The sequence below is a fragment of the Carassius carassius genome, chromosome 1, assembly GCF_963082965.1.
Source record: "Carassius carassius chromosome 1, fCarCar2.1, whole genome shotgun sequence".
Taxonomy (NCBI): Eukaryota; Metazoa; Chordata; class Actinopteri; order Cypriniformes; family Cyprinidae; genus Carassius; species Carassius carassius.
Window position 1 is genome coordinate 42715272 of NC_081755.1, and position 72089 is coordinate 42787360.

The window sequence follows — 72089 nt, forward strand, 5'->3', positions numbered from 1 at the left end:
GCACCGCTCTCAGCGAGCGCACGTTGCGATGAGCCCAAATCAGGAGGCGTTCCGTCAGCCTGTACAGGTTTCGGGACCCGAGACCGCCCTGGCGATTTATGTAGGACACCACGGACATGTTGTCCGAACGGACTACGACGTGGTGATCCTTGATATGGGGACAAAAGCGCGTCAGCGCATTTTCCACTGCCAGCATTTCCAGGCAGTTGATATGATGGAGCTTTTCCCGTTCTGACCATAGGCCAAAGGACGGTCTGCCTTCGAGCAGCGCTCCCCATCCCGAAGTGGAGGCGTCCGTCGACACCATTTTCACACTCGGGGAAGTCCCCAGGCTTACACCTGATCGGTACCAGCCGTTCGCTGTCCAAGGTGCTAGAGCCGCAACACAGCTCTGATCGACCTTGAAATGCAGCCGGCCAGACGCCCACGCTCTGCGCGGCACCCGAGCCTTCAGCCAGAACTGCAGGGGGCGCATGCGGAGCAGGCCCAGCCGCAGAACCGGAGATGCTGAGGCCATGAAACACAGCATCTTTTGACAGTGTTTGAGCGACACAGTCGCGCCACAGCGGAAAGAACTCGCTGCACGCTGAATGCCCATCGCGCGCTGTGGTGACAGCCGCGCCGTCATGGAACACGAGTTCAGAACTATACCCAGAAACAGGATCGTCTGACTGGGGTTCAGCGAACTCTTCACCCAATTGACACTGAGGCCGAGCTTCTCGAGGTGATCGAGTAAAACGGCTCTGTGGTCCATGAGCTCCGCTCATGATCGGGCCAGAACCAGCCAGTCGTCCAAATAATTCAGCACTCGTGTGCCTCTGAGTCTAAGAGGAGCGAGCGCTGCATCCATGCACCTCGTAAGCGTACGAGGAGCTACGGACAAGCCGAATGGCAGGACTGCAAACTGGTATGCCTGGCCCTCGAAGGCGAATCTCAAATATCGCCTGTGGTTTGACGCTATCTGTATTTGAAAATATGCGTCCTTCAGATCTATTGACATGAACCAGTCCCCTCTGCGAATCTGCGCGAGGAGCTTCCTGGTCGTGAACATTTTGAAACTGTGTTTCATCAATGCCCGTTCAGCTGTCTTAGATCCAGTATGGGCCGGAGACCCCCGTCTCTCTTGGGCACCAGAAAGTATCTGCTGTACAGCCCCCCCTCGCTTTGAGACACAGGCTCTACAGCCCCTTTGCTCAACAGTTTTGATATTTCGGCCCGAAGTATGTGTGCTACTTCTGTTTTGACCGTAGTTTCGACGCGCGCTGAAAAGCACGGTGGGCGTCGAGAAAACTGTAGCGAGTAGCCTCTCTTTATAATGCCTAGCACCCAATCCGAAACCCCTGGAAGCACTGACCATGCATCTGCATGAATGGCTAAGGGCTGGATGCGAAACGCGCTCTGTTGACTGGGCAACGGCGGCGCTCGAGTGTGCTGCGCATCTGAGGCGGGGAGCGCGCTGATCACAGCGGGCAGATCGCTCTTCCTCGACCCCGTTCCGGCGCTTAACCGACTGGAGGGAGGCTGAGCGGGTCCCGTGGGACTCGATATATCTGCGAGTAACCGTGGGCTGCATGTGTGCACTTTTACCACTTTCAACTCGCTGTCTGCCTGTGCAGAATGTACGTGCACGGGTCTCATTTTTACAGAAGCCCCGCGCCGTATGTGACATAGTGTATGTGGGCACTGGGAAGTGGGCACGTTTACTATGCGGCGCGCTCGACCGATCTGTGTCGATCTTATGTGCGCTAGCCCTGTGTGCAGGGCTGTGCTTACATGTGGAGATGGGCACTGGGTAGTGGGCATCGTCACTGCATTTATAGCACCATCGGCCGTGGCCGGACGAGCATGCACGGGTTTCGTTTTTACAGAAACCACATGACGTGTGTGACATAGTAATTGTGGGCACTGAGGGGTGGGCACGTTTACTATGCAGTGTGCGCGACCGACTTGAGTCGACATTATGGGCGCAGGCCCTGTGTGCAGGGCTATGCTTACATGTGGAGATGGGCACTGAGGAGTGGGCATCGTAACTACATTTATAGCACCATCGGCCGTGGCCAGACGAACGTGCACGGGTTTCGTTTTTACAGAAACCACATGACGCGTGTGACATAGTGATTGTGGGCACTGAGGAGTGGGCACGTCAACTATGTAGTGCGCGTGATCGACTTGAGTCGCTTTTATAGGCGCGAGCCCTGTGTGAAGGGCTGTGCTTATATGCGGAGATGGGCACTGAGCAGTGGGCATCGTCACTACATTTATAGCACCATCGGCCGTGGCCGGGACACCAGAAATTACACCTTTTTCGGGAAATATCTGGGTAGCCGTGATAACGGTTTTCGTGTGCAGGCAAGCGGGCAACCGTACAGGCTTGCGCATTGCAAACAACGCTGAAACAGTCACAATCTCTGGAAACTGAAACAGCGGCGCGCTTCGGTGACAGCCCGGCCGCAGCGGAACTCGTACACCGGCGCTTCGATGAAGCAGCCATCGTGTGTAGTGCCGACGCAGCGTCATGCAGCATGCGTAGATGGCTTTCCCAGGATGGCTTCGGGGCTCCCGGCCTCACCATAATCCTCTGCCGCGGTCCCCGCGGCGCGGGGCGACGGCCAGTAGAGCGAGAACGGGGGTCTCGAGCTGCGTTGCTGAAGCTGTTGTGATAACGGCTTTTGTGTGCAGGCAAGCGGGCAACTGTGCAGGCTTGCGCATTGCAGAAAACGCTGAGACAGTCACAATTCCTGGAACTGAAACAGCGGCGCGCTTGGGTGAGAGCTCGGCCACAGCGGAACTCGTACACCTGCGCTTCGATGAAGCAGCCATCGTTAGTAGTGCCGACGCAGCGTCACACAGGAGGCTTTAGATGGCAACACCGCTTTTGCCGCCGTCCAGCAGAGGGCGGACAAAGGTGCGTCGCTATCGCCTGTTCCACCGGCGGAAGTGAGTGGTAGTTCCTGTTTTTAGCATCATCAGTGTGGAGAATGCTAGTGAGACAGACGAACGAGTTCGTGCTGAATATGGAGCGTTCCAAGCCTTCGCCACCTCTTCGTGAAGCTCAGGAAGAAATGAGGCGGGCTTTGAGAAGTACGCTCATCCGAAAAGGAAATACCATCCAGCCGGAAACGAGAGGGGGGGGCGCTGGTGCAAACCACTCGCGGCCGAGACACATCGCGGCCAACACGAGCATTCGCCCCGGCTCCTTCTCGATGTCAGCTCGTCTGCTGGGCTTCTGAGCAGAAGGCGCGAGATCCTCGGAGCTCGCCCAGCCATCACTGCCCGAAGCCAGCAGAGAGCGCGTGTCCTCTTCCCCCGACGCGGCCCTGAGATCGACTTCCTCGGACGACGCGCCGGCAAACAGCGGGCGCTGCCCACCGGGAAGCGATGCAGGGGGGGGGCGGTGAAGCAGGGCGAACCGGCGAGCTCGGTTGAGCTGAAGACGGTTCCGGAATCCGCTGGAAGCGATGCTTTTACGGCGCCTCAGCGCAGCGGAGAATGCAGGCTCAGAGAAAAAGGCCAGGCGAGTCCTCAGAGTCACCATGGCAACAGCTCGCAGTGGGGGCATCCGCCGTCAGCGAGCGAGCGCTGCATGATCTTCACCCAGGCAGGAGACACAGATGACGTACCGGTCTCCCTCGCTGAGTGGGGCTCTGACGAGCCGCAGGAAGGCATCTTAAAAAAGACGCGAGCTCTTTTACGAGTGTGTGTCGCAGGGCGAACACACACACACACATAAAGAACAGCTTGTATATAACAGGATTGAAAGGATATAGGCGCCGGATAGTGCAGCAGGAACGGCAATGGAAGGCGGCGATGCCAGCAGCTTCAGAATGGCTCGTCCTGCTGATGTGCTTTCTCAGACGGCGCTTGCTTCCTCCGTGATCCAGCGATGCGTGAGCTTCGCTGAAGAGATGAAAAATCAGGTGAGTCAGCCTTTTCGAGCTCCTTTTATAGGTTGGGCCACACCCGTTTCGGCGGGAAGTGGCAAGAAGGGCGCGAAGCGCCCTTATTGGTCTGATGTTGCATCAGCCCGCGCTCGATAGGCTGTGCAGTTGCCGCAGAACAAGCCAATGAGCGAACGAGCCGTCTCGCCTATGGCTGTGTACTGCTGCAAATGCGCTTTACAAAAATACAAAATTAAGGATAATTTTTTGCTTCAGTATTTCGTGAAAAGAGACTTTTCCCGTAGCGTCTTAGCTAAGACGCAGTACGAGAGAGCTCTCGTAAGAGAACCTAAATTACATTACAGCATTTATAATGTTGCTTAATTTTATATTTCCCAGCAAAACCATTATACATTTTGACTACCATTTAATCTTAGATCTTCAAAAATATAAAATAAAATAAAAATGTATAAAAAGAGTCAGTAATATTTTTGAAGAAGTCTCTTTTGCTTACTATGACTGTATTGCTGTAATAAAAAAATAAAATAAAATAAAAGATAATAATAATAATAATAATATTGTGAAAAATGATTACTATTTTACATAATGGTTTTCCATTTTAATTTATTTTAAAATGTGAGTTACTGATAGCAGCCATTACTCCAGTCTCCAGTGTCACATGCTCCTTCAGAAATAATTGCAATATGTTGATTTGGTGCTCCTAACTTGGTGACCCTAAACTTTTGAACTGTAAACACACATCCCTATTAAACATACATATGTGTTATTATATTATTACTAATAGTTGACAAGTATTATCAATAGCCCCTTTCACATAGTAATCTGTTCACACAGGCAACAATGTTCCTTATTATTATAAGTAAATCACCATTCACACATCCATTTCAAAATACTGGTAAATTATGTGACATCATTAGCCAGAAATTACCTTTTATGAAGGAAATGACCTCACCTGCACCTTCTGGCATTGTGTTTGTAAATATGGAGGGGTAAACATGATCAAATTTTTTTGTTGTTGTTTTTATTTTTGTGTCAAACATTCACATTCATGCAGCGCTTTTGGCCTTGAGACATCGCATTACACGACTTCAAACCGAACCGAAGTGCAGTGTAAATGCGTCAGAGTGTTATGATTGGCCCAGAGCCGTTGAAGTTTGAATTTCAATGGTTCTGAATCTGGCCGGAGTTCTGAACTCATACTTTCTCTTATGTTCATTCTGTGTTCACACACAGAATCATTCTGGCAATTTACTGCTAATTTTACAACTTCTCATACCAGTAAACCGTCTGAACAAATTTACCGTTATTTTTGAAAAGGCTGTTCACACATGACCTCTTAATGGCAATTTACCACTAAAGTCTATATGTGTGAAAGGGACTATTATGACAGCTCATCTATTCCACTGTTGCTATGGGCTGTATTGTGCATTCCAGCATGTGAACAACCAGAGCTAGCCAATCTTCAAATTTTTTGAGAAAGCCATATTTTCTGGTAACTGATGGTTTCTGTGCCCGATTAGGAGACCAAACACCCACTAATGTATCGCCCACCAGTGGATGAGTAATGCAGGAAGCAGCATCTGGATGTCAGATGCGGTTTGATGCAACAGTCCCCACAATACAAAATGTTCTCACATAAAACCTCTTCAGTGGCCTAAATATGTTACCTTGGCGACCAGAGTTAGCCTGGGCACTCCCAACCAATCACAGAGCTGATTCTTATGGGTCCGCACTGTGGTGATGTCACTTTTCCGAATACAGGAAACAAGAAACGACCATTAAAAATAAAAGTCCTCATCATAATCCTCCAATAAGCCCAATGTCAACACTCACCCATTAGTGTCACTAAGCAAGGCCATGACATCAGCCAGCACTCTGATCATCGTCAATGACATCATCGTAGGTCAAGAGCATCTCGTATACCTGGCTGGCTGTCGTCTTCCTGATCTTCAGACCCAAGAGAGACAATGGAGTCAGAATTAAATACGGGATAGAGCACGACTGGATACAGTCTGGACTGAAGTAGCCTGCTAATGGTCTCACAACAGGGAAGGGGTGACAGAGCAACATCAACAGCTGCACTAAGACCTTCTTCATCACAAAACCCTTGAACTGCACCATTCCACAGAACCTACGGTCAAAGAACCAATCGGAGAGAGAGCTCAGACATAATGACCAATCACAAGAGAGATCACACTAAAACCAGGGGACATATTTGAAATGACAGTGTAAAGATGTGTTTATGATAGCAGAAAAAATTGTGTATTGAACACTGACGAATAAACACATTTGATGTGAAAATAAATCATGAAGGCAATTAGTTTAGTTTAAAACATTTATAAAGGTATGATGTGATGAGGAACTGATCCAAATGATTTATCTAAAGTAATATGTTTAACATAATATTTAAATGAATAATTGTTCAATAAAATTACTTCATAAATTTTTTTTAATTAATAGAAAATATTACAAACATTGATGAAGTGATTGTACTGTACTGACCGATTATTAAAAAGTAAAGATTCTGAAAGCTTTTTACACTGCTTGAAGGAGATCTCAGAATAATTTAAGCAGAGAAACGCCAGGTGAATGGTAAAAAAATAATTAAACAAAATAACCAATTAACTAATAGAAATGACCATAATTCAAACTTAATGATTACATTAAGTATTAAAAAGTATTTAAAAAAAATCAATGCTATGTTTAAATGTCCATTATCTAAGTAAATCTGTGCTAATTTGCATATATTTCCAAAAATACGTTTGAATACTTGAATACTGAATATTTTTTTAACATTTTAAAGTTTTTAGATAGGAGATTTTGGCAGAAATGACTGCATGACAAAACAGTAAAAAAATATGTTTTCACTATGTTTTTAAGAAAAAAAAAGTATAAAATCAGGCAAATGATATGAACAAACTTCTCTGTAAAAACCTTCAGAATACAGATAAGAATACAACTTTAAGGTTTTTTGTATGCAAGTGCTACTGAAGTGGAGGAAAAAAAAAACTTTAAAGCTTCTGAAAAAAAAAATCTTTAAAGACATCTATTATAACTGAAATCTAGAAATGAAAAAAAAAATGCACTTGATAAAGTAATTTGGATACAACTATTTATGAAAGGCCAAATAGCTCAAAATCTTAAAATTGACCAGTGCATAAAAAACAATTTGTTTGCCTCTAGTGTCTTGCCTTTACAGTATTAACAAAACATAAGATATTTATGGTGGCCGAGAGAGCTCAACGTGCTGCAGATTGCAAAACACATGCAAAAAAAAAAAAAAAAAGCAAATAAAAAAAGCATCATCAGTTTGACAACACAAGTGTTGCAAATCCTCACAGCACATGCATATAACAAAACGCGCTGCAAATCTATCACAACACATGCATATAACGAAACGCGCTGCAAATCCTTCACAACACATGCATATAACGAAACGCGCTGCAAATCCTTCACAACACATGCATATAACGAAACGCGCTGCAAATCCTTCACAACACATGCATATAACGAAATGCGCTGCAAATCCTTCACAACACATGCATATAACGAAACACGCTGCAAATCTATCACAACACATGCATATAACGAAATGCGCTGCAAATCCTTCACAACACATGCATATAACGAAACGCGCTGCAAATCCTTCACAACACATGCATATAACGAAACGCGCTGCAAATCCTTCACAACACATGCATATAACGAAACACGCTGCAAATCCATCACAACACATGCATATAACGAAACGCGCTGCAAATCCTTCACAACACATGCATATAACGAAACACGCTGCAAATAGCACTGACCACAATGGAAATGTTTCAAGGAGACCTCAAAAAGTGTCAGACCCGGCTTGGATTTGCTTGCTTATCGTGCAGTGGCTACTGGTCAGTGGAGTGGTTGTTGAATTGAAAGGTGAGGTTTTTTTTTTACATGGTGTTTTTTAAATTCCTTTATCTTTTGGATATTATTGCCTAAATAAGCTGAATAATTACATGATTAAATGTAAAACGTTACTTAAGATGGCTAACTTTTTATATGCTCAGCTAAATATAATTTCAGGTTAATGAAAATAAATTTGCAATGCTTCATTAATTGTTTCTTAATGTGCATGTGCTGTGAGGATTTGCAGCGTTTCTTAATTTGCATGTGTTGTGAAGTATTTGCAGCGCGTTTCATTATATGCATGTGTTGTGATGATTTGCAGCGTGTTTCGTTATATGCATGTGTTGTGATGATTTGCAGCGCATTTTGCTGCATGTGTTGTGATGATTTGCAGAGCGTTTCGTTATATACATGTGTTGTGATGATTTGCAGCGCGTTTCGTTATATGCATGTGTTGTGATGATTTGGAGCGCGTTTCGTTATATGCATGTGTTGTGAGGATTTGCAACAGTTGTGTTGTCAAACTGATCAAGACGTTTTCTTCATTTGCTGGTGTTTTTTCAATTTGCATGTGTTTTCTTAAGTTGCAGCGTGTTGAGCTGTCTCGGCCACCGTAGGATATTTTATAAAATGTATTTGAAAAACATTTACAACTATTATAAAAACTGTGATTATGGTGTCCCAAGGTGGACACCCAACTTGTCATGGACCCATATCTGTGCAGAGTTTTGGAAATGCAACTTACACAGGAGTACTTGACAGCAACTTCAGGACATCTTTGGACTTCTTGATTTCCTCTTTACAGAGCGACAGCAGCTCTCCACAGAATGGATGACTGACAACAGAAAAATTACACCGGAATAAAACAAACCAACACACACATCTACCCTCAGCCTCCTCGTTTCAACACATGATTTGGCTGGGCTCATCTTAAGTTCTCCCAAAGGTTCTTTCTGTGTGTTTCTGTCATGATATCATCTCTCCTGCCGAGCTCTGGATGGTTTGTGTATCTGAGCCAAGGGAGGCAGTTATGTACACTGGGCTTTCTCACGCTCACCTCTCCTCGCTGGCCAAGAGGTCAAAGCGGCCGTAGCCAGGGGTTGATTCACCATCTTCAGCAAGAAACTCTAGAATAAATATCAAATATAATCTTATCATCTAGTTTGCAGCCATCAAGTTCCAAGAAAGCCATAAATAGACATTACCACATTGCTATTTAATATATACTAAAGTAGTGCTGTCAAATGATTAATCACAATTAATTGCATACAAAATAAAATATTTTATTTACATAATATATGTGTGTCAACTTTGTATATTTATTGTGTACAAGTAAATACACACACATACAGTATATATTTGCAAAATATTTACATTATATTAATATAATTTATATTATATATAAATATATTTCATAAATAAACATAACATATTTGTCTTATATATATATATATATATATATATATTCATGTGTGTGTATTTATATATATATACATAATAAACACAGTACAGAGACATTTATTATGCAAACATTTTTTTTCTATTATTTTGGATGCGATTAATCATGATTAATCATTGGACAGCACTGATATAAAGCATGTTATGTTGGATTTCCAAGCATATATACCGTTACCATACTGTGATTTTGGTTATACTGCGCACCTCTTCCTCCATGCATTAGTTTTGTGACTATGTCATTTTTTGCAGTGCAGTTGTACCTGTCAATGCGCAGGTTATCTCTGAAGATGCGTAACAGCATGTCTCCAAACTGCTGAAGCACTGTGACATCCTGCTGAATGCTCTTCAGGTACTTGAATAAAGACTGAGAGGAAAAACGCACCTGCAGGCACACACCCAGGTCTCAGTAGTGGCAGACTCTTATGTTAATTATTTAATAATTACTATTTGTATGGTAATAAATTTGTTTATTAGCATCAATATTACTAGCATATTCACTGTTTGGTACTTAAATAGAAAATATTAACGCTTTATTCTGCATAAACATATTTAGATCCCTTAATTGTACCAATAACTAAACTTAACAACTACCTTAGTAACTATTAATAAGCACCAAATTAGGAGTTTATTGAGGGAAAAGTCACAGTTAAGTTAGTTTTTAGTTAAGATAGAATTGGTCCCCAAAATATAGGGTAACCATTTGTATTTATTAATAGATTAATTTAAAACATGGCATTTAAATGAAATTTTCAATTGCAAATGCTCTGATAAAGAATGAATTCTAAAGTAATCAAGTATTGATTCTTATATATGACTCCCCTGCAGCAGTGTGTTATTGTGAGTGTGAGGGGTCAGATGGGGCACGATTATGTGTGGTATCAGTCCAAACTCTGCTGTGTGATCCAGAGGGAGCAGAGCTCCATCATTCAGCATCGAGTCTGTGAGAACTGCGCATTTCTCCAGCAGTTTTGGCTCAGAGAGATCACACAGTTCCAGGCTGAAGGTGAGAGCGTAGCCTCTACTGTGGCTCTAATCAAATCTCTGCCGGGTCGTGGGGAGAGGGGAGGGGGGTTGGACTCATTAATAGGTCCATTTGGCAGATGAGTTGACATTTACTATGCGCAAAGTGCCTGTTAAAGGCCTTCACCTTATTTTTTCTTCATCAACAAACACTGGCGGCTATAAATAACAAAAGGGCTTAATATCATGGTCTCCAAACAGCCACTGGAGCACGGGCATGGAGCCTAAAACACTAACAAAGTGGAACAAAGAACAGATGGAGAAAGAAAATCTACATCTACAGTACAACACTTTATAAACAGAAATAAGATTTTACAACCTGAACTAACCTTGCTGTTTTATAAACTCAAAGGTCAAACTACCTGATATTTATTTGACAGCTACTTTGTTGTGTGTGTTTGCTCCTGTATTCGGTTGATCTGCATCATCTGTTTTGCATCTACAAAATATTTGAGAATGTAAAATAAGTACAACATTAAAAGTAAAGAAAAAAATAATTTAAAAAATCTCATCGACCATTTTGAATGATATTGTATAAATGAGGGAAACAAACAACAGCAGCTAACACAACAGGAAAAAAAAACAAGAAAGAGCATATAGTAAAAACCTTAAAGAGTAAGGAGAAAGGAAATGATCCAGTGTATGAGCTGGTGAGCTGAAGATCCCTCCAGGGGCTCTCAGTCGCCACCGAAAGCATGAGCGCAAATGTGAAGGGACACGGTGCCAATCCCGCTTGCTCTGTTCCAGCTAAATTTGTTTTTGAATGAATCCTGGCCAACTGGAGGAGCTGCGGTTTTGCCTCAAAGCCGTTTAGACCCTGTGCACTTTGACGCCAGGATGGGCATAGACTTGCATTTGTGGCAAAATTTCAGTTTATTCAAACATATGTAAGGAATTTTCTTAAAACACCAAAGCGTTTCAACACCATCTTATTTTCGAAAACCTGAAATAACAGACCACTTGTGTGTTGCAACTCTTGCAAATCTGAAATGAAGCAATGCGAAGTAATACTACATGGTCTAATAGTCTCAATTTCCCTGAAACTATTCACACTCCTGACAGCGGTCACTACAGACAGACTCTCTGGAGAACAGAGTGTTGACGGCTCCCTCTGTTGGTCACTGCTGTGTCTTTTATCACTATGCAATTTATTCTAATTGATCCATTTCTGTGACCTCACTGTTTGCCTTATATGGATATACTGATGGCTGTGGTCTGATTTTGTTGTAGATTTATTTTTAATCAAGATTTTCAACCAGGGGTCTGTCAAATGCATACCAGGGGCTCCAATGAGTTTTATAAAATGTATTATTATTATTATTATTTTGAAAAAAACAAATACTATATGTTTTTACAGCAAGAATGCATTCAATGAACCTAAAGGTTACATTTCTGTTTATAACAAATTAAGCTTTAAGCCTCAAAAGGGAAAAAAGCGGCGGGCTGGCGGCTGAGGGTGAATTGTTTTTTAATGCTTGTGTTTATGTGGTGTAACCTACTGTAGTGATTGTGGGTGAGGCCACCCACAGACACAGTGAGGCCCAGGAGCGTGTGGTACTGGTACTGATGCAGCCGCAGCAGCTGTGTGATGTGAGGGAAAGCCACGTTCCAGTTTAGGGAGTTTCCTGTCTCTCTGCGGCCCTTGTGAAAAAAAAAAAAAAAAACACCAGAGGTCAGAGATAAACGTGTGAAGCATGTGGGATGGGTCTCTTATTCAACTACAGTTCAAAGTGTAAGCATTGAAAATGAAAATGTGTACTTTCCAGAAACTTCAATGCAGAAGAGCACCTCCCAGATTTAATGACATAATGTAAGCCAAGTTAATGACTAACGCATTTGATCTGTTGCACGCAACCCAGAGGTGCCGATAGGTGTGGGGAGATGCAAATACACAAGACGTGAACAAAACAACAGACTCCCACACCAGAAAAAAGGACACAGAAAAGTATTAATAATTCATTTGTGCTTTACATTGAATAATGTAAATTAGACCAAACTTTAATGACTGAACAAATCTCCTGCGATCTTTTATGGCAAATATATATATATATATATATATATATATATATATATATATATATATATATATATATATATATCCTCTCTGATAGTATATATATATACTTGTCCACCATTAACCCTATCATTAGAAACTTCATTTATTTTTCCATTTTTATGTTGGGGTCTATTATAGTTCTAAATTCATAATATCTTTAGTTCACTGTTTATTTTATTTTTGATTTATAAACCACATTAATATAATATTTTAGTATTTTCTTTATAGTTTGCTCTAGAAAAAAAGACATATCTCATCAGTTCTTCATTTGTAAAGGGAGAATTAAGACAGTGTATATATATATATATATATATACACAGTACAGACCAAAAGTTTGGACACACCTTCTTATTCAAAGAATTTTCTTTATTTTCATGACTATGAAAATTGTAGATTCACACCGAAGGCATCAAAACTATGAATTAACACATGTGGAATTATATACATAACAAAAAGGTGTGAAACAACTGAAAATATAAGAACATATTGTAGGTTCTTCAAAGTAGCCACCTTTTGCTTTGATTACTGCTTTGCACACTCTTGGCATTCTCTTGATGAGCTTCAAGAGGTAGTCACCTGAAATGGTCTTCCAACAGTCTTGAAGGAGTTCCTCGAGAGATGCTTAGCACTTGTTGGCCCTTTTGCCTTCTGTCTGCGGTCCAGCTCACCCCTAAACCATCTCGATTGGGTTCAGGTCCGGTGACTGTGGAGGCCAGGTCATCTGGCGCAGCACCCCATCACTCTCCTTCTTGGTCAAATAGCCCTTGATGCCTTCAGTGTGACTCTACAATTTTCATAGTCATGAAAATAAAGAAAACTCTTTGAATGAGAAGGTGTGTCCAAACTTTTGGTCTGTACTGTATATATATATATATATATATACACTGTCTTAATTCTCCCTTTACAAATGAAGAACTGATGAGATATGTCTTTTTTTTCTAGAGCAAACTATAAAGAAAATACTAAAATATTATATTAATGTGGTGTATAAATCAAAAATAAAATAAACAGTGAATTAAAGATATTATGAAATTAGAACTATAATAGACCCCAAAATAAAAATGGAAAAATAAATGAAGTTTCTAATGCTAGGGTTAATGGTGGACAATCTCTGATGGTTTGCTTATTAGCATGCCTGTTATTAACATATTGGCTGTTAACACATATTCTGCATGACCATATTCTATCCCTATCCTGCTCAATACCTAAACATAACAACTAACTTACTTACTAAAAGTGGTAGCTAAAGTTTTTTTTTAATGGGGATAATTGGACCTTAAAATAAAGTGTGATCAAAAATGTAATTCTTAATTAATTTCTGATTATACTTGGGCTATCAACTTACGTCGAAAAACTGTATAAATTGAACATTTCAATGCTATAACAAGCCTTGGTTCACAAAAAAAATGTTTGGTATATAGGTACATTTGCTATTTTACTCAAATTCAGCCAATTTGTTTGCTCATTTTGAAGTGAAGCACGCTGCCACAAACAAAGTGATGATTATACTTTCGGCAAGTGCACCCTAACACTTGGGTGGAGGCATCAAGCATAAATCATGTTTTGGCCAGATCTGTTCAATTCGCTTTGTTACTTTAATGGGCATTCGTATGAAAATACACAGCTGCACACATTTTTACATATCCTGGAAGATGCTCAGTAGCTCCTCCTGGTGTGACTGTGAGGTACTGCGGGGTCTGTGCTGTGAAGCAGACACACACACACACACACACACACACACACACACAGTGCTGGCGTGGGCTCGTAGCGGTCAATCTTCTCTGCAGCCTGCTGAGGCAGGCAACACATCATACGCTGAATCTCTACACAAAACAAGAGAAATATCTGTGAGAGGTCTGCAATGGTGCATAATGTTAACTGCGACAAAATTTAAAGGTTTAATTCACCATAAAGTGAAAATAGTGTCATTTACTCACCTCAAGTTAGTAACAAGCTAGTTTTCTATTTTGGGTGACCTCTCTCTTTAAGCTAGACTGACAGCGTCTCACAGGTCAGGTCAGAGGAGAGGAGTCCTGGAGCAGACTCCACCACCAGCAGGGTCACGTCCATAAGGCTGCTCACCCTCACTGTCCTCAAGACTCAGAGCAACACTGTGACTGTCAAACTGCTTTCTGAAAAACACAGGGATACAAAAGACGCCTTAAATATTTGATGACACTTCGTTAGTCACTGCACATGTTGTTTGTTGACACTTCCAGCATCAGGCTGAAGGTTTGTTGTGGCTGGTGGCACCTGTGAGGAATGTGTCACTCGTGGGACAGCGAGGGCAAGGCCGGAGGACAGTAGAAAATGATATGTTTAGTGTTACATTTAAAAGTACACTTCCGGACAGTGAGTAGAGTAACATTTAAAGTCAGCCAAATCTAAAAGAAAAATACATTAGCACTATAACTACATAGATTGAATGACATAATTAGTCAGATAATTATATTAATTAAATACATAAGTCTCTTTGTACATTTTTTTATGTATTGCCTTAATTTTATTGCATTATTTTACCATTAATCACATTAAATGACTACATTAAACTGATTCAACTCATCATTATATAATGAGAACATAATAATAACTCAATCCGAGCAGCTGAGCCCTTAACCATCTTCAAATAATCAGCTAAAAACATCTCTTCCATCTTTATTTGACCTTCTAACTCTAGCACTCTCTATTCTAACTATTCTTTAAAAAAACAAACAAAAACATGCCCCTTTTAGACTTGCACTCTATTTATTTTATTTATTTTGATTTAAATATCCTTGCTACATGTACTGAATTAAGCTAACTAGGACTTGTTATAGCACTTGTATATCATTGCTCTTTTGTTGATTTTGATTGGTTCATTGTCCATTTACAATTTACATTTAGTCCTTTAGCAGATGTTTTTTATCCAATGCTGGAATGAGGAAGCAATCAAAATCATGTTGTAAAACTTTTCTTTATATGTTTGATTAATGTTTATAATTTCATGAAATTAACTAACATAATATACATTTTAATTATGATGTTGATAATAATAATAATACTACATTATTATTTTAAATGTATTCATTATTATTATTTTACAGAACAACAGTAAATCTACAATACCATTACTGTATTTAGGGCCATCCTTAGCTGAGACGGGGCCCCCTCAGTTCGGTTGCAATCGTTTTCTGGGGTGGGGGTCCATTGGCCGTGGGGCCGGTGCGACCGCACCAGTTGCACCACCTAAAGGATGGCCCTGCTAATATTCATTGCTGTCAGGGCTTCATACACAAGCCTTATGTTTCCTCACAAAAGACACACACACCCTGAAAAGCACAAGAAAGCACAGGACACATGGACATGCAATGCAAGATGGGACAAAGCAGTGAACGGAGACATGAATTTCAGGTCCTGCAGGAAGTAGCAGGCGTTGACCGAGCTTATGCTCAGGCGGACTGGTTCTTCAAGCACAAAGGAGACATTAAAAGGTGTTGCTCACTGAGACATGGCTGTGACCGCATCCCTCATGGCTTCTGTTAGACTTTCTCCTTTCTGGACTACCTTACAGGCGGCCTGGAGCCCAGGCAAGATCTAGGGAACAAGTTCAGACACGGACTTGAGCAGATGCGACATTATGAGGTCTGACCTTCTGTAGTTTGCCATGGATCATAAACGCAGCCACAGCGCGTCAGAGCATCGGGACTCTCCAAGACCGGCAGATATTGATTAACCAGCTGATCCGTATGGCAACAAATGGATGTAAACAAACAATAAATGGCCAAAAGTACGTGTACACCCAAAAAACACACCCATAAGTACTTGTTCAGCATTTCATATCAAAATCACAAGCATTAATCGCTCCCATTGTTTAAAGTGCATTCGTCTTCAAGCTGTCGTCTATTAGCCAATGCCAACCAGCTGCAAGAAACCAGAATCTAGATGAACTCAAATCCTTTAAACAGTCACTCCTCCGTGAAACATTTGTGGTAGAAGTACTTTATAGTATAATATAGAAGTAGAAGTTATATACTCTGATCGCCATGTTAGCATCTAAGGTTATCTTCATGGCAAAAACTGAGATGTAATAAAATAAAAGTCACTAGAGTTCAAATAACTAAATAAAAGTCAAGCAAACAGAAAAACACAGCAGTTAATTTTTTTTTAAAATTAATTAATGCAAATGTAAAGAGGTTTGGTTGACTCATTGGTAACTGGGTCATCTTCAAAAGGCATCTTGGAGGAGAGGGAGAGAGATTTTCAATAAGGCCACAGACTGAAATAAAAAAGATGAGAGAAAACCAGATCAGGGAGTAAAAAGGCAATTACTGAGTCTCTGTTTTGTTGCATTGTAACGTGAATGATTCAGAGACATCTGAAAAAAAATTTATTTTCTCTCTACTAATCCATTAATTCTTAAGACACTGGACAAAATGTGTCTCTAAACTTTATATGTCAATAGTTTTAAAAATGCGAAAATTTCCACTTTAAATCAAGTCAATTCCCAATGAGTCTCACATAAATTTACAATTTCATTTCATTTGATTAAATTTTCCATCAAAATAGTGACATAAATAAATTAACTGACATCTCTAAAATCACCTGTAATCATATCACAACTCTGCACTTATGATAAAAATATGTTTTTTTTTTTTTGTTTTTTTTTTTAGATTAAATTTAACTGTTTCATATTCCCAAAAACATCCATAAAGAATCTTTCTAAACTTGAAGATTTCCTATCTTAAAATTTTTCTCAAAACAACACGTACGAATGGTAATTCTTAAAAAAAAATCTTAAAATTTATTGGAAATAAGCTATTAAAGTTAATATAACCTCCTTTTTTTTAAAGCCCCAAAGGTAAGAAGCTCAAGGGTGGTGTTGGCGCAGTGGATAAGACACATGCCTTTGGTGTGAGAGACCCAGGTTCGAATCCACTGTGAGACACCAATGTGTCCCTGAGCAAGACACTTAACCCCTAGTTGCTCCAGAGGCGTGCGACCTCTGACATATATAGCAATTGTAAGTCGCTTTGGATAAAAGCGTCAGATAAATGTAAATGTTAATAAACTTATGTTTCAAATATTAAGCATTATAACATAACACTAGACACATATTACTATGGATGTGCACAAGACCTCAAATGACCAGCAATGAAAATTATGCATTTCGAAATTCTGGTGTAACCTATTGTTCTGGGCTGTGAGCTCATAGAGAGGCACGGGATAGCACCGTGACGGCTGTGTAAATCCATTCCTATGGCCATGGGCAGCAGTTGGTGTAACACTGAAATCATCAAGAAAGACAAGATGCCACAAAATTTCACTTGGTCTTTTTGTGTAGAGATGAAGGAGATGTGTTGAGTTTGGCATATATTAACAGACATATGGAGCTGTTCTCACCAGTGTTGGCCATGTATTCAGGAGCCCAGACAGTTCGATTGTGCAGAGCTTTTATGGCCAGCTCTCTGATCACCCTGATAAAAGCAAATACAGCCGCAGTTAAAAATATAAAACCAAAGAATCCACATGAAATTGCACACATATACTTACCCATCGCAGTGATTGACTTTCATATCCACCAAGTGGTCAGTTAAGGGTTTGGTGCATATTCCTCAAAACCAGCAATGTAGACACTGGGAAAAAACAATCGTAAATTAGTTTTACACAACCACTGTGCTACTTTAGGACACATATGTCAATAACAACAGTTGTGAGTTGTTCATAATGTATTTGTGCACATATGTACTGTATGTGTACTGATGGTCATATATTAGGGCTTTTTGGAGGCACATTTGGAGAAGTTTTTTTTTTTTTTTTTTGAACCTGGCACATTTCTTCCCTTAGTTTTGTTTGTTTAGGCATATACAAACATGCCAATCATGCTCAGATCTATACCAAAAAAGAATCAGTCCAAAATCGCCTGATTGAAGTGGTCTCATCTTGAATGAAAATAAACTTGAAAATGCCTTAAAAGTGATACTGTTTCTTACAAACCCGCAGCTTTTTGCTTCATAAGACATTAACTGATGGCCTGGAGTGGTGTGGATTACTTGTGGATTATTGTGTTTTTATCTGCTGTTCGGACTCTCATTCTGACGGCACCCATTCAATGCAGAGTGTCTATTGGTGAGCAATTGATATAATGCTAAATTTCTCCAAATCTGTTCTAATGAAGAAACAAACCACTGAGGATAATTACTTTTCAGGAAATTTTTGGGTGAACACATCCAATGGTTTTTAACAGCATGTCGTGCCATAAGCCTTGAGTATGGCTCTTTGCTCCCAAAGGCTAGAATTTTTCACATTGCTCTTTTAATACATTAAGGTGTCACATTCAAATGGTGACATTTTTCTGTAGGGATGGTAACCTCTGCTTCACTCATTGATGCATTCAAAACATACCGTGACTGTGCTTTAAACGGAAGTGATCTGAGGAATGGGGTGTATGACTGATCTACCTGCTGCTGTAATGTTAGCAGAGTGTACTATGAAGAACAATTGGGTTCAATTACACATGCCAAAACAGATCTTAGTCACACACTGTCACCTTCTTACTCCTTACATGATAGTTAAGTAGCAGTTATTCAGGTTACCGACCGTGAAATAGTCCTATGCTATAAGAATCTCTATGCCAAGGGGGAAGGTGTCTTGTGAAAACAGGATATCTCAGAGGATCAGATTAGAGATATACATACTCAGCAGGCTTCACAAAAACACTACATATCAGTGCAGGTGTTTATAATGAAAGTGACGTGACATGTGGCCAAGTGTGGTGACCCATACTCGGAATTAGTGCTCTGCATTTAGCCCATCCAAAGTGCACAAATCCAGCAGTGAATACACACACACACACACAAAAGAGAGAAAAGGAAGCAAACATTAAGTTTCATGTAATCTCTTATGTATGCAGTAACATTATGTGAAATTAAAGCTGAAGTGTGTCTTTTTTTACTTTCTCCTATCCAGAGGTTGCACTGTATCATTTACCAAATTTGAAAGATATTACTTCCAAAAGCCAATGATGTCCCTTGCTTTTGCTTAAATGCAAATTGGAGGTGAAGAAATCATGGACTAGTGTCTTTGAATATTAGATTACAAAAAGACTATTTAACTATGAATTCTGTGTGAATGAATGGCGCAGACGCAAGGTTTTTGTTGACTTTTTTATGATCTATAATAAACATTGTAAAGAGTGCGTGGTGCTTGCGGTGATTTCAGTGTCTGCCATCTCACTAAATGAGGACATAAATACATGAACAACATCCCTGGAACTGCTCTGAGAGTCACTTCATGAGCATTTTACCGTTTCATTTAAATAAAACACTACTATCGTTCAAATAAATCAATTAAGTTGTTTGTATGCATTCAGATAATTAGACACGCTTTAACACAGAAACTTTTAACAAACTGAAGTTAAATAGTATAAGTTTCATGATTTTGATTAATTAGGAATGTTTTTTCTGAGTAGCAACATTCAAAAAATGTGAATGAAATTTGGGGAAATAACTAAACAAAATGTAATTTAGGAAAAAATAAGAAATTAAAATAAATAATAATTTCATAGGTCCAAGATGCAGCTCACACTATTATTTGCTAGGTAAAAAAGCTTTTATTTATGCAGCTCCGTCTGATTGGAATCGTCTTCAGTCTAAATTAAAGTGACAAAATTTGCTGTCTTTGGATCATTTTAAAACAGTTATTAAGCAAATGGAAGATGACTCAATGATATGTAATTGTGTTGTGTAAATTTCTGATGATACTGATTGGCCATTTTGGCCAGGACACTCCTGGGAAAGAGATTTTTAATCTCATAGAGTCTTTTCTGCTTAAATTAAGGTTAAATAAAAAATAAATCAAACTTTGTGGTGTGAAACTGTTGTAACACTGACTCAACCAATGCTTGCAGTTTAGGGTTGAACTACCTTATTTTCTGACTAATGAAAGATGGATTGAGCGTTTGTACTCAGACTTAGTAACCAGTTTGCAAATTTTTACACACTTCACCTTTAAAGAGTTTCAAGAGAAACTCACGGAAGCGGCCTTTCTGCGGGTGATGTACCTGTCAAATACAATTGCGAAAACAAGTGCACTGTGAAAGTACAAGCAAATGGAAATGATAAGTGATATATATAAACTGAACAAAATTATAAACGCAACACTTTTGTTTTATTCCCCATTTTTCATGAGCTGAACTCAAAGATTTAAGACTTTTTCTATGTACACACAGGCCTATTTCTCTCAAATATTATCCACAAATCTGTCTAAATCTGTGTTCGTGAGCACTTCTCCTTTGCCGAGATAATCCATCCACCTCACAGGTGTGGCAGATTAAGATGCTGATTAGACAGCATTATTATTGCACATATATACTGTATATAATGACAACAACAACAACAACATCAAAATAATTAGGACAACTGTGAAAAGTTTTGTGCATCCTAAATTTTGGCATTCACTGATTTCATTAGTTTGAGAACCTGAGGTGACACGCTTTCAGTGCTTTCACTCAAACATGTGCTCATCTAAACCTTCAGATCTTTCACCCCTAGTGATAAGGCATATCACAAACAAGCATGTACTTCTCATCTCAAAACTCATCTATCATTTCAGTGCCCCCATAAGCCTGTTACACTCATCCCTTTATTCCAGCACTCCTCCTCCTGAGTCGAGGTGTGTGAACGTGTCCGCAAGGTATTCCCACTGTCACTCACAGCCTGGGAGAATGAAGTACACAAACATACACACGCACAACCCTACGGGCTTAACACAGCCGTGCTGGTTTCAATGAACAACTGATCGTGGCCTGGAGCAGCATAAAATGGACAGAGACTGAACATGCAAGCAGAGCAAGACGTGTCACTGTTATTGTTTTATAATAATGTCTTGCATTCTTCTATAGATTACACAATCTCCAGGAAATAATTGAAACATGCTGCCTGTGCACTGTAAATTTCTTTAAGCTTAAATGGATAGTTCTTCCTTTGGAATATTTTCTTCTATCGAACAAAAAAAAAAACATTAAATTTAATGCAATTAAAGTAAATGGAGACTGAAGCCTAGAAGTCTTGTATACCTTACTATTCCAAGGCTTTTAAAGTCATACAATAGCTTAATGCGAAGAACAAACCAGTAGTTGTTATTCACTAAAAACATTCACTAAACAGACTGACAGAGTCAAAAACTTGAATCAGGTTCATGAATTAATCTTGACCTGTTTTGTAAAACTGCACATCCAATACACTGAAAAGATTTGGTTCGCTCACAACCAGAAACTTCTACTTTTTTTTTTTTCGTATGAATGCACAAAGGAGACATAATGAATATAATGCATGAGTAATATTAAATCATTTTAATGTGCTTTTGAATCATTTGAAGCTTCAGCCTTCATGTACTGTAACTGCAATAAAAAAAGACCTATACAAAATCTCCATTTTTTTCTGTTTCCCTGAAGAAAGAGTCATACAGGTTTTCTGGGTGAAAGTGTCCAAAAAGTCAGAGGGGACCATAGTTGAAATATATATATATATATATATATATATATATATATATATATATATATATATATATACATACACACACACACACACACACTCCAAAATCAAGGAAAAAAACAATAAACAAAAAACAATAGTGTAGTTTCATGCAATGACACAGTTTCTGAAAGCGTCAGTAAGCTCATAGAAACAACCTTTGACTGCTGATGAAATTAGAACAGGACTCGACAGGCCTACAGCCTGCATGCCAAATTGCGACCGAAACCCACGACAACAGACGAAACCTGGCAGCACCGTGTGGATAGGAAGGAGGGTAGTTACGGGGAGGGCCAACAAACTGAAGTGCACAGTCAGTTACACACAGGCCCACACTTGTCCCAAACAGGGAGGGGGGCCCCATCGGAGCATCTCTCAGCTGTCATTCTTGTAATATCATTATGGTTTTATGGTGACTGAAAGGCTTACTGTTGAACCTGGGAGGGAAAAAATGCTTTCTGCTGATGAAACTCTTATGCTGAGCTGAATCACCACTACATCACCACACAAACAGAACACGGCAGAATTAGTAGAAGAATTACAAAATACAGTTACGCAGCAATGTTAAATACAGCAAACCCATAACCATAAGTCTGAGTGGTAATAATACAAGCAAGCACCACAATTAAAGCAAATAGACAACTTTTTCATGGGACACCACAGAAAATATGTTAGCTATCTGAAAAAGACCCATTAAATAATGCTTGCTGTCTTGTACCAGAAAGATCTGGACTTGATCGAAAAACATTTCATCTAAGTTAAAAGAACACAATGATTGGTGATAGATAGTTAATGCTACAGTGAAACATAAAACAAAAAGACCAACATGATCTTTATACGTTGACCCCATCAAATCTGTGCACATTCAAATCCATTCTACAGATTTCCCCCAAAAATCAGTCATGTGTATCAAAGCAGTACTGAAACTTGTGTGCCAATGTTTGTTGAAATTGCAGTGCATTTTAGACCCTTGGTTGTCAATTCATATTTCACACAAAAGCATTCATAAGACTTGATATATAAAGCATGCAAGTCATATATACTACAAAATTTGGCTTCTACTGTGTAAGTTTTTTATTATTTGAATCTACAGTAGACCTCTTCAAATGATTACATTTTGGGACGAAATATGAATGCAATTTTCTGTCTAAATTATCAGCTGTGCGAGGTTTATCTTTTTTTTTTTGTCAGGTTTGGTAAAGCATATGTTCTCCTCTTTTTTTCCACAGATTATGGTTGTTGCTTCTCACTCCATTTTAATTTTGGTAATTTACTAAACCAACAGACTACACTATATATCCTCAGCAGGGAGAGGTTCTGAACTGCGAGAGGTGTATAAACTGGTTTTAAGGCTGTGAATAAGTACAGCCAGGCGAACAGGTATGAGAAGAGGCTGTTGACCGTTTTTACACATTTATAATACAAGCCTTAACTTTCCTCCTGGAAGTTCATTTCTCATTTAAAAAGTTTCCAGAGATGTTCACAAAGTAAAATAGAACAATCCGTTCTTGAGATGGAATTGTGTCAAACAGCAGTTTTCTTTCAAATATAATTTGCTGTGACAGGAATTTTCTTAAAATAATTACCAGGTAGTATTGTAAAAAAAAAAGGTCCATTCCCATACCACATTCTGTACCGCTTGCTGACTGAAACACAAAGAGCCCTCAGTAGAGGGGCTGCAGCCACACTAATCAAATTACACAGCCTAACCTATCCTAACTTACAAAAAACAAAAGGTATTTTCATTGGAGAGAAAGTGTAACCATAAGGTCAACAGAGCCACCCAGGCTGAGCTGTCATTTTCACCCGTCACTGACATCAGATCAGCTCTCTCCACAGTTGGTTCTGGTGGAAAGAGCTTTCATCCTGGAGAACATCCAAAAACATCTTCACAAAGATCTAAGAAAGGTCACTCCAAACGCTTGAATAAACAGTGGGCGTACAGGAGTTCCATCAAGGGTTGAGAAAAAGTATGTGTGTTTTCATATATTCTCATTTTAAACTTGACCTGATCCATTAAACCACCACACAGGAAGTCTAATGAACTGGACTATTTAAAATAATTAAATTAAAAAAAGAGCCAACAGTAATATATTACATATATTATTATTATTATTATTTTATTTTAAAAAAAATTAAGCAAACAGTCTGCATCACAAACTGTATGGGACAAGCTATTTACAAAAAAAAAAAAATAATAATAATTAGTACTATTTAGCAAATTAAATGGCATAAATAAGACATATAATGTGTCAGTAAAGCACAGTGGTTGAGGTGGTGGTGGGTTGGTACATGGTAATCTGGTTGACATAAGGCTTCAGTTCACTCGGGTCAGATGCTCGAGTGAAAGCCCAGCACACGTAGCAGGTAGCATCTCATACGTTTGATAGCAAACACTGCATGCTCCCTTTTCTCATCAGAGCTTTTAGACTTTTAGAAATACAGACAAAATATTAATACACAAAAATAATTAGTTTTGTAATCCAAAATATTTCAAGATTCATATATTTATTTGATCAAAATACAACTGAAACAGAAATACTGTCCACTATTATTACAATTTGAATATATTTTATATATTTTATAAACACTGCATGCTCCCTTTTCTCATCAGAGCTTTTAGACTTTTAGAAATACAGACAAAATATTAGTACACAAAAATAATTAGTTTTGTAATCCAAAATATTTCAAGATTCATATATTTATTTGATCAAAATACAATTGAAACAGAAATACTGTCCACTATTATTACAATTTGAATATATTTTAAAATTTCATTTATTTCTGTGATGCAAAGCCGAATTGCTACTCTCTTCAGTCTTCAGTGTCACATGATCCTTCAGAAAGCCTTCTAATATATTGATTTAATGCTCAAGAAATATTTCTTCTTCTTATTGTCATTGTTGAAAGCTGTGCTGTGTAATGTGACACTTTAGAATTATTTGAAGAATAGAAAGTTCAAAATAACAGCAATTGTTTTTTTAATAAAAGTCTTTTGGAACATTATAATTGGGTGGTGTTGGCGCAGTGGATAAGACACATGCCTTTGGTGTAAAAGACCCGGGTTTGAATCCACTGTGTTACACCAATGTGTCCCTGAGCAAGACACTTACCCCCTAGTTGCTCCAGAGCCGTGTGACCTCTGACATATGTAGCAATTGTAAGTCGCTTTGGATAAAAGTGTCAGCTAAATGAATAAAATGTAATGTAAATGTCTTTATTGACACTTTTGATTGAGTTTTCCAGCACTCTTTGAGTTTTAATTGCTCAAAACATATCTTTTAAACTTTTTTTTTGGATTAAATAGTGATTTAGATTATAGAACAGTCATAATAAAATGTAAGTGGTGCACAAATAGACGCAAACACACGAGAGAGAGAGAGAGAGAGAGAGAGAGAGAGAGAGAGCGAGAGTATTGATAGTTGACCTTTGGAAGAACCTCATTACTAGGAACGGTCTTCTAAAATCTAAGGTGGAGCCGAAATTTAGTTAATGATTCATGCTGTATATGCAGATAGACGTAAATCAATTTTCAAAACAACATTAAAATCTACCATTAAATTTGGTTGAATTACACAAAGATCCAGATCTGGCAAAAATAACTGCATTTTCATAACCATACTGAAAGACACTTCATATCAGGCACAGTGCACATTTGGATTCATGCAAATCTCGCTGGTTGTCCTCAATATCTCCACACCCCTCTGACAACATCCTCAAACCTGCTTCACACCTAACTCTACCACTCCTGGGCTAATTCAACCATGCAGGCAAACAAAAGCCACAAACAGCCTTGTCTGTCTTCTCATATATGTGGATTCTCACTAGGTGACAGAGGAGGCAATCTAGCAACGTATCGTGGCTTGGGGCTTGCCTAATATCAGGCACATTGATGCTGCCTCAGGGCTCTACTGCTTGGGCACAGACTCCACCCCACAGAGTCAACACCTCAGAGAGAACGTGAGAGACTCATCAGACTCATCAGAAACTAGACTGAGCAACCCGCTCTCAAGGACAACAACATCAGCCAAACTGTTCCACTGTGGGACCATCATACGATTCAAGAGGTACGCTGTGGACACACATCCATCAACGATACATCCAACATCCCAAACGTCGAGTCTAAATACAGGTAAGGCCGCAGTTTCCAATGGCAACTCTTCTTATTGCTGCTCACATGTACTTTAAGCAATTGTAAAGGCTGAATTGCTGATGTACTTCATAGCAGGTGTTTCTGTGGTATATCTAAATTGCTGACTATAGATGCACCTGCTAGTCTACATCTGGTAGAAAATATTCTAAATTATTTGCCGTGTGTTTGTACATATACTCATAATTGTTGTTCATATACTCATAATATTTATCTCTTAATAACCAAAGAAATCAGAAATCTCTTATTATGATGAAATCACAATATATCGGTGTACCCACAGAAGAATGACTAAGAACCAAAAACAAGGAAACAAGACATTAAACGCAAAATTTAATTTTACAATAAAAAAGCCTTTTAATTTGTGCCTTGAGGAGGGAGCGGTTTCGAATGAAACATAGGAGCAAAACCTGAGCCACCACTTCTTGCAACAGCTTGTGACAAACAGGTTCCTTAAGGTGGAGTCATTTTCTGCATAACTTACTCTTTCTTCAATCTTCTGCTTCCCAATACAAACCTTCAGGCCTCAAAATCTTTTCACACTTACTGGACCATTAGGTATCCTGATTGTAGTGATTGTACTTTTCAAAGTAATTTCCATCAAGTACTGAAGCAGTCCAGTTTGTTTCATATGTTATAACAGATGAAATATCATTCCAATAGCTCTAGTAGCTTCTCTACTTTTACAGTTTAAGTGAGATACATTTTTAAATGTTTGGAGTTTGTATCCTGCATGGTCATGGGAAACAGGTGTATGTGGTTTCCCACGCCATCAGGTTTTAAAAAGGGAAGCATGTTCCTACAGGCCTACCCTGGCTTTGGCAGCGCAGCTAGAGCATGTCATGCTAACACGCAGGCCGAAAAAAAATACATAACAGCTACAGCCAAGTTGAAAACTTTATTTTTATTGGGTCAGTACCATTCTGACCCAACAAACAGATGGGGCTTTGCTCCAGGGTGTGGTAGAACGGTTAATTATTATTATTATTCTTTCTGTTGCCAGAAGAAGGCTGACAAACCACGCAGCATTGGATTTCAACATTGGATTTGAACATCCAGTATGGACACTCTCCAGGGAAGAAAACCAAAAAAACCCCATTACATTCCCCGCCCTCCTGGCAAACCTTTCAAATACCAGTGCTTCCAGTGTCCATTTACCTGCAACATCAAGTCTCATCTCTTCAACCACATGAAGTATAATCTGTGCAAGAACTCCATCTCTCTGGTGTCTCAGCGCATGGAACAGACTGGGAAAACACCCAGAGCTTCCCAGCATAATTTCCCCTTCAACTACAAGAGTAAAGAGCCTCCCCTAGAAGATGAAGCCAGCAAACAAATAGAACGGATCAATGACAAGGTTGAACAAGAGGAGATGGGTAAGGGAACAAGAGAAAAGCCTGAAAGTCCCATCAAGGAGGTCACTAAAGATGTCCCTGAGCCAATCCGTGAGGCCAGGGACAAAAATGAGGGCATGGACATTCGACAGAACAAAATATCTTCAGCGTTCTCACCAGTTGCACGAACATGTGAAAGTGAATCTCTCTCTCGGTCTCCACACAAAGTTGATCAATCATCTTCATCCATTCCTCAGTTTTACCACCAAATGGCACCATGGGTTCCACCTGCTTCTACAGCACCTCTTCTTCCTCTAATACCAGACTATCCTTCATACATGGTACCTGAGAGACCCTTGAATTCTCTCTACACACACTACTCACACAGCCAAGCAAACACCCCAGCCTACCAACTCACAACTCGAGAGACCCAGAGACCTCTAATTCCATCACCTTTGGTCCAACCTAGTACTCCCCTTCTCCATCCTTATCACTACAGATACAGCCATCCTATTATCCATGGTCCACAGCTACCCTACAGCCTCTACCAACACCCTGATTTGTCCATGTCCTTACAGAGAACTAGGTATCTTCCTCTGGATGTGTATAGCAACAGATTTTATCCTCGAGAGTATGGAGGGCATCTAGTACCCCTATCTCATCCTGGCTCTTACGGCAGACTTCCTGAGGACAGGGCTTTCCAGGAGAACAGTACAGTAGACAAAGGTACTCGTAGGAGTCCTTCAGAAGGGTGTGCCGCCTCCGGGTCTCCAGACAGGCCAAGTACTGCAGATGTAACCCAGCGGATCACAGTTTCATTTAGACACGCTTCTCATGGGGAGTCACTCCCAGTCAATCAATCACAGCATGCTGATCCAGGGGCTACTATAGCAACTGAAATCTTACTCAATAAATCATGTGGACAAACTCTAGAGAAAATGTTACAAAAGAAAGAAAGGTAGGTTAACTCCATGTTACACTTTACATCACAATCATACAAAAGAATATCTGGTTAGGTTGCCCACAAACAAATGAATGATTATGCTATTCTTTACATAATTGGAAAAAACATTGGTATCTTGTCTTATCTTTCTAGGAATGAACCACAAACCCCAGCTTCTGCAAGAAGCAGTGAGAGTTCATCAGAAAAGGAAGAGGAAGAAACTGAGGAGGAGCCAGGTCCTCTTAACCTTTCCAAGAAGGACCGGGCCATATCCAGCAACATGACACACCACTACCCTGACCAAAAGATCCATTATGATTCAGAAAGTAGGGAGGATAACGCACCGCTCAACCTCTGCCTCAGGGTACAGTCCAACAATCAAGCCTTGCCCAACACCACAAGCTCTGAAACTCCAGAAAGACAAGCCATTAAAAATGCCGATGTATGCACAATTGTTCCACCTAGAGAACAAGAAATAGACCCATGTGACCAGAGGCACACCGCCGCCTTTGCTTTGTGTCAGCTAGCTAGCTCAAAGGACATTATCAATGACTCTTCTATTGGCCAACAAGAAACAACTGAGGGCCAGAACAGTCAAAGTCTTCCTTCCAAGAGCTCAGTCAAAGACACTCCAGACACATCAAAACAGAGCACACGGGCACTGGGACAAAAACGGGTAAACTGTAGACCTCTGAGGCACACTACCAAAAGAGCAAAGGTCAAAGAACCTGCTCGAATGCAAAGAAAGAGGTAAAAAAAACTGCTGATTCAGAGATCTCAAAGTGTGGACTGCTGCAACTCAAATACAAAGGAGCAATGCTCAAGATCAATACTCAGGAGACTTTACAGGAAGACGGCCGACATCTACATTGAAGTCTTAAATTATTATTCTATTTATGTCTGTAAAATTGCTTGTCATTAGAGTTCAGAGGTCATGGGATCAATTCCAAGGGTACGCATGAATTGACAACTTTAATGGAAGCTGTTTTGGACAAAAGCATTTGACTAATGCATAAATGTAAATATAGATATTTCCAAAATATTCTTAGTGTACAACATTAAGCAATGATTGTAAGAAAAAGGCAGCCCACATTGTACACTGAAAATTGTGTGCGCTTTGACAAAACATGTAATAGATCAGGAAGCTGGGTGGTGGCATTTTTTTTTTAAATAAAGGATCTTGTTAAACATGAAGTATTTGAAATAAGTGTTTGCATAAAGTGAATTATCTTTGCTTAAGAATATTTTTGAAACTGAGTACGGTGTAGTGGATGTACAATGATTATAGCAATGATATTACAATTTGTCAGTGGAAAAGTAAAACTCAAATCAAATAGCTTTCAAACTGAATACAAAAATGCAAGCCAACCATCTGAAGCCCTTTCACACTGTGATTCGGGAAAAAACATGGGTAATGTGTCCCGGCAATTGTTCCCAGGTCACTAGATTTTGCTGCTTCCACACTGCTAGTGATTACCCGGAATATGTGCATGCGTTCACACACAACCCGTAAAAAGTCCCGTAAAGAGACGTGACATCAGAATGTTACATGTAATGTACGAGTCGAAAACGCTGGGCACATTTAACGCTGATCTGCCTTCAAAGCACCTGGTAAAAAAGTCGCGAGATAACGTGCGTCGACACACCCTTTACAGAGTTAGTTCTGGCTTTTGTTCACACAGAGCTCGTTCCGGGACTGAACCCAGCAATGTTACTAGGTCCCCAACCTGGGATTGATTCCGGGACATGCTTGCGTTCACACAGAAGGCGACCTGGCAATGTTCTGGCAATTTTCCGGGTCCAATGTGCAGTGTGAAAGGGGCTTAAGAGACAGGAGGGAAACAGCAGTCCTCTTCGGCCAAGCTCTGCAAGAACCAGGCAGCCCCCATGACAAGATGAGTTAAAAAATATATATAATTTTACTTTGTTGAAATGTTTTAGAACTCTAGGCATTATTACAGAGAAACATTGCATTAAAATATAGCACTATCACAACTAGAACCAGATCTCTGTTCTCACCGCTCACCTCTTTCAGACCCACCAACAGTTGTTCTGCAACAATGAATAAGCAAATTAGCAGTACATGAAAGCAATTAGCAATTTACCAAACAAAACAAATATGTGCAGAATACTCACCAATTACATTCACAACCTCCTGAGGTATGTCAAAGTCTTCCTCCTGACTGACGGACTCTAGATCAGGTTTTGTCCCCTGTACACTTTCAGTGACAGAGTACTGGGCCAGGTTCACTACAAGTGGCCTACGAAATGCTTACACACTAGCTAATACTTTTAAGCATCCTTTGCTTCATTTCATCATATTTTGTCAATAAGTCGCACCTCAATTACCCCCATTTGGCCAAACATGGTTTTAAAAAAGTCAAGGCAATTCTCTGGACAACTTTTACTCCTAGCTTACACAATGTGGCCTGGTTACTCTCAGCTATTGTCTTCTGATTCAGGCACTGAAACACTGCTGGGGCTTTGTATTGTCAGGGAAAGATTAGTAAGCATTTATCTCCGTTCTGAGAACAAAAAAACCTAAATGATAAATACACACCATACTGCAGGAAATCATCACGTTTCCCATGCTTGAAGAGCAGGGCCTGGTGAGAAATAATTTTGACATGCAGTCATTTTACTAAAATTTATGTAAGCCTGCAGTACACTCCCCCCTGGCTGGGAAATATAATACTACCCAAAATCTTCTGAGCAATACTTTACCTATATATCACCAGGTTGATGTTAAGTCAAATTTATCAAACCAACTTTTAACGTGTCCGAATCCAGTTAATCTTAGTGCCATAAGCAGTCTCGTGTAATTATCAAGTTTAAAAGTGCACCGCACATGTTCCTGCTCTCTGCCTTGTGGCACTTAAAGCCTATATGCAAAACACTGATGGCAGTTTTAGCACTGTAGGCATTCTAAACACACAGAGCCAGTTTTGAGCGCCTCGGGTGATAGAGACGCACTTCACAAAAGAATAACAACTCTAGGATCGTTTTCACAGCACTCTGAACTTCATACCATGCAGGATGTTTTACTGTAATGAAAACAATTCTGATAAAGATCAGACACTAAAATGAGCGATTATCTGCGATTTAACAAAGCCATGAAAATACAGGTTGGAGGGCATGTAACTGCTGCCTTTTGAGGCTTTGGCAGGTATCACCTGCAAATGTGTGCAGCTACTAAACAAGCACAGGAATCACAGGCCTAAAGGCCCATTTACACAGTGAACAATAACTATACAGATAACTACCGGTATTTTAGCAGCCATCAACTTGATGTTATATGCAGTATTCTTTATTATAAGCATGTGCTGCAGTTTTGTCAACTGCCTCCTCACATGCTCGAGTCGTATTGATTCTCATTAGCTGTCAATGTTTTTATTATTCACCACCTGGACAGTGATTCCAACCCTATTGTTCCCGTGTGTCATTATTGTTAAGATTGTGGTATACAGACAACCCCATTCTGTACAATTCTTAAAATTTGGATTCTTATAAGTATTTGAATGTTCAATATTTAAATTCTCCTGAAAAAAAAGGAAGTGGAGAGCGTATGATTGGAACAGTGTTTAAACAGTGCCATCTACTGGTCATGGAGTTAATCTCTCAGTGTTTTGCAATAAACACCACTTTTTGATATTGTAATGATATTGTTATTAATTGGAAATAAATTCGATAACATCAGGAAATAATACTGGGAAACATTGTTTAAAATATATATATATATATTAAAAATAAAAAATTTCAATCAGACCTGTATCCAAACAGCCATTTAGACGAGAGGATTCAACAGTTAGGTGTAAAATTTAAATAATAAAATGTCATTCACCAAATGAATTCAAGAAAGAACAATATTTAACCATTTTCATTTATATGCACCAATATACTGTACATTGGTAGACTACTAAATAGCTAAATGTATCCATTTATACATTTTACTAAAACATTTTATTAAACAAAGATTTATGAGTGATGACGCAAATTAATCGCTAATCAGTGCTCATCAGACAAGTGAACTGTCTACTGAAGTTTAATAAGAGACATTTTTAAACCCTCTCATACTGGTAAAAGACATAAGCATGATGAATACGGTCTAATAAGGAAATAATAAAAACAATGCAACATTTACGCTGTTGCTTAACCACGACACAAAAAGAGACTTAGATTTATACATCGCCTGAAAGCTGAATTAATAAGCTTTCCATTGATGTGTGGTTTGTTAGGATAGAACAATATTTGGCCGATATATAACAAATTGAAAATCCGGAATATGAGGGTGGAAAAATAAAATCAAAATACTGAGAAAATTGCCTTTAAATTTGCCCAAATGAAGTTCTTAGCAATTGCATATTACTAATCCAAAATTAAGTTTTAATATATTTACAATATAAATTTTACAAAAGTCATGGCCTAATGGTTAGAGAGTCGGACTCCCAATCGAAAGGTTGTGAGTTCGAGTCCTGGGCCGGCAGGAATTGTGGGTGGGGGGAGTGCATGTACAGTTCTCTCTCCACCTTCAATACCACGACTTAGGTGCCCTTGAGCAAGGCATCGAACCCCCAACTGCTCCCCGGGCGCCGCAGGATAAATGGCTGCCCACTGCTCCGGGTGTGTGCTCACAGTGTGTGTGTGTTCACTGCTCTGTGTGTGTGCATTTCGGATGGGTTAAATGCAGAGCACAAATTCTGAGTATGGGTCACCATACTTGGCTGAATGTCACGTCACTTTAATGATTTTTGCCATAAAAGAAAAAATCTATAATTTTGACCCATAAAATAAAAATAAATTACAGTGATCTTCACACTTCAGAGGGAGAGAAAATTAATGCTGATCTTCTTAACAGTGCTGATCATTAAGGTAAACAGACCACTGTCTGTCCAACACAAGATTTGTCAGGGGGAAAAAAATGTCACTGCATGCACATAGCAGCAGAGCTGTCTTTCCTGTTTTGGCAATATATGATCCAAAAGTTGAACACACACACAGGAACACTTCAAATGTAGGGGCAAAGTCTATACAAAAATCAAGAATTTATTTACACTATTTACATAAAATAGATTGAAGGTCACTAAGGAATTAAAAATAAAAAAATGGAGAGATGGAAGAGAAGAAACAAACACACCACTGGGATGTAACAGACATGTTCTCTCCCATCTTCATTACAGAATCAGGATCCTTGAACCATTTTCTGACAGATGACACATAAAACAAAGCGCTATTCCCATTTAGCTTTTTAAACTTGTCAGATTTCAAAGACTCCTTTAGGGTTCTTCCTGCTTCAGAGATGTGAAGGTCAAGCACACCATAAAATCAATATCAAGATCAAGGAGGATAGGGTTGAGAACATCTGAATCTTCAATTTAGTTTCAAGAGATGAAGATTGTGCTTCATTAAAAGGGAAACCACTGTGGATCTTCAGGAGTTTCTCTCTCCAACTGAGATGTTTTTGCAGGGCCTTCATATTAGAGGAACGTCATTAAGAAGTCTTCTAACAATGTGCAGGTAATGCTTGCACACGTTCCAGGACTTGGCCATTGATGAGGCGAGGGCGCCATCTCTTGGTAAAGTACACATTTGTGTAATTTTAATACAAAACTGAATTGGAACCGAGCCCCCCTAAAAAGGGCATACAGTGTGCTAGTCTCTCCTCCCTTCTGGGCTTTCAGTTACCAGCTGCAAGTCCTTTGCTACAGTATATTTCAATGATCTCACTGTTCAAAGCACTCACTCCTTCACCAGTATTTTGTTGTAGTCTGAATCAAACACATTTGTCATATTTGCAGCAGAAGCACAACTTCAAAGATGACTTTTGGAGCCTTGGTGTTAGAACGTTTTAAGAAGCACTGAATTAAAGAGCAGCGTTAAAACATTCATTCACCTCCTAAGCTTGATTTGATCTTGATTGTGATTGTGACAGTGATGTATGCATTAAAGCAGACTACTGCAGTGTCATAATCAAGGGAAGAACACAATTACATGCTTCCTGCTCCCTGTAGAGAACGTAAGTAAGACTTCACGCTGACAGACTCTCTATATAGAGCAATGGGGTTGCTACAGTTGTGTTGTGGGAGAGGCCAGCGCTGGAGGTAGAAGCATGTAAAGAGAGCAAATTTAAATATGAGGGATTTGAGTGCCGGTCTGGGACAACAGGAGAAGCACTTATACATTAGCATAGAGATGTCTGTGAAGGTTAACGACTGGGTCGAAATTAAATTGTTGCAAGTGTGAAAATGTTACTTTATGAACAGATAAATGAATGTATATATATATATATATATATATATATATATATATATATATTTCAACTATATCAGCTGTTTCAACTGAAAGAAACTTGCACTATGTTTATAAAAAATACTTAAATGTCCTATTTGAACTATGGCCTAATCCTGGCTTAACCTAAACCCTGTCTGTGAAACAGGGTAAGCCTACAAAATAATAAAAAAAAAACTATAAAATTAGATAAAATGCATAAGATACTTATGCCACAGAGATACCTGTTTGGAAGCTCCTTGCTTCTGATGGGAGTTATCAGGAAATTGTAGCTAGCTGTAGATTTTATCTTTCTTTTGAAAACTCGCAGCACAGAGACAACATTACCACGAAGCTCTCTACAGCTTGGTGCGATGCCAGTGGTAACGGGCTCATCTAGAACAGAAGTACAGTATGAGCGTTTCATCCCTGAGATGCATTTATCTACGTCAATGACTTCCCCTCTGTGAGAGCTCTAGCGAAGTATCTTCTTTTGAGCAGACATGAGGCACTGCCGGTACTTCAACTGCAGGCGACATTTTGAAGTGAAAATCAGTTTGTTCCCTGCTGAGCACGCTTGCCACAGCTGTGATTACATCAGGCCACAAGTGCTCATGAAGCCTTACTTGTGAGGGATTACAGGAGCCATGGCCCTAAAACTCTCTTAAACCCATCAGTATATATTACTAATGCCAATTTATTAAGCTACTCAAAGATATTATCTGTTTTTGAAAGTATATGAGAAATATAAATATGGTATAAGAACAAAATACAAAGTTTTTGACATTTTATTTTTACTCTGCAGGGCAGGTCAAATCATAGCGTGCACATGGAGCAGAATTTAAATGCATTTTTTTTTTTTTAACTCTATACCAAATCTTGTTTAATACTATTTAGGTAGAAGTAAAAAAAAAAAAAATTAGGATAAGATATTGTATGCTGGCCTATGACTAAAAGACTTGCTATTCATGTTGACATGAAACAGATTTCAAATTTTGACCATCAGATACCTCATATGTAAATTAATTGTCATTTTACATGTTTGTGCTGTGCTCTCATTGCATTAACATCTTGACACTAGAAAGCAAGCCTTCAACTATTAGCTGAAAAAGCGTAAAGGCTAAAGCTAACGGTTCCAGTCTGGCATTATGTGGGAAAGGAGACCATCATGGCTCCATCTGAAAGCTCTAAAATGCTGCTTTTCGGAGGCAGCTTTCAACGACAGGAAGGCATCAAGGCACGTCCAAATCCAAATTCTGCTCGATTCCTTTCTCCGGAGGTACCTTCTACTGATCAAATTTTGAAGACAACATACATGTTTCCTTCGCTGCCTTTGATCTCCCACAATCCTGTACGTTCCATTCCGTGATGGTTGAGCAAAAAATAAAGATGGCATCTTAAAGTTGTGTTTGCTGGTCTGTTGGAGTGTAAATGTATATTTCTGACTAACTTTTTGCATTTTTGGGCTGCATCCATAAACAGGTGACTTGCTGCCTCACAGCGTTTTTGCACGAAGGCACCTCATGAAACTGATTTTGGACAGGCTTCTGAGGAAGAGTAATGGATTAATGATCTACAACAAAATATAGAGAGCTTTGGTGATAAGTGGATATTTCATTACTGCAATATTAATTTCTCGCTAGAAATTACATAAAAAGTAGAAAACATTGAATGCAACTTTCAGACGCCATCTTTATTTTTTGGCTTAACTGTCACAGAATGGAACGCACAGGATTGTGGGATATCAAAGACAGCGAAGGATACATCTATGCTGCCTTCAAAGATTGGCCAGATGAAGGCATCTCAGGAGACAGGAACTGAAGCTAATATTGAATTCAGATGTGCCTGGATGCCTTCATACCTTGGAATGCATCCTACAAAGGCAGCGTTTTTCAGTTTTCGGATGCTGCCTTGATGTTATTTCTAGTGAGAAATCAGTACTAGCCCATAGTATTAAATATTTGTTTAGTTATAACCAAAATTTGTTCTATTTTGTTGTAGATCATTAAACCTATACGCTGCCTCAGAAGCCTGCCTGAAATCAGTTTCATGCCTTCGTGCAAAAACGCTGCCTGCAAAGTCATTGCCTCATAAAGCAGCGAGGCAGCAAGTCAGTCCGTTTTTCTTTTTTTCTTTTCTTTTTTTTTTTTAATGGTTGTCAATGAAGGAGAAGCTTCACTACTACAATGACTAAACAGCTTTTTAGAAGAAACGGCATTATTTAATGAACAGACAGCATATCTGTTAATCTTCAACATGTTTTCCACTTGTTTTGAACAAAAAAAAAATATTCATCCCTAAATGGCGATTGAGTGTCATACAACACTGACTGAAAAGTCAACGATGTCAAGGCTGTAGTGTGATTGGTCATTCAGGGACACGTGATCCAAGTTAGCTGTTATACTTTCTCCAATAGTAATACAGATCCCTTTGTGTTGTCCACTGGTAAATAAAACACATTTGGTAATGTTATAGCGATTTCAGTTATATTAAGAAATATCTGGCCAAAGAATGCAGCGACTGAACAATCAGGGAATCTTCCGTCCAATCGATTTTTTATTTAATATTAAAATAAAAAAGGCACATATTTTGTTTTTCAATTGTTCAAACAAAATGAAAATAAAGGATTCAGTTTCAATTTGTTTAAACTTTCAATGAATATTTGATTTCTAAATGTGGGCGGGAATTAAACGACCCTCTCCACTGATTGGTCAACCAGACCTTAAAAAAAACATAATAAGAGTCCTCTGTTTCTACAGATTCTTAACATGTTTATTTCTACTACATGTTATCCCTTTCTCTTCATCAAACAGCCAGATTAATTAATGACTTGACACAAACCGTACTGAGGCAGAGCCTTTTGGTCCTTTGGCCCACCGCCTGTTTTATTATAGCTAACCACCTATCAAAATCTGTCTGGCAAAGCTACTCGTGTGACACACCGCAGCACAGGGAAAATGTATTGTAGTGAAGCATCAATTTATGTGAACTTGCAGTCATAAGTTTTATTTTAGACAATAAGCTGCGTTTTGGACAATGGAGGAACTTAATATAACAGCAATGAAAAGAAATGACTGTGAAATTTACCTTAACAGCACATCTGTTGTTTTTCTATTTTGAGTTTTATTTATAGAGCACTTTATAAAAACGTAGGAAATCATATGCTGTTATCCCACTGGGATGGGACTATTTGTTCGTCAGAGTGCTTTTTTCCAGTGATTGACTTTAGTGAGAATTTGACGTCATGATTTGAAGGTGAACTCGTTTGAGTTATAAGAACATATATACAAACCCTGAAATAACACTTCAAACAATAAGCCATTGTCAGAAATTAACTTTCTCATAAGGCACAAATGATTTTCTTTTTTTTTTTTCTTCTTTTTTTTACAGTATGTCATCTTTAATGTTCAATTTATACATCCAGTAAATTAATACAACAACAATAGGCTGTTACCAATTAAATCAGTATTCAGTGATACAGAACCTTGTCTGAATATGCTTTAAGATGTATTTACAGTTTAATATATATATATATATATATATATATATATATATATATATATATATATATATATATATATATATATATATATATATATATATATATATATATATTATCATGTTGTAAGAAACATTTTATCAGTATTTATTTTAATTTAATTTAATAACCATGCAACTACCTGCAACAAAGATGAGAAGACAGAGTAAAGGGGCCTGTTGTTATAACAAACATTACCACTGGGTGCTGCTGTGTCTCCATCCTCTCAGCAACAGGCCGCAACTACTGGACTGAAATGAACATGATACACAAGGGAATAACTTCTGTTTATTACACTTCAATGTACAAGTTGAGCTATTCAGTGGTATATGACAAACAAACATGATTTTTTTATGCTACTAATTCACTGGCTGCATTTTGGCAGTGCACATGCTTCGGCAAGACCTTCCTAATTAGGCCCCATGCATGAAATTAATGAGTTTAAAGAAAACTTGTTACAGTCAAAATGGCAATGCTGCTATTTATTTGAAAGGAATTGGACTTATGGGTATTATGGTATATGGAGAGCCCTGCTACTTATACATAATGAGGGGCTGGTAGTAAAACAAGAGAAAAATTGGAGCAGGCTGTGTGTCTCCCTTTAGTTAGCTGGGCCAACCTGGGTGTGATTATGTAAAAGGACTATTCGCATGGACAGTGATTTGCAGTGCCAAAATTTTCAATTTCTGGCAACATGAGCAGCAGTGACCCATGCAACAAAGTGAAGCCCATTTTGTCAGTGTAAATGCTCCCGCGAAACAATTTTTTCTACACTGCAAATGCCTGATTTCAGCTTAGTTTAATGGCAGCACTGTAATTTGTCATGTTGGGGTACTAACAATACAGTAAACACAAATTTCCATCAATTAGAATTAATTCAGTTTGATTTCAGATTGCCAAAGTTCTGTTTATTTAAACTCTAAACGTTGCATTATTCATTTACACATTCACTACAGTTCATACCAACGCAGTTTAAATGTATGCAAAGTCATTCAGAAGGAACTGGAGAAACCATTTGTATAATTGTCAATTAAACAAATTATTAATTGACCTTTTGATAACATATTAAAAGTGAAAAGGTTTTTTTTTTTGCAAATATTTAAGTGTTTACATGTTTCTGTTTTTTTTTTCTGTTGATCAAATGATATCAGGTCTACACACCACCTCTTCCAATTCGATTGAAATTTAATTCAGATCGATTGAGGTGTTTACATCAAGGCCTTTCAGTCCGGTTGAGCCTTCAAACTGATTTTTGTTTAGCTGCAACAGAATGATGCAAAATAGGTCTATTCACAGAATTTTTGATATCTAAATTTTATTGGAATCTAAACTGGGGATCAGAATTGAAATGCTCAAATTTAAACAATACTCAACCCTGACAATGTCTAATTTAATGTTTCATATATTTAATAATACATCGTCTAAAGTAAATTTGGAAAGATAGGTAAAAACTATAACTTTACTACCTGCAGTAGCTCTAAATTTAACTGCCCTTGTAAAAGTACCATTTACATATATATATATATATATATATATATATATATATATATATATATACATTTAGAAACAATTCTCACTCACTCAGAACTTCAAAATTTTACAAACAATTATAAAGAAATAGCAACGTATGCTGTTCTGTGTCAGCAGCACCGTACCCGGATATGCTGTTTACACTTTGATCTGAACATAAACAATGTATCCGCATACATCCGTTGTTTACTTATGTGATACTCTCCAAAATGGTGCTATAGGGTGATGCAGAGAAGACGAATTTGTTAATAAAGTCTTTATTTTTGTTTTCTTTGTGTACAAAAAGTATTCTTGTAGATTTGTAAAATTATGGTTGAACCACTGATGGCACATGGATTCTGAGCCTTGATCGTGTTAGGATCCTTGCTGTCTATGGAGGGTCAGAGAGCTCTTGGAATACATCAAAAATATCTTAATTTCGGTTCCAAAGAGAAACAAAGGTCTTACAGGGTTGGTAAATAATGTAAATAATGACAGAATTTCATTTTTGGTTGAACTCTCCCATTAATGTGAATGTCTATTTACTATTGTAGTTACAGAGTCTGCCAGTAGGGGCCACATGATAGCTTGCCAAACTTTAACCCCTGCATACTATAGTATGTGTAAACAATCTAGATTATTCCCGGTATTAACAATGAGGTTGTGCTTGATTATAATATGCACAATCTAGTTTAGTTGCATCATGTTGTGCCTCTCACCCGCAGCGTATACAGTCTGTGAGGAATACGACTCTGCTATTGCCCTAAAAACAAAACGCTGGTGATTTCACAGTATTGCACCCCAGGCCATCACCTATCGCCCTCCTCTCTTCTTATCGCTCTCTCCGTCTCTCATTTTCCCTCCTCCATTGCATCACTCTCTGAATTATTAAGCTCTGTCATTCTTTCCGAGGGAATCCGTCTCTCATCAGATCTGTAGGCCATCTCGTCTGCTTCACCGCTCTTTCACCTCAAGCACCAACACTCACGACAGACAGGGAATCGCTCACATCACGGCCCTTTCATCAGTGCAGGGGAGTAACTAACTGAAAGTAACGATGCTACTAACCTAACCAAATTTTCAGTAGCGTGACAATAGCTCAGTTGATTTTAAAGCAGCATAGCTTTTCGCTTTTCTTGTAACAAGATGTTTCGGTTTATCAGATTGTTAAGTCTGACGTCACAGATCATCGTTTCCAGGTCTAAACGCTCTGTCAGATCCTAACATACACTTTTAGTGGAACAACTGGAACAGTTTATTAAAACTTTAGACAAAATATATTAAAAAAAATTAAAAAAAGTTTGCATATGTGTTTTATATTCTGTATCATATCTGATACATCAGGCTTTTATGGCTCATATAGTGAGAATGTGGAGCTCATAAAAATGCCAGTTTACAGTTGCATGATTAATAGTAAGATAAAATTCTGATAGCTTGTAAATAATATAGCAGTATAGCAGACTACTACATAAAATGCATATATCAGTAGTCACATTATCTCCCAAAGATATGCCAACATAAGTAAGATGATATTTAAATAGTTTTATGAAAAACATTTCTATTTTTACGAATGGGCAAAATATAAAATGCAATAATGATTTAGAGATGAACAAATAAACACTATACAGTATGCTTTTTTGAATAGCATATTATAGTGTACTACATAACAACCTTTTCTAAGTTGTATTTGGACATATTTCCACAACACTGCTGCTCGTTAACTGTCTCACATCTCTTTGTTCTTTTTGTTCTCTGCAACTTTTCCTCCATAGAAACCCTCCCACCCCACTTCATCTCTCTCATGTCTGGTTTGCCTCTGTTGTCGATTTGCCCTGTGTTTTATCTGTAACGTCACGGCCCAGTGCTGAACGTCACTAAAGTGATGGAGGGAAAAAGTGGAGGGTTGAGGCGAGGGACTGACTGGGGAAAGAGAGCGAGTGTTCTGTGTTTGTGTGCATGTGAGACAGACAGACACACACAAAAACACAGATCTGTTGCCTGTGGGTGTGAGGGCGGTGTAAAATGGCTCAGTCTGGTGAGAACACAACAGGCGTTTAATGCATCTCGCCAAACCGTAGAGTGCTGGTAAGAGATTTCCCCAGTGTAACTCAATCACATCCTTAAAGAAAGAATGTGCTTTTCCAAAAAAAAAAAAAAAAGTGTATTGAAGACAATGGGGACTCCAGTATGGGTGGTGCGAGTCTCTAAACTCATCAGCTGCAATCCCCAGTGGAGACTGACCACTTGAGGATTAATCTTCATGACTGCAAACAGCTCTCAGCTTCATTTCTAAAACAAATATAATAACAAATATAACCAAACCAATCACTAGCAGAGTGATTTAGTATTTGACGACTGTTATGTCAAGTAAGCCCTTAAGAAATTGGTTTCCATTGCCAACTGTTATTTTTTTGGGCCACAAAAACTGTTATTTTTCATTTTATTTTATTTTATTTTATTTTATTTTATTTTATTTTATTTTATTTTATTTTATTTTATTTTATTTTATTTTATTTTATTTTTAATGGAATGGCAGATCGACAAAATGATTTTATTTTTATTTTTTAGTAATACATTTTGGTTAATTATAATTTATATAATTTATAATTTTTAATAAGTGAATATAGATCCATATTACATTTTTGTTGGCATTTGTTATTAACATGCATTTAAACATTAATTAATGTAGTTTCTTTATATTAAATTAATATACATAAATATTTTTCATTTTTAAAAATCTATTATTAACACACTATTACGTTATTAGGAAAGGCAATTTGCAAAGATTCATAAAAGATCCTTATACTCACTTCTTCTGGAGGTGAAGCTGGATCATGAATGATTTGCATGAACATAAATGCATTTAGGTAGATCGGGGGGGGGGGGGGGGGTGCATTCCCTTCAAAAACAAACGTAATCAGCTCAGATGTCGGGAGAAAACGAATACTGCTATGTTCATCATTGTCTACATCTGGTCCGGCGGTGAAACAATGGCTGACTGATGACAGCTCACTCAGGGTGGGTCTAAAGTATCCATCAACAATCGTGGGAGGGGCCTGGGTCTGTGTGACGTCACACAGACATGCATCTGAGTATAGCTTATTGCGAGAAGGGGGAAATGATTTAACGAAAAAAAAAACAAAAAAAAAAAAAACCACTGGGTGGATTTTTATCATTATAGGGTGGTTGTGTACACACACTGCCAACACACATTTCAGTTCAAGCAACTTGTAAAAGTGCATGTCACATCTGATGACCCCTTTAAATGAAAATAAATGTAATAAATTCTAAAATTAAATGAAATAAAAATTACAAATTGCATTCATGTTTTTTTCTCATGTGCTGATGATTACTTAAGGCTACAAATCTCGGGATTACTTTTTAATTTTCCTATTTGCTTGCTACCTAGCAACCCTGAAAAATTGCCTTTCTGCATAGCTTTTCATTTGAAGGCCAAGCGCTTGTGTTGAAGTTATGTGAAAAGGCCTATTACAGTCGATGACACCATAGAATCCCACTGAGTGATTTTCTTACACGAGTTCTCTTCATTGCATAGATATGCCAGTAACATTGATCCAGTCACCTCGAAAATAGCACAGACGCAATTCACACAACACAAGTGCACCATGCTCACATATTATAAAAATGGCTGTGTGAGCATACAAGCCTATTAAATATGGGAGTGTGTGTGCAATAATTCTGTGGTTTCTGCGTGAATGGTGTTTGCTTGAGAAACAGATGTGTGCTCAGTCACCAGGAGCAGAATTTGGAAGCAAGTGCTTTTGGAAAGCCCTCAAAAACACTGCAAACAGATTAATAGGAACATAAAAATCACTCAAACACATCCAGAGGGATCGCACTCCAAAACAAATAGAGATTGGCAGCTCAATGACCAATATCCATATTTTGAAGAGGGTATGAATGCATGAGGATGAGAAAGGGTGAATTTAGGCTTTGCAAACTTTAACCCCGTGACCAGACCGGCTGTTCTGTCATCTGAGTCATGTTCTTCCTCTGAGGAGAAAGCAGCCTCTTCGTCGCTGTCCAGGATCATCCGAAGCGCTTCTTCAACCGTGCAGCGTGCCATCATCCAAACGCGCAGAAAAAAAAAGTAAATTTCTATGATGATCCTTTACGTTTTATGTCATTTCTTGGGGGCGTGTACGTGATTACCTGGCTCACCTCAGTTCATTTCCATATGAACAGCGCGCTAAGAGGTAGGCGGGAACACATTATCTATAATGAGACGATACAGGCGAAACTGGACCAGTCCTTACTTTTATACAAATTACATAAAAATTGATTATTTGTTTTTTACTTGAATCTGTTTATTTAAAAGTAGACATTTTAAGCTTTCTATAGATATATTTCTCTTGTATTTGAGGCAAGTATTCGCTGAGATTCGGGTTGTTTCATTTAGGTGTCTGTGAAGAGAGGTGACAGAGACAGAGATGGCAGATAACACACACTGTTTATTTTCTTTATTCTACAAAAGTATAGCGTTTTGTTTTTATCATGAGTGTATACAAAAAACAGTAAACACTTTACAGATTCGATTGATGTATTTCTCTTATCTGTACGATCAAAACTGGAAGTGCAATTTAAGTTATTTTCGGCGTTATCAGGAGATTAACCCGCAAAACGCGTATACGCGTTAATCGACTCCAGAGGGTTAAAGAGGTCATTTCAATTGAGAACTTAAAGGCATTTAGAAAGGCATTCTTAAAGGCATCTTAGTTCACCCAAAAATGAAAATTACCTCATGATTTACTCACCCTCAAGCTTTCCTAGGTGTATATGACTTATTTCAGATGAATACAATTGGAGTCATTATATAAAAAATGTCCTGGCTCTTCCAAACTTTATAATGGCAGTGAATGGTGGTCAAGATTTCAAAACAAAACAAAGTACATCCATCCACCCATCTATAAATTAAATGTATGCATTTAGCAGACACTTTTATCCAAAGCGACTTACAGTGCATTCAGGCTATCAATTTTTACCTATCCTGTGTTCCCGGGGAATCGAACCCCCAACCTTGCGCTTGCTTGCTTGCTAACGCAATGCTCTACCACTTGAGCTACAGAAAAAAAACACAAAGTACTCCACGTGGCTTTAGGGGTTAATAAAGGCCTTCTAAATTGAATCAATGCATTTGTGTAAGAATAATATTCATATTTAAAACTTTATAAATTGAAGGCTAATCTCTAGTTTCCACTAACTGTTGCATATGTGTTCGCGAGAGAGCGGCATTTCAGTGGATGATGTAAGATGTAGGCATAGCATAAGCTGAGGTGAGAATCTGGTGAGAAAACACCTGACTGACATTATAAATAATGCATTATATATAACAAATTATAATACTGGAATTTCTAACATAAACAGAACATTCAAAGATTAAGTTTGCTGCATTTACTGCGAACCAAGCCACTTTGAAATCCTGAAACCACTGACCTAAAGTAAGCTTTTGATCAGAATCTGGCTCTTATTTTCATTACAAGAATGACATTTATTTAGACTTAGAACCTTCACTTTACGACCCCAACACATGGGAGGTATTTCAGGATTGCACTTCAACTTCACCTTAGTGGCAGGTACGAGTAAAATGAGCGTGGAAAAGGTACAGCTGCAGAGGAGCTTCAGTAGATCAACAGTAAATGGCAAATAGCAGATATACAAGATAGTGGAACAGATAAAACAATATGATTAAAATGTGGAGTGATTAAAACAGCGTCAAAATTATATGTTATATTTAAAACATGTCTCAATTGTATAGACTAAAATATACATTCGCAATCGCATTCCGAGGCTAGGGGCTAGGGGCTAGGTCCCCTCAGTCCGTTTACCATGGGGCCCTCTCAAATGTACCGCACAAGTCTCAAAAAGTGAAGCCAGAGCGTTTCTATTGCCCCCAGGTGAATGGATGCAGTATAGGTCATAAACCCCACCCTCTCCATGTAATCTAATGGAACATGAGACACAATACAAAAAAATACACTTTTTACCAAAGACGTTTTTTGTAATTGTAGGTAGTTCTTAGCATGCTGATGTATGTTTAAGTGTTCAGTTTTATTTTTATTTTTTTTATATTAGATACTTGGTGCTATAAAATGGGGTGTGGTGTCATGATTGTGAGTTTGTGATTGGGTCTGCTGCAGTTTGAGCAGGACTTCATCTCAAGATCAATATTGTGCAGACTCGGGCTCCAAATTTCCGCATGATGATAGCGGCCATACTAAGAATATTTTGGCTTCACTTTTCTATAATGGAAGATAGTTGAGACGCGTCGTCCATTTTTTTACAGTCTATGGGCCCACTCAAAGCATGGGGCCCGGGGCAGGCATGTAACACAGCAATACGTGCCTGGACCAATGTAAAAATCTGCCAAGTTCATGTATTGAGCATCTTTTAGCTCTCTGGACATTTTACTTTGAAACTGCCACAAAACGTGCAGTATAGGTACGTATACGTTGTTGCTTATATGTATATAGATGCACATACCTGCATGCCTCACACATAAGGATGCAAAGATGGAGAAAAAGCTTATTTTGAGAACCAGGACTAAGCTCACCTTTGCAAGGTGAACTTTAGCTGCAATATGAGCTGCTTTTAATTAATTATTATGCCTGGAGGTGGAGAATATTTTTTAAACTCAAATTCACTCAGCATTGCTTGATTTGTTCAACCACTATCTCAATTACAATAAAATATGAATAATTAATTGTGTTTAGTTGTGTTGTAGAAACAGTCCAGTCAAACCCATTTTTATGTTGAAATAATTAAGATTTCTGTGCCACCCCAGGCTGGTTGCTGGCCCCTGCTTGGCCACCCCTATAAAAATAAATTCAACCATGTTAAATATATTCTGAATCTGTATGTATCCATTTTTTTTTATTAATATAAAGCTAATGTTTCATGATATGACCAATTTAGGAAATAAATAATACAGTAGTTACATTTATATGTATGCATTTGGCAGATGCTTGTATGCAGAGTGAATCACACTGCATTCAAGTTTCACATTTTTATCAGTCCAGAAGGCATGTGGTTAAATGAGATGAAGACAAAGTTTGCAAAAGAAGGAAAGAAGTTAAAGTGGAGAGCAAAAAGGGCCTGTTTCTGTGCCACGTGCTGATGTGGAGAGGTGGAGGGAATTGGGTGATCTGGTCCAGGTTATTAGTTAGGCTCTGTTAGACCATGTAATAGTCTCACAGCGCAACAGGGACGCACTGTTCCAGGGCCACACTCATCCCTGTATGACACCAAGATATGGATGATAGTCCACACGACATAACAGCCTCTAACACACATTTACACACATAATCTACGGACAGGCATCTGTGCTCATGTGTATGAGCATGTGCCTGAGTGCGAGAGTTTGCCACTGCTGCAGCATGTTTGCATATGTGCTGAACAGGCTTTTTCTGCCTTTAAAAGCAAATGTATTTCCCTCTGCTTCTCTCTTGCTCTCTCTCTCTCCTTTTCTCTCTTCCATTTCATTTCTTTATTGCTCTCCTCCTCCTCCTCAGCTCTCTCACGCTCATCTCCGGTCAATGAAAACAGCACAGTGTCAAAAGGCACCTTATATAGAGGAAAAAAAGTGATTCTTGACTGCTCTGGGTCTGTCGGTGATGCCTGATCTTCTACAAGAAGATCTGAGGTTCTGTTTGAGGCAGAAATGGTCTGGAAGTCAGTTGACCCATTTTTAAGCCCCGCCTTAATAATTTTGCCTAGTTCAATTATCTACCTTTCTACAATTGATTTCCGTCATGTTATCAGACAAACTTTTTCTGTTTTGTAACAGTCTATTTATTTTTGCATTTTTGCTCTAATTATACAATAATACTGTAAAATGTTGCTGTCAGGGGACTTACAATAGTGACTTAGAGTATACACACAGTATTTCTTTCGCCCATATTTAATTTGTTTTATTTAAAATGATCTGTTAACATTTTAATCAGAGTAATTGCATGATATGCTAACTATATATCAATTTTATCTGATACACATAAAACACATTTTAAAAGGGTTAGTTCATCTAAATATAAAAATTCTCTCATCATTTACTCCCACATGCTGTCCCAGACAGTGTTCGAATTGTGTCAAAGCTCTTGGGGGGTCCCCCCCCCACCCCACCCAAAAAACAACAACAACAACAACAATAAAAAAAAAACGAATAATATATTTGTATTTATTTATTTCATATAATAATATAATTTCATTTACTTGTGAATTTCATTTACTTTGTGTTTCAGAACATGATTTTGCAGCGGAGCATTTACTATATGTAAAATTAAATAAAAATCTATATACTTTGAACAGTGCACATGTAGGCATTTTATTTCATTAAAAAAACTAATTTATCTTGAATCTAGTTATATAACCCTTTCATATTTTCAAGCGGAAGTTGACATAGTTGGGTAAACTTCTATAGGAGTGAATGAGAGACTACATTAAATATATTTTGTCACAATAGTGTTTCTAAGAGGGAAAAAATAGAAAGAATTTAATATGATTACGATGCTGATGACCATTAATCAATTTCGATCTCTTGATTCACTATCAATTCACATGAATAGGCCTACTGTACTTACTTTTCTTGGGTTAAATTCCGTATTTTCTTGCATGAATTAATATTCACTTGTGTGTGCTTATACGAGTATCTTTTCAAAATGTATCATTTGAAAATGTAGTGTTTGATCATGTCTAAATATTTATTCGAATACAAAACTAAAAAAAAATAAATAAGCAGTTAGGACCTGCAATACTCTTTTGAGCAACTAGACTAGATACATGTATATTTATTAGAGTGGGTAAAAAATGGAATTGCAAATGGAAATTATTATTTTCTGAAAATAAAAATATTTTCTCTGCTGCAAACGCCCAGCCGTGAGCGCTTGAGGGCGCTTTTTGTGGGCTGCGGTTTTTTTTCCAGTTTAGAGCTTTGGTTGCTACGATACGGAATAACCGCTAAACTGTTACTTGTATCTGATTTGGTAGATAATTTTTTTCTTACTTAAATGCTTTGGATGCTCAGAAACCAGCAATATTAATTCCTATTCCATTTTTCTTGTTGCGCTTGTTTGACACGTCGTTGTAACAAAATAACAGTTATGACAGTTGATTGGTGTGGAATTTGGCCCGCCCCTCCTGCGCTCTGATTGGTCAGCTGACTAGAAAGTGACAGTGATGCGCGTAGCGTTTTATCCAAAGTTGAACATTCTTCATCTCTCGGCGTGAGAAAAAACGCCCGAATGCTCAGCACGCTCCTGGCGTTTAAAAAACGTTGCATCTGAAAAAATACACTATCTGCGGGGAAAACGCTTTGGTGGACACGCGGCCTTAAGGTTACTAGATTTAAAATAATTTGTTTAATTCAGAATGGGTGCATTGCTAGCTTTATCCGATAGTGAGCTAGCATCATAAGATTAAAAAAAAAAAACTATTGACAGACCAAGATTATAATAAAAGTGAATGTCCAATTCTAAGATAAACACTTATTCAGTATCAGTAAATTAGGTGTACCAAACAATCATAAAACAAAGAAATATTATCTTACCCTCATCGTGAGGTAAAATAATGAGAAGGATCACTCTGTCAGCCAATCACACAGCGATGTAGCGCCGACAGTCTGTAAATTCCTTCAGAAAACAGCGTGTGCCGCGCTTGAGCGTATTTTCAGACGCACAACTAATTTGAAGTAGCTTTTTATGGGAGCGGCAGCACAATACTTTGATAAAAAATATAGATAAGGCTATGTCAAATATTGTTTCTATTTTAGTTTTAATGAAAAACCAGGGAACCCTCCAAGGTCATTTTTTTGGGCCTTATGGGGTGTCCCTTGATGCTTATGGGGGGTCCCGGACCCCCCCAGCCCCCCCTCAATTCGAACACTGGTCCCAGATGTTCTCAGTTGAACACAAGGATTTTTAGAAAACTAATCCAAATGTGCCCAAATATTGAGACTCTTAAAACAAAAGGGTTAAGTTTATGTTTGACTTGAATGTGTTGCAAACTGTGACGCGAAGTGTCATATAAATGAATTATGAAACATTAATAATAACGCACTTATGCCATACTTGACTTTGCAGTGTTTTGACCAAAAGCGATGGAAACATGAAGCTGGTATGACATGATCAATTGCTATAATGTTTATTGCATTATTCTTGCAATAATAAATCACACTAAGTTATTCCCTCAAACTAAATTAATGTTAATATCTTAATAACTTAGTTAACTGAATTAATTTACATGTTGATTCAGACCACAATGGAGGTGCTGGAAACTACAGAATGAATGTGAATGTGTTGTAGAAATTTTAGGAAAAGTTCTGTTCACTAACACTAATGTTATCATTTGTAATCACTGTCAAAAGAGGTTTTCTTTTTTCAGTGAGAAGCCCTTGCCTCCATTTGCAGTCACTGCAGTTTTTAATCACGTTAGTGCATAATTTAACAATTTCTTTAAAGAAAAACGGCAGATAAAAATGCTTTGCAATGTCGCAATTCATCTCAGCTCATGTAACAATGAAACCCATTAATTTTTTACCACTTTAAGCACATTTTACCACAAAAAAAGCTTTTTTAAGTTTTTTAAGCTTGTCTATGAAAGCAACAAGCAATGGGGCAGAGCTTAGCAAGGGTCAATTATATACCGATACCAGCCGCAGTGGCTCTCACGAAGAGCCCAAGACAGAAGGAAATATAAAATCACAGCGGCCCACTTAATCAACTGCAATTATGGGAGAAAATTGCTCCTCTCCATTATGGGAGATTGGTGTTGGAGTAAAAATAGGAAGATTAGGCTTATTAGGATGAACCAGGGCCAGAAGGGGGGTCTGCGCCTAGGCAGATAGGCCGTCTCGCCCAGAAACCAGTCAGCATGGCCTCCACGTGAATGTCCTTTGCTTGAGACAAGTGGAGAATGTTCCAGTGACTCACGCCAGGAGAGCCGCTCAAGTACAGCTCCTTAAAACTATTGAACCGTCCACCCTGATAGATAGATAGACGGAAACAGAGACAGAGAGGCTCATTGGGGTAATATCAGCACTCTGTTGGTGCCAGCTTCCCTCGCAAGATGAGCCATGGTTATGTTAGAGCTATTGTGGGCTACACCAGGATGGAGTGGGCTAAATTGATCTTGGCTGGCAATTTTGCAAGTGAGAGTGTATTACATGATGGTAAAAGCATTCTTGGGCTCGCCAGTTAGGACGGTTGATGGTTGACAGTGAATGTCTGTGTGGTGAGAGTGTATTTTGGGTTGCACCTTATACATGTATCTCTCTCTCTCTTGCATACAGACGCACCACACGCATTCCCCATGGTATACAAACAACCCTTGGGCCCATTTGACTGTGCCATAAAACAGCATTGTTTAAAGAGAGCAAATAGATCAAATGAATGAATAAACAAGACTCCCCATCTGCGTGTTTTATGTGCCGTCCTTTTTCGATTTGTTTTTGCCTACATGAAGCACTGGCTGGAGGTCTCAGAGCCACGGCCAAAAGCTTCCCTGCATGGGTGTGGAAGTGCTCCGGGCTTCATTAAACACACACACGCTGCACAGTGGGCTCCCCTTGTCCCTGGCGCTGGTGTATATCTGTCAAATTTGGAGAAGAACAGCTAGTGAGAGAGAGAGAGAGAGAGAGAGAGAGCTGTTTTAGGCAAGCCAACAAATACATATTTTTTTTACATCAAAGAAAAAGCTTTCCTATAATGCAGTTCAACAAGCCTAAATCCAAGAAGGTGGACTAAGTGAGAGTTTGTTGTAAATATACATCTAATAATGAATGTAACAATAATGGTTATCCAGTAATTGTGTGTGGTGTATTTATATGCCTCTCATGCGAAATGTATTGATTGTTATGTAAGAAGAATCAGATGAAACTAGCAGAGGTGTATAGGAAATTAGTTACCCGAGACAACAGTCTGTTATACAGTTAATCATTAAGCAACAATATTTGCCCTGCTATTGGCATGAGAATAAAGTATGGCAGTTACCCAATAGTTATATGTTACGTGATTTTAATACTCTGTAATGGTTGAGTTCACTCAAAAATAAAAATCATGTCATTATTTACTCACCCTCAAGTTTTTCCAAACAAAGATATTTTGAAGAATGTACATAACCAAACAGTTGACCCTTCGCCAAAACCATGGCCCTTAGTTACTGTTGCTACATCCGACAAGCTATGGAGCTCTCATGCCACACATTAGGTTCTCATACAGTGAAAAATACATGGCGGAGCAAAGAGAAAACTTACAACACGCCTACAGACAAGAAGGCGCACAGAAGAGAGAAAGTCTCAGCTTTCAGATTGTCATTTTTTGAAGAATTTTAAACAATAAATGCCATTTTGTGGCCCTTTAATGTGTTCAAGCATCATGTGAACCGATCATCTCTTTCTGTTTAGTTAAAGCACGAAATAAACACAAATGAACATCAGGTATCTTTTTTCAGCCGATGTCAATACACACCATTTTTTAAGTTCAGGTCCACCAATGTAAATCTACTTTCCTGTCTGGTTTGTTTGTTTGACAAAATGGCAGATTTGACGTTATGATTGGTCAGAGCACCTGTCAATCAAGCTCCTGGTGAAGGGACAGTTGCCAGTTGCCATTGACTTTCATAGTTAACGGCATACTGTAGGAGTCAATGGCTACTAGCCAGTTGCTAGTACATGACAATATGAGGGTAAATGATAATAACATTATTGGGTGAATTATTTCTTTAAGGCATTGCATTGTTAGCTTAGCAACATTCAATTTTCAAACTCCCATTGGAATCAACTGTGTTTAAAAGGTAGACCTGTTTATGAAGAGCGTAAGTGGATATTTAATAAATTAATATATTATATATGCATATATAATATATTATATGTGCATATGTATTAATACACAACAGGGTGTGGGGGCTAACCTTGAGAGATAAGGTTAAATTTTCTGAAACCAGAGAGAGACTCGTAGAGACGAGCTCCTCCAGATGGAATAAAGCCAGTTGAGATGGTCTACAGCAGATGGGGGTCCGCTAGCCAATGGCGGTGCCCAGGGGTGCTTAAAAAAATATGAAACCCTACCCCCCTGGAAGTTGCCAGGGAAAATGTGTTGGTGGCCCTACTTAGCTGTCGCCATGATCTGTTCTCGGATAATCAAACTTTACACGGAGTGATGACAATTCCTTATACACTTTTTCACACAATATGTTTTTTTATTATTTTTCCATATATGGGTAAAAACAAAACATATAGGACAATGGCTTAATTACAGTAACCATAACTTCCATCTTGTCACAGTATGGTCTCTCAAAGGAGACAGATCACGCATGAGTGAGAGAGATTTTCTTTCATTGGTAGGCCCTACTTCTAATTGTTTCTAAAAGTACTTTCTCAACTTTTTCACATCACTAAAAATGCCCACATCACATTGCCTGTGATTATTGAAATCATCAGCTCTGATTGAAAATGAATGAGCTGCTGGTGACGTCCACTTAAATGGTAGCCTTTTATACACACTGTATTATGGAAAATCTAATGTTTTATGAGTGTGTATGGGTGGGACATCTGTTTATAATTGAGAAGTTGTTGATAGTTGATGCTTCTACTCTTTCTGAATCTTAAGTACGCATGCCCAGGTCATATTTCACCCCATATTTCAAGTTACAATGTAATATTACAATTGTGCATGAATTTAATGAAGAACCATTTTAGCACCATTAAATTTTAGCATAATTTTTTATGACAATTAAACACATTCTCTCCCTAAATTATCATTACTGTAATTCTTTCATAAAAATAGCCTTTATTGTCAGTGATGATTCACATTAGTTCCATATTACATGTCATGTATCAGTTTATTAATAAAAAAAAAGAAATTAAAAGCAGGGGAGCAAATACATTTAAAGATGATGTTTTGTATACATACATACTGTACATACATACACACATACCTAGATATCTCTAAAGATATTTGAATTTTCTTGCATGTCTTATATTTCTAAGCAAAACATATCTTATTTCTGTCTTTTGAGTTTGACCCGAACATGTTCTTGAAAAGTATTCTGTGAACTACTCATCTACACCCTTTAGTTGTACAGTACCTTTTTTTTTTTTTTTTTAAATTTCTCTCATTTCCACATCTTTCCTTCCTATTCTTCTTTTAAAAATGTATATATATATATATATTTTTTCCTCCTCTCTCTCTCTCTTTCTCCATCTCAGCTCTGGGCCTCTGGGATCTCATTAAGCCACTAACTTCAAATAAATAAAACAAACTGCTGAGACAAAATGAGCGATGTATGAAAAAAAAGAGAGAATTTCTTATAATGAGCTTTTCATTTCTCTCTCCCTCTCTCTCTCTCTCTCTCTCTCTCTCTCTCTCTCTCTCTCTCTTTCTCCCTCTCTCTATCTCTCAGCCACCCCCTTCCCTCTGTCTCTTTGCCTGCCTCTGTCAATTCATTCCATTTCAGATGGGCATTATTGGCATGACAGAGGCATTGTGGCATCACCAGAGCTTTTATAAACAGAAAAAAAGGCACATTATAGCCGTTTTTGGAGGTCCGCTCCCCATATCTTCGCCCCTGTTCTGCCAGTGTGTAATCACGTCGGCAAGTGAGAGAACACGCTCCCTCTTCTCCCTTTTTCCTTTCCCATTTTCTCTATCGTCTTCGAAAGCCTTTTCTCTCTCTGTTGTCCATCTGTGCAATCTGACAGTAATACTGGAGCAGTGTGTCCCATTAGACCTACACAAACTGCCAAACTGCTCCCTTAAAACCAGTGGAATTTGCTCTGATGAAGCAGCGGAGACAGGGCCTCTTCAAAACTATTTGGATCAGCAAAAACAATACAAAAATGAAATGAAATATGAGATTGAGTAATGTTTAACTCACTATCTTTTTTGTAAATTTACGTTGTCCAACAGTGATACCTGTTGATAAAGTTTTTAAAAAGAGGCAGCGTTTATTTGCTTCTTTTGTGTTCTCAATAAGATGTTTAATCATGGTGTGACTGTAAGAAAATAGAGCTCTGTTATAGCTGGAGAGAACTCTCAGTTAGAATTCCCATTCATTTCAAAGGCAGTTGCCTGGCTGGCACAAAATCTCTTGAGATTACCTGAGTAGTAAATTTCACATGACTAATCATTTTGGAGTCAGCATAACATCGTGACAATGCTGACTGCCTGATAACCCACCAAAAACACTTTTTGGAATGGTCATCAATGGAGAAATATGCTTTTAGAACTAGATAGTTTCACTATGTAACATGAGGGGTTAATGGAGCCATGTTAACCACATCAACTCTGGGGACCCACCGGTGGGTCCAATATTGCATATGCCTAATTCTCAAAAAATCAAAATAACAGCTCAAGTGGTTAACCATCCAAAACTTGACCCTTTGGGAACAGCTAAACTGTGGTGTTTACTGAGGATGTATTGTCTGTTGGTCTGAAAAGAAGGTGCCTGTTAATATAATAGCTGGAGTGAAGTGATACAAGAGACATGAATAATAATAATAAATGGTTGCTTGCAAGCTACCGATGGGAATCGCATGGAGCAGTGTAACGATTAATGATTCTGGTTTCACAATGGTTCAATTAACAATTATTTTAGTACTTTTGTGTAGGAAATATTTGGAAAAGAAATTAACTTCAACAGTCTATTGCCAAATGATAAGATAATATCAGATCGAGCAAATCAGAAATAAATATAGGAAGGAGGCAGAATAAATTCAGTATAATGAGCTTAATATGAAAAATATTAAAGGAGCAGTGTCATCTTTTCATTAAATATGTGTGATTATGACAAAACTTGTGATAGGTATTTTAAACATGCCATTTCAACAGCCTCATGGATCTTAAGCACAGCATAACACAGGTACATTTTTACCACTTCAACTGATTCAACAAAAATCATTGTTGTTTTAAAAAATGTAACCGATTGTGAATGAACCATTTTTTTGTTTGTCATCTTGATTGCTGATATTTAAGCTACAAACCATGTAAGCATCAAATAGAACTTGAATATGAATTTACAGTGCAGAGAGATGCCTGTGCTTCCTTATTTTAGAAGTCCACCAAATGCCACTGCCTAAAACACCCCCTGCTTAACCTGTCATTATTGGCTCTGTCTGTCTTTCTCTTTTTTGAAGAGTGTGCAAGGCTAGAACCTGACCTGCCTCTCTTTACTCTGGCTCTGGGTTGGAGTAATAAGCTTGAGTGTCTATGATGGGGTGGCTTGCGGAGAAGGCCGACCTGCCTGACACCCCCGCCAACACTTCACATGTGTTTGGCCGGCCCTGAAAAACTACTTGAAGAGGCGAGAGGTCAGATGAGTGCTCCGATGAGATGCATCAAGGGAAAAGATCGGATTATTTTCAATCGATCAAAAACCAGTGAAAGACCTCCTCGTAAAATCCACGACAGTATTCTACGGCACTCTAAAGACCAGCGTAGGAGAGCTCAGAAGAGTGGCAGCAAGAGAAAGAGAGAGAAAGAAAAGTAACAAAAGTGGCAGGATAAAAGAAATCTTGATTTTGTATGAGAGAGTATTGATTTTTTTTCCACTGGGTTGCCCACGAGCACCCTTTCTGTTATTAGTTTAGAGAAGGGAAAAAACGGCATATACACGAAAGAGAGAGAGACAGAAAGGCAAAGAGAGGGAGTGCAGGATAAGAGCTAAAGAAGAGAATGAAGAAAATGAGACAGGCAGCAGAAAAACTTGGAGAGGGCACTGAGAGCAAAAAATGAGAGACAGGTGAAATAAATGCAAGTAAGTATATGCTGCTCAGTATGCAAATTTGTATATTCATGGAGTACCTGGAGACCTGCTACAGTACATCAGCAAAAATATGCAGTGTACAACCAGTGCATACAGAATACTGTGACCCACAATGCAGTGAACTTGACTCGCCTTCATGACTCAGGTACTTGAGAGAGGAGAGACAGATCTAGGTCTTTGAAGGTCCATGTCACTGGGCCAGGATGTTGGGCCACTCTTGTCCCATATTGTAATTATGCCACTAGAGAGGTCGAGCCACTGAAATCCACACCCTGAACCTGAAGAAGCATGTTGGAACTGCCAGATCAAGCCCCATATCTAGACCAAACCTTCTCTAAGCTCCGAGACAGCACACTCCTTTCAGTTCTTTCTCATATTCCCCCTGGGCACTTAGTCCCTTTTTAATATTTTATGCTCCTTACTATATGTACAGGTCAGGAGGCAAGAGTTGGTAATTTATATATATATATATATATATATATATATATATATATATATATATGATCTGATGATCTGGCTGATATTTGTTAGATTAGGGGGATGGGGGATCCTCAGGACCAGGATTGAAAACCACCATTGTAGTGATCTCAAACACCTTGATTTGCTGGTTTAGATTTGTTTGATTAGGGTTGGAACTAAACTCTACAGGATGGGAGCTCTCCCCCAGCAGAACTGACTACCCCTGGTTCTGTTCTAACTTGGCCCAACACATCATGGAGTGGTCACCATGATTTTGCCAATTAAGACATGTTCCTGGATCAACATCTTTTGATGATCCTAGATCAACATTATTGTCCAAAAATATAGACTTAACCCAATCCCTAAACCTAACCCTACCCATAATGTATTCCTAAAATCAGTTTGAAATGCTAGCTGATAGACAAGGATGTATAAGCACCTAACCCTGATTGTAAGCCTAAAACTGATATTTCCTGAAAATGTATATCACAATTCTGATTGGTTGATTGGAATGTTGTTCCAGGATCAACAAGGATGTTGATCCAGGAACATGTGGTACTTGGTGAAATGCCGTTTGCCAGAAGTTACAGAAAAAGCCATGGGTATTGAAGGTGGAAGAGAGCGCTGTTCAGTCACCCCCCCCCCCCACCTACCACTCCTGCCAGCACCGAGACTCGAACCGGCGACCTTCTCTAACCATTAGACCACAGCTGCCCCCATCTTCAGTCATCCAGAAGATCTTGATCTGCTTTGTTCATGTGTGTTTAATTTGTAGTTGAAGCTAAATTCTGCAGGACAGTGGCCATCCAGGAGCAGGACTGGAGACCCCTACATTACATGGTCTCACCTGGGGTGCATCTCAATCAGCTTCTGAGCTCATGAATCAGTATATTGTGTACACGAATTCGGTCACTGGTAAGTTCCCTGACTCGCTGCATGTTGGGACAGTGATCACTCGAATTCCAGTGACATGATTACATAAAAATGTCAATTGACAACATAGTAGAATGCCATCACTTGAATTAATAAACAACAGGCAGGACCAATATCATTTTATATATATTTTTATTCTCTTTAAACACATCGTTCTGTTACGTTTTCTTACAACTTACATTTCAGCTGAATATTAATTATAAATGATAATTAGATGGTGTTCCTTACCTGTCTATTGGTGTGTGTTTATGTTGAAATATAATAAGAACGGTCTGTCTTTTCAAATCTTCTATCGCATGTCATAATATTTATCGAGTTGACTCATGTGATTCATGTTTCACGCTTCAGAAATGTTATGTTATTTCCGCACCAATGCTCCCTTGATTTTGTGGTGCATTGTGGGAATTTTAGGGAAGCAAACATTCCAGTGCACTGGTAGGGTTTCGCAATTGAGAGAACCCTTCAAATGGCCAACTCCCTGATCAGTGCCCTGACTACTGAACAAGGGAGCTGACTGAGACGCACCCCTGGTTCAGGCAACTAAAGCTGACCTTTATGTCTGGAATGTGAGGGCAGGGGAGGTGGGAGGGGCCACCCCACTCTGAGAGTGTGGCTGGTTGTAGATGCTGGGATTATGGGAGATTAGAGCAGTGATTACACAATGTCTTCGCTCTAATGAGCCGCAGTGTTTGTTCATCTTATCATCCCTCATGCACTCGATCCCTACACCAACTCTGATATGAGATAACACAGGCTTAACGCCCCAGAGAGAGAGGGATGACTGTACAATGCATTCCCATGTTTCCCTGGCAGGTATTAGCCAAATCCCCACCAATGAGAGATGCATTACTGTGACCCTCACCAGGCCCTCAACAAAGCCAAACCACTCTGATGAAAAGAACAAGTTAATTCATGCTGGTCAGTGCTGGTTTGGTTCTGTTCTAGCTGCAGGACCAATATAGCTATACTGTTATTCTAAGTCATGCTGATTAAGCCATATAGGCTATACAAAGCCTGGTGGGAACACAAACAGTTGTATCCATTGTTTTGAACCAGCATTCAAATCAGTACACGCTACATTTGTACAATGCTACATTCACCTAACTAACCCATTATATTGCAGTAAAATTGATCTATATCTTTTTCTTTATCTTTTTCTATATTGGTCCCATTCATATTCACAACAAAATACCATTAAAAAACTGGATTGTCTTTTCGAATTTGTTCATGTATACCTTGTTTCCTTAAGTGACGAAGGGTAAATAACTAAACTCACACTAAACAACTTTTGAAGTCCTTGGACTGCCGGTGTTTTTTTTTTTTCACACAACACAGCTGTCCAACATTGCTGATGTCATTTCTATTTAAAACACATTTCACTTGGATTCACACAGGATTTGGAGTTGCGCTTCCGTCAGATTGTGCCTTTGAAAATGCACACTCATTGATTTCAGGCTACATTAACAGTTGACAAATGGAAAATTAGGGCTACATCTGTGTACTGAAAAAGTAGCATAACGTAGTTTGTTGGATAATTTGTTTGTTCAATTGAATGGACAGACACACTTACCTTTTAGCATCTGTGCAGTTTGATGTAAATTTATCCACAAAATAGACAAGCACAGTTTTGGCTCCCACATTAAAGGACAACAACTTTGTAATTCTTTGACAGCAGATTTAGAACGCCAAATTGTTAATCTTACAGCTGTGATCACAAACAGCATAGATACAAAGCTTTTTCTGGCAATGTTACAACTTCGTAATCTCTAAAGAAAAAAAAAACCCTGCTTAATTATAGTTAGGGTTACAGAAAAGGCTTTACGTGTAATATAGCCAATTAGACATGGTGTGAACAAGCTTCTGGATGTTTGCAAGGTGACCATATCTTCACCCTTCCTCTAAGATTGCGACTGTATCTGTTAAGCAAGACTGCTTCAATGTTTATTTATTGTAGGAGCAATATAAACAGCTGGTATATATAAAAAGTACTAGAGAGATGCAGAAGGGTGGGGGTTGATTGTGTATATGTGTGTGTTTGCACAAGAATAAGTGTGTACTGTATATGTGTGTGAGAACTCTTCTCCATGGCTCCACGCTGCTCTGATCTCCCCATTACAAGGTCGATTAAGCTACTAATCCCCAAAATACAGGCATCCAACAGCACAACTGAAGAGCAGGAGAAAAACCCTCCTTGACGGAAAAAAAAAGAAAAAAAAATCTGGAGCTTTTTCTCGCTGGCTGGCAGCTTAAGCTCTGCACCAATACCGTGTTTCGTAGAGCATGAGCCGGGGTTATGTGTTCTACTGCTAGCAGCATGCGGAGGGATTACTGACCTCCTGTAAACTACCTTAAAAGAGTAAAAAAAAAAAAAAAAAAATTTTACTACCAACACTAGATACAACCAAAGCAGGTACTTCCTGTTTTAGCTATAAATTCAATTAAAATCTTCTCTCTTTCTCTCTCTCTCTCTCTCTCTAGCATTCCACTTTACAGAAATAATTATAGCTTTTCTGGTTCAAAGGAAGTGAGGTGTGGACCAATTTTACTCTGTTTGTGAAAGGTGAGTGTCATTGATGGAATACAGTGCTACTGAAGAGGAGAAGAAGAAAGTGTGATCTACCGCCGTTCCTATTTGAGCGCATATTTAGTCTTTTGCGCCTTTCAACCTCTTTTCTCGTATGATTGCAGAGTGAGCAGCATTAATTACTGGGTTTTTAAAATGGTACATCCTCTGCCTCTCAGTGCTATCAGACTGTGGTGGAATCAGCTTAACCTTTAATTAGAGTGTGTGTGGATCAGAAAAACTCAATCAGAATTGGAGTGCTAGAGTAAGAGCATCCATCCTTTTCTTATTTCATCTCATATCTCATCAGCTAGAATGCAAGTTTTTGAAAATACGATGCGAGTAGTCCTTATGTTTCATGACAGCACAGCTCAGAATTGTCTTTCAATCAGAGCCAATTTGTTATCATGTTGTCATTTTCCTGTGGCTCTAGAATGAGCAGTCCTTTTATGGCCCGACAAAAGTGCCCATAAGCAAGGATAGCAGTTGCAAACTTCTGAACAGCTGAACAACTGACATTAAGATGGAATGATAGCTGATAGTTTTATCCAGATGTTATAGGCTTCTTTGCTCTAATTTCATTACCTTGAAAAAAGAACCACTTATGTTGCTTTTTAACACAAAGTTGTTGTAAAAATGTCTTAACATTTAGCAGTTAAGAAAGGTGTTAAAAGTTGTGGATGATATTATTTATATATATTGGAAATGGAAGGATAAAGGAGATGTCAGATGTGTATTCAAAAACAACTCTAATCCACTGTCCTCAGTGGCTCTGATTTTGGGAGAAAATAAAGACTCTTATGTTCACATGTACATCCAACTACAAAACACCTGCATTGCTTATGAGACATTGTTGTTGCTACAGCTGCTCAAGCATGGAGAAAATGTCTAACAGTGTACAACTGGCTGAGTATGAAAATATGTTAATATGGAACAGTCCGTCAGTGGTCGTGGTCGTGGGCGGTGCCTGAGCAGTATGATGTCACACTGCTCAGAAAATAAAAATGGCTTGATAATTGAGACTGTTAAGGTTTTTTGGTGATTAAAAAAATAAATTAAAAAATGTCACTGTAGAGTGGTTGTGTCCACACACTGCTAAGATACATTTATATGCAAACTAGAGATGGCTGATAACTTATCGTTTGCAATATACCGGTAAATATTATCCCCATGATAAGAATTAGTCTTCCCGCGAATAATAACGCTAAAGCCTAGCTGTTGACATATTTCTGTGTGACCGTGCAAAGCGACATCACGGAATCTGAATAAATGTAAGTTACTACATGCAGTATAGCATGTGTGAGAGAGTTTTGCATGTGTATAAGCCTATTTACAAACCTGTTGTCCATCAAAGATATAATTTATTGACATGCTTTTTCTTCAAATTAACTTAATAACATAACTGAGTGTTTGAAATAACTTTTTTGTGACCAGATGTGGTTTCATATTACAAAATGATAATATTATATACAGTTATATTAAGGCTTTGTCTGGCATTGCATTATAAATATACTTTCCTTATAAAAAAAAATACCCAACATAGATAAATCATATATTTTGTGCAATCTTATGTTTATTGTCTTCAAGATTCATCAGTTAAAATTTCTCTATTTCCATTGTGCATTTTATTCAGCGATAACTGGATACCTTTGTCCATATTAGGGATTCTAATGCGCAAAGTCGTCCTCAGGCTTCCAGTGTGAATTAAACAGTCATTACATTACTGTAGGATTATCCTTGAACAGTCATATTGTTATATTGACAGTCATACGAGTTATATTGATCTTAATTCCCTTATTAATCTTACATTACGTATGTACTCACTAATGCTCACAACAACCTATTTTAGGTAAAAATAGGAAAGATAATACTTTAAATTTAAAGAAACAGGATTCCCTGAATTATCTTTTTTGATATTATCACAATAAATACCAGAAATATTGTGAAATATTTTTAAACCCACATCGCAGATCCCTAATGCAAACACCACGTAAAAGTTTTTTTTGCATCCAATGTCCCCTTTAAGTCAAGGGCATTGCATTTTGATATACAATATTCTGTGCAGTGGTCACTCTTGCACTATTTTGTAGGAATAATTGTATGGTAGCATTCTATTTTGAACAATTTGTCTCTTCTTCTCTGTCTTCCCCAGCTGGAGGTCCTGCTCTGACATCAGTTCAGCCATCCATCTAGCATACACTACCATTATACGTGCGCAGTATGTCAAATGTTATTTTCTGTCCAGGCTATCAGACATTCAGCAGGAGTCAAAATATTCCATATTTTAAGTGCACAGGTTGTTATTGATCTGCAGAGAAACAAAGCTGTATAAGGTACCAGGGACTTCACTTTATTATTTAATTTGAAAGATATTCAAGTGTTGCATATAAGACACTCAAGTAGCCTACGTGAGATATCCTTGATTATGCTGAAGCAGTCATTGTGTAGTTTTCAGTTTGAATGAAAGTGTCTGCTAAATGAATAAACGTAAAACCTTGAGCATGCTTAGATATAGCTATGAGCTTTCAGGGACCTCATCTCTAAACATGGCAATAAAAAGAAAGCTCGACTTGGTCATTTTACATGTTAGTCTGGTGGTCTCTTTCTAAGCAGGGCAGATTAAGCTACAATTGTGGATCAGACTTTGTCAATAGACAGATGTCTTGCTAAATTAAACTACTGTGCAATGTTCGATCTGATCATGATAAACTGTACACCAGTCCATACTCACGTGAGTGGAGAAATTAATTAGCGTACCTCTGATTGGGTAATTAGTATGTAATCATGCAACTCCCGCACTCTCCATTCATATTGCTTATTTATGACACTTAAATGACTAATTAATAATGTGGCGAAGGGGAAGCAGGAAATATATTGTCCTGGTCTGGACCTATTGGCTATTAATAATTCATTTCTGTCACCTTTTCTAAAGGTTTCATTCATGAATAACTAATTTCGTAACTAAGGGCCAAACCCTGGTTACTGGTATGGGGAAATATAATCTTGCTTGAATTTACATTTATGAAATCATTACCTTCAGCTTGACTCTCCCTGGTCTTTTCTTCAAACGGACACATTATCTACCAAAAGTTCCATTATTTTGTTGGGGGGGGGGGGATAAAAACGTTTCCCTAAACAATGAAAAGTGTCTCTAAACAATGAAGCATGTTCATGGCTGATATGGACTTAATGATGAGGTTATTTGCTGCTGTTAATTGCTATTACATTGCATGGAGGTTGAAAACAAATGCCAAAGGAACAACAGTGAAGGCGGTTTTTAAAATAATACTACTAATAATTACTTCTTTCACCAAGAAAAGGAGTAAGAAATGGGAAAATTTATCTCAGTCTTGTCACATCCATGCGGCAGTATGGATTGTGTTTATGAATATTGATGGTGTACTGAACCCACAATTAGTGGTGCACTGTTTATTGACTAATACAACAAAATATGTTGCATTCCAATTAAGGCACAATAGTACAGTCTGCCATGGGCGGTTCTAGGTTTAAAGGATATTCAGAGCTTAGCCCAGACCTCTGTGTGTGGTGCCGTCTTTTGATAAAAATTGGAATACAGTACACTTTATAATACATGTTGAATCTGCGTGATGTCATTCACATGTATTTGATCAATTTACTATGTGCTTGATTAATAGAAGTATACATTTCTTGACCCCAAAATCTCAGAAGGATATTCTGTATATTTAGCTGCTTTTGAAGTTTTCAAGGTTCAAGCCATTGTAACTTTAAAAATTAGTTTTGCACAAACTACGAGTTTCAGCAAACATAAATGTTAAATTCAAATGCTTTTTGAATGCTACTTCTTACATACGGATGCAAGGAGACTTTAGTCCAAAAAGTCAACAAGCAGGTTCCTCTAATTTCTCTGGTGTTCACTGCAGAGCAAAAAGCTGCGGCATCATTTAAAAGAGCTTTCACTTTGTTGCAGAATGAACATCAATATGCTCCAGACACAATGCCAGTAGTCGAAAGTCTGGCTCGTGAGACTACATCTGATTTATTGAGCAGAATTGCAGATCTGAAACATTTTATAACTGACAAAAAAAAAACGATTGTGCATAGAAACAAGTTGATAAAAAAAAGAAAAAACATTTGGGCTTAAACACCTGAAGTCAACCCATGCTGTCTGCGCTGCTCTCCTCAAAAGAGAAGTGCTTTGCCTATTTTAGTAATGTTGTCCCCTTGATGATTTCTAGGGGATGATCCCCTGAATATCATATGAGTTTAATTATTATGATGAAACAGTCTGCAAAACAGCATCTTATAAACAAACTACCGCAACATGCCATAGATGCGACTCTGTTAACCAGAGGTGGTTACCGAGTTGACTTTCTCTTCAGGTTTTTACATGAATTCTTCTTTCTTCCAGAGTTATTTACCCTCCGAATGCCCACTGAGTATTTGTGTCGCCTGGGGTCTGTGTGTTTGCCTCAATGAATATTATTTTTACAATGTAATTATATACTATAGTGGAGAACTGATGCTGGCAGCTCAGGTGATCAATCAGCCTGTAATGAGACCGATAGCACAGCTAAAGTCTGGCTGCTGCTCATGAGGGCCACATCCCGTTCAAGATCCAATCAAGCTTTACATAAGAAAGAACACGGTGGGCTCCTGCTATCATATGGCCATTCTCTTATTTTTTCTCTCAAATACTCGATTCACTGCTAGCGAGATGAAATCAAGGATGCAGTGTTTACTTGAACTGAGGAAAATACTGTAACACATTCCGAGGTCATTAGCATTAGCATACTAACAGGTTAAACCAAGGGGTGCATGTGTCCGATTAAATACATTGAGGAGAAAGTAAATATCAAAAGGTGATTTAATTAAATGTAGCCTTCGCTGTAGATTAATTAGATTTTCAACCCCATCTTTTTTTTTTGATTGGAGTGTATCCCTCCACTCATAAGGAGGAGATGGACCACTGAGACTCAGGCACACACATTGGCCACGCGCTCATGTTTCATTAATATGCCAGACATAACTTGGTGTTCATTTTAATCACAGTGGCGATTATAAAGCTTTGAACGTTCATACACATGCAAGGCGCATCCAATAGAACTCTTCAAAAAGCTTATTTTAAGCACTATGACTTTAAATTAATCCACTGCTAAGATATATTAAGGCACGTTCCACAAATTTGGTACAAAAGTGTGTCTGAAACTCTTTTTATTTTTTTCGGCAAATGATCCATAAAAGAAGAAAATTGATTGGCATACTGAGCTGTTTCAAATTACATTCATGTGTCAATGTGTAAAATGTATTATAAAAATAAACATTTTGCGAGTTGTAAAACCTCAACTGATTAAGTACAGTTAAATAATCTAATAATCTAAATTAAAATTAAGCAGATTAAAATAATGAAGCAACAGTTTACAAAAAATTGGATTTGTGTCATTTTACAACAAGTGACAGTTATAGAAGTGTACCGCATTCATCGAAAGTGCCATTAGCTATTTGACACTTCTAAATATCACACAGTGTTTAATTGTAAAGTGATTGTACATGTTAACAGAGTTTAGCCACAGATTTCTCTGTGATATATTGTTCATTTCCACCATACAGGCCTGGGTTTGTTTTACAGATTACCGGCACTATGAAATGTATGTATGAATCTAAATGTGATTTCACGGTGGGTTTGAGGGATGGGGGGAAGGCTGGAGAGAAAGAGAATGGCTGTTAAAGTTACTCTTAGCAGCAAGAAAAAATTAAAAGGCATGAAATATTCAACAGCTACGAACCGCAGGCACTTTTTAATACACAGAATTAGATAGCTACCCCTGAAAGGGGGAGCAAGAGAAGATGGAGGGAGAGAGAGGAAGAGAAGAGTTGGGGAGATAATATGTTGTTGTAAAGTGTTCCCTTAGGAGATCACTAAGTGAAAAGTTCTTTGTGTGTGGAGGTGTAAAGTCCCTTCATAAACTGCATCCTCTTTTCTTCTACAAAGCCACATCACGCTTCCATTCACGTCACACTTGGATTTTCATACACTGCGTGACACATCCCTTTCAAGCCAAGACTTGTTAGCCAGCAAACATCTGCATTCACTAGCAACAACATATGGAGAGTCGGACTTAGAATCCTCTAAACTAAATATTAATGTTGAAGACAGAGCAACAAAATGAAGTAGTAGCTAAAAAGACAAGCAGACAGACAGGTAGACTGGCAGGCAGGTGTTGTAGCGCCAATAAAAGCCTCATCTGTTGGGGAAAACTATTCTAACTCCCACCTCTTTTGTCCTACAATATTCAGTGTGTGGGCTTAACTGAGACTTCAGCTTCTTTGTACAAATCACATCTCCAGACGCACCGATGTTTCCTCTCGTAAAGGGATGTTCCCATAAAATTCCGTTCTTTATACCATGTTATGCCCAAACACCATGAAACAACATTCCAAATCCTGCACGGACACAGTGTGCCGCAACACCCGCTTACCATAAACCTGTTAACAAGAGGAAAGATGCGCATAACAAGGCAGCAAACAAAATAAGCAATCCATAAACAATCTTAGCATCTCACGCGTTCAACATCTGTTCCAGCTGGCCCATTCAATGGCCAGAAAATTGAGCCAATCTTCCATTAGAGTAAATTGTAATTTGGTATTAAGGCCTCAGCCTCAAATGGAAACCAAAATACATCGTAACATCTGTTACAGTCGCAGCGGTCTGCCTTCTTTTCTCAGCACCGATAAGCTTACAGAGTTATTTCCTCCCTGACTGCTTGTTGGGAATGCAAAAATGGGCATGATGTGTTCAGACTTTTGGACTCTTCGTGCGAAATTCAGAAAGAATATCTGAACAGCTTTCTAGGCAAAATTACACAAGAGTATCAGGTCCATTTCAGGTGTCTCGAGGTTAAACGCCTTTGCTGGCTGACTTCCCCAGCTGTCTCACATGTCCCCGGCAGTTCCACCATGCGCTCTCTGCCTAAAAGAACTCTATTTTCCACCAGGAGTGGACAGCACTGCCGTGTTTTTCACATTGAATGACAAGAATAGACATGGCATGGTGATGTGCACCCATGAATGCCAAGAAATGTAACTAGATGGAGGCAGGTGAGTTAGTGAAAAGAAAGCCGCTAGATCACGTTTTTCTGTGTGTATAAATATTTATCCGTCTTCCATTATTAATAATTGCTCTAGGGGATTTATTCCCACACATTGGCTTCGTGTCAATTAAGTGCACATCAAGGGAGACAAGTTCACCTCCTCTGGCCCTCTCCAGCTAACTTGACACTTCTTTTCCTCATCTGAAATCAGATCTCAATGGTAGACTCATGTAAGCTCATTAGACCCTCAGCAGGTCCAAGCTTACAAGAGAGTAATTAGCCAGGTATTCCCTTTATTCCCTTGACGATGGGGAACACTGTCGTTCCGAAGCCGACGGTGGTTAGTGTTATGATACAATTCCTAGGAGAGAGCGATCAACACATGAGGAAGGAAAATACTCTCGCCCCATGTCCAGGAAACGGGCGTGTGAGATTGCGAGCGAGATGCGAGGTGTTAGGACAGAAATATTTTGCATGATTTTTGGGGTTGTACGCCAGGCTGCACTTGTTTCATTATCACTTGCATTAACAGGCCGGGTCTGAATAAGTGTTGCATGAATTGCGGCACAGATGGGAAAGATCGGACATGACAAAAGAAGACTGGGAGGGGGGCTGTAAGCGGAGAGACAATCAAATCAAGAAAAAGATGGAAAATCAAAGGAAGAGAGTGCAAAATGGGAAAGAGAGAACAAAGGAAATGAGGAAGTGCAGTGACGCATTGCCTTTCTCTCCCAGGTGGAGCGGCGGAAATGTAACATGACATGAAGATAATTAAACAGCACATCTTTATATATTAAACAAGATTGAGTTCAGTGAGCTGGAATCATGGGGATTCGCTATAATGCAAACTTAACCCATGGCCTCTGCAGGTGCCTGGTCAGTGATGGATCTCATGTAGAAAAGCTAGATTCTCCAGAGAGCCAGAGATAGACAGAGGGGGAACAGCTGTTAAATGAGTCTGGACTGCCCACCGGGAGAAGGCGAGTAGGTGCTTTGTGATTGGCTCAGGTAAATGACATTTTCACCCACCCGCACAAGGCAATGGTGACTCAACACGCACTTAGCACCTGCTCTATGGGGGCTCATGTCACCTCTGAGAACATGTAATATTAACTGTCACCCTTCAGCCCAAAGAACATTCGTCCACCAAACCTGCTTTTTTTACTTTTGAACAGTTGAAAAGTCTGAAAGTCTGTTATGTCCGTACATCTGGAAATGTATTAGTTACTACTCAAACAATTGATTATTTGAGCACAATGTGATATTCAGTTCACAAACAAATCACTGGAGTTTGGCTATTTTTAGTGAATGATTCACATTGGTTGGTGAATCAGACTTATTTTGCAAAGTTGATTTACTAAACCTCCACTCCCTCTGTTCTCAAGCAATCGACCTACTAATCTGTTGAGACCATCACAACCTTCAAGAAATACTTGAAGATGCACCTTCCACTTGCTCAGTCATAAGCATACAGAATTGTTATAAATATACTTTAAAATCTCTACTTTTCAGTGTTTTAATATCTGCTCCAGCTTTTGTGCTTGTCTATCTTACTCTTGTAATTCATTAAAATGCAAATCTGAAAGTTTAACATAGCAGTTTACTTACAGGTTTATATGACATTGCATATTAAAGATACATATTTGCTACAGAGTTTGGGTGGAGGGTTCACTAAGAACTGAATTGTCCCCTCCAAAAGCATGGTTTATTTGCAAACATTGTCTGCATTGTTTTAGCTCTTCATTACTAAACATTACTGTGCCACAACTGTCATAAAATGTAATTTTCACGGCACAATTATTCATCTTGTATGACGCTCCTCTCCATCATTTGATGAATTACTGCTTCCATGATCAACAGAAACTGTAAACAAGTCTTTCACATAAGGTTTTGTTTACTTAAAGTTGGCATGAAATTAAATTGTGTCTTTCCTTCCCTATTGTGACATATCCGAGTGAAATGGCTTCTCGGATAAGAATAAAATTAGAGCGGGACTAGATTTAGACAATTTGGATTTGGTTGGATAATTGTCATTTGCTAATGCTGCGATCTCATGAGTTACATGTTGCTGGAAGAATGGGATTATTACCCATTTTTGGGGCAAGCACACATCATCAGAAAAGTGATACTGTTAAATTAAATACATTTTTAAATAAGAAACCGTTTTCTAGGAAACAGATTCTCGTTTTCTCAGAAGCAACTGTTAAAAAGAAAACAGGTGAGAAATGGCAACAGGGACAGATTCGTCCACACAGATGTGCTTCACAAGGCAGGTGCAGTGTGTCACGGACGCTCGACACAGGGACGCAAACAAAGAGAAATGAGCCGTAGCTCTGGCTTTGTTGAGCCTTAAGCGGTCTCTTCTGGTGAAGAGGTCCTGACATGGAGACGAGAGAGGTTTCTAACATACTTATCAGCAGTTGTGAGAAAGCACAGGTAATATCAGCCGTAATATCGGCAACAACAGCACTAAGTCATCCGAGGTGATCTGAGATGATTGGAGCTGAACGCATTTCTGGAGGGAAAGATTAAATGAGAACATAGTAGGGGGAGGTGATAGATGGGGCGAGGAGAGGGAGAGTGAAATGTGCTGGGAGGAAGTGGGAGGTTGGCGGAGAGAGACAGAGACAGAGAAGTGAAAATTAGCAAGTGGGAGCAGGAGAGAAAGCCAACAGGATAAGGAGGTAGGCAGAATATGAGAGCTGCAGACAGAGAGAAGGAGGTGGAGGAGAGGAGTCACATTGCAGGAATGTTAACAATTGACACGTTCATTATCCAGGCCCTGTTGTGGAGAGACGATTGAAAGGTGCGAGTGTCTCCCATTACAGCTCTCCAGATACAGAAATACACCCATCACACCTTCAGCAGCTGCTGCCTGCGCTACAAACTGCCATGGCTCCGTGATCGCTCCCATTTTCTCTGACACCTCGACTCAAACTCTTTCCCAGAAAGAGGTCAAAATGTCCGCCTTACAGGTCATCACTAAAACTGATTTTTTACTCAAGGAGTGGGCGGCGGGTGTACAGATGTGTGTGTGTGTGTGTTTGTGTGTATGCTTTGAGTGCTGCCATATTTTGTTCGCGTAGCTGAGCAAAGAATCAATGCGGGGAAGCTTGTAACTAGTAACGGGTGACAGAACACATATAGACATTCATTCTCCATCGCCACCACCATCTCGTTCACTTCCTCCTCTCTGCTGGTGAAGTCTTTGCGCTAATATGTGCTTGGGAATTAATATGGAGGTGGTCCTCCCTAACAGTATGCACTTTTAAAGGGTTAGTTCACCCAAAAATGAAGAACAAAGGCCTCCTGTAGCGAATCGATGTGTTTTTGTAAGAAAAAATATATTTATATTCAAAACTTAATAATCACTTGAATCTAGCTGGCGCTCACGGTTGTAAACCGTGGTCAGTGGTAAAATAAGGTCGGTTGTGCCAAAGTCCTTTCAGGCAAGTCGTGCCACTCGGCCGCCATCTTGGCAATGCGGGCAGCTATTTGAGAATAACAAGACCAGCTCTAAATGAATGGGCAGAGAGTCAGAACTGAACTTTCACTGGTCATCGGGACATAAAAACAGCATTTATAGAAACAGCAGTGAAATGTGATAAAAATCGCTGAAAAAAATTTGATGACTTTGCCCCAAAATAAGGTTTAAAACGCCATTTTCCCCACAGGTTATACCTTGACTACGCATGCGCAAGGGTTCCTCAACTGTGCGCATATGTCAGTGGAACCAGACGATAGGCTTAAATGTTTCCCGGCTTGACTGTTAAAAGCAGATGATTGGCTTTCCAGCGGGAGGGGCGGGACATGTGCACACAACCACCATCTTTGCCGTTACGGGTTTTCCGTATATAGTTGTATTGAGGATTGAGGAAGTGACATGTCTCTTATAAACTGTCTCTGTTTATGTTGTGCGCATGCACCACTCAGAATTGACGCACGCAGAAGCGCAGGGGAGAGATCAAAACAAAACAACGGTCACTAATTAGAAGTACGAAAAAAGGATTTGTAAAGAAGAATGTTAGAGGATTTTGTATTTATAAAAGTATTTATAAAGTATATATAAATTATTATTAATTATTAAGTAAGAAAACTTTGCTTCTTTTAAACCTTGTAAACAAACGTTGGTTTTCACGAGACTAACCAGTGCATGAACAATGTTGACCTCATACGTCATGCTCCCAGAACTGCTTCTGTGTACAACTATTGGCGCAAGCTAGTTTAAAGTGATTATTACGTTTTGAATATGGAAGAAAGTCATATACACCTAGGATGCCTAGGGGGTGAGTAAAACACATTCTAATTGTAATTTTTGGGTTATCTAAACATTTAAGGGAAAAATTTCGGCTGGATGTTGGAACGTAGATGCAGGATCTACTCCCATTCAGACACAAGAGCATCAACAGGTCAACAGCTAGATGATGGGTGATGGGATCTGGCTCACTAGCTGCGTTCCATTACAGATTTGTGCAAAACATTAGTGCTATTTTATAAATGTAGATAAAAAAAGTGTTGTGAAATGATGACGTTTCAATTAACCGAAGATATGCAACTAAAATTATATATTATATATATTTTAAATATTATATATATATTCAGTGTTGGGAAGGTTACTTTGGAAATGTAATAGGTTACATATTACAAGTTACCCTGTTAAAAATGTAATAGTAGTGTAACTTTTTCAATTACTTTATTAAAGTAATGTAACTAATTACTTTTGAGT

The 72089-nt window shown here is 38.7% G+C and overlaps 1 protein-coding gene and 1 pseudogene across 2 annotated transcripts; one reads left to right on the plus strand and one right to left on the minus strand.

The window, feature by feature from the left end:
• Positions 1–5280: 5280 nt before the first annotated feature.
• LOC132141586 (tubulin-specific chaperone D-like) lies at positions 5281–43655 on the minus strand (annotated as a pseudogene).
• On the plus strand, positions 25608–29451 carry LOC132151642 (zinc finger protein 750-like). Of its 2 annotated transcripts, none has more exons than XM_059559902.1 (3): positions 25608–25962; positions 26984–28272; positions 28411–29451. In XM_059559902.1, exons 2-3 carry the CDS (start codon positions 27041–27043, stop codon positions 29009–29011), a joined length of 1833 nt encoding a protein of 610 aa, XP_059415885.1. In that variant the 5' UTR covers positions 25608–25962; positions 26984–27040; the 3' UTR covers positions 29012–29451. The 2 variants fall into 2 exon arrangements, with proteins under 2 accessions (XP_059415885.1, XP_059415895.1); XM_059559912.1 differs by having other exon boundaries at positions 26987–28272.
• Positions 43656–72089: the final 28434 nt, after the last annotated feature.

Bases quoted from the DNA above. Each gene is read 5' to 3' on its own strand.
- LOC132151642 (XM_059559902.1), top strand. From the start codon at position 27,041: ATGGACACTCTCCAGGGAAGAAAACCAAAAAAACCCCATTACATTCCC. The intron at 28,273-28,410 runs GTAGGTTAACTC...TTATCTTTCTAG, and splicing joins ATGTTACAAAAGAAAGAAAG to GAATGAACCACAAACCCCAG.